The sequence below is a fragment of the Brassica napus genome, chromosome C8 (genome assembly GCF_020379485.1).
Source record: "Brassica napus cultivar Da-Ae chromosome C8, Da-Ae, whole genome shotgun sequence".
NCBI lineage: Eukaryota > Viridiplantae > Streptophyta > Magnoliopsida > Brassicales > Brassicaceae > Brassica > Brassica napus.
This window is the reverse complement of record NC_063451.1, coordinates 8,838,394-8,910,482: the sequence shown is the minus strand read 5'-3', so window position 1 is coordinate 8,910,482 and position 72,089 is coordinate 8,838,394. Positions and strand designations below refer to the sequence as shown.

Here is a 72,089-nt window from a genome sequence, read left to right as displayed (position 1 = left end):
CTCGTTTTTGGTCGGTATTCTATATCGTACTCACTTAACTTGACTGCCCATTTGGCTAGTGTTCCCGACTGGCTTGGACTATGCAAAATCGTCCACAGAGGGAAGGTCGTGAGGATGACGATTGTGTGGGATTGGAAATAAGGTCTGAGCTTTCGTGCCGATGTTACGACCATGTATGCTAGTTTTTCCATTAGCGGATATCGTGACTCAGCATCTAGCAAAGTTTTGCTTATGTAAAAAATGGTTTTCTGTTCACCGCGTTCTTCTCTGATCAAGACGCCGCTTACGGCTGTTGCTGATACTGCGATATGTAAGAACAAGGGTTCTCCTTCGACAGGTTTTGCAAGAACCGGAGGGGTGGCCAAGTAGCGTTTCAGCTGTTGAAAAGCGTTTTCACACTCTTCTGACCATTCGAATTTTTTGTTCCCATGTGGGATATTGTAGAAAAGTAAGCATTTGTCCGTTGATCGCGAGATGAATCGGTTAAGTACTGTGACTCTCCCGGTTAATCTATGTACTTCCCGCTTGTTTTTGGGTGAACCCATCTCGATCAGTGCATCGATCTGTTTTGGATTAGCTTTGATGCCGCGGTACGTCACTAGGTAACCAAGGAATTCCCCCGACGCTACGGCGAATCTGCATTTTGCCGGGTTAAGCTTCATGTTGTGCAAGTTTAGTCGCGTGAAACATTTCTCAAGATGAGACACGTGATCTTCCGCTTGGAGGGATTTGACGAGCATGTCGTCGATATAGACCTCCATAGTTTTACCAAGTTGTTCGGAGAACATCCGGTTTACGAGTCATTGATAAGTTGCGCCGGCGTTTTTGAGGGCGAAGGGCATCACCTTGTAGCAATAAGTTCCGCGATCTGTAATAAATGCAGTTTTTTCGCGATCGTCAGGGTTCATCATAATTTGATTGTAACCCAAAAAGGCATCCATGAAGGATAAGAGTTCGTTTCCCGCTGTTGCTTCGACCAAACGATCGATGTGTGGTAAGGGGAAGCTATCCTTTGGACAGACTTTGTTAAGGTCAGTAAATTCAACACAGACTCGCCACTTTCCGTTTTTCTTCTTGACCACTACAGGGTTGGCGAGCCAGTGTGGGTACCTTACTTTTGTTATCGATCCGAATTTAAGCAGTTTTTCGACTTCGTTGTTGACTGCAGTAGCGCGCTCAGGTCCCAACTTTCGTCTTTTCTGTTTGACTGGTTTGAAGGTTGGATCGATATTCAGCTCGTGGCAGGTTATGTTGATGTCAATCCCTGGCATGTCTTCCGCAGCCCAGGCGAACGCGTAGAGATTCTTTTTTAGACAAGTTATGAGCTTAGTCCTTAAAGGTTCATGGAGGTTGGCTCCGATCTCGATGCATCGTTCGGGGAATGCTTCGTCAAGACATACTGATAAAACGGGTTCGCAGGTCGGCTGGCGCTATTCTTCTAGGATCTCAGCTTTCCGCAATTGCCAGAAGATTTCCGCAGAATTTTTTTCTTGGGCTTTTTTGTCGGAGGCCAACGTTTTCCTAAGAGTGGTCTCGGAATCCGATTGTTTTCGCTTTAGTTATGCGGCGAAGCAGACTTGTGCCACCCTCTGGTTTCCCCAGATTGTTTTCATTCCGCGAGGGGTTGAGAATTTGAGGCAAAGATGGTACGTTGATGGAATTGCCTGCATAAGATTCAACCATGGCGTGCCCATGATTACGTTGTATGACGCAGGTCGGTCGACAACTAGGAACTCTGCGATTTTTTCTATGGTTCCAGCTTTGACTGTGAGGTTAATTGACCCGAGAGCCATAGGGGTCTCCCCTAAGAGTCCTACTAGCGGGCTAGGGTTTTCTGCAATTTCGGACGGGTCAATCTTCATTCTTTCGAGGGTGTTTTTGAAAATAATATTAGCCGAACTTCCGGTATCGATAAGGACTCTCGCGACGCTGATGTTCTTAATTGTCAACTCGATGACAAGGAGATCGTTTCGAGGTTTGGTCTGGTTGACCGTTGCTCTCCCCTTAAAAGAGATGACGTCTGTATCGGTCGAGTTCTGTATGTTCTTTCCATCGTCAATCGTCATATCTGATTGGGCGTTTTGCGGCTCAGGGTTAGATTGATTCGTAACCGCCCCTCCTTCTAGCGCCAAACTGTGGGAACCAAAATTTGCACTGTCGATTTCCGTTTAAATTATGAAAGTTAGGAAAACACTAATTTCCCAGAGGTCCCGGATATCTGCTAAACCACGCGCCAAGCAATCAGAACACGAAATAAAGACGAGAAAAATAAGAAATCGTAAAAAGAGAGCAAGAAGAAGTCTTATTTCGAATTTGCATATGAGCTTTAAAACAAGTTAGCAACCTCGGCTACGAGAGCTGTCGGCGAGATTCCTAGTTCTAACAACCTAAGACTGCAAAACCTAGTTGAGTCGCAGCTCGAGATAACAAAAACGGAAAGTTGCCCAAATGCTCTAAGTGCTAAGTTTGCTCCAAAAAAGTTCCCTTTGTGCCTCTCGCCTAGGACTCCTTATATACTCCCTCCAAGGTCGGTTTGAGCTTTCCTCTTCTACCCTTAAGCCGTCATAACTCGAAAATGGAGATATTCCATTTTTCTCGATCTTCATGATTATCCACAGAAACTTAACATTTATCTGCGGAAATTCGACATTTTAACTTTTCTTGCGGACTAAGTTTAAACCACCATAGTATATATGGGTTTTCGTAAGTGGGTTTCTAATCACGTTTTAGACCAATTTGGGCCGTCTTTCGACTCGAAACGTTTATTACGATTTTTTTCGATAAAACTAAACTTTCCGCGATTTTTGTTGTAAAATTTAAGTGATAACTCCAATCGATGGGAGTGAGAAATGATATGGCTACGGTACATAGGAGCTAGCATTAAGGAACAGACGAGAATGCACGGATTTGGGTCGTACCCGTTGATCGACGTTCGAGACAGTTCGGTCGCTACTTAGCGACCTAATCCGCGCTGGAAGTAGCGACCGACTCGTTCGCGGGTCGGTCGCTACGTAGCGACCGAACGAGTGGCTTGGTCGGTCGCTACGTAGCGACCGGCTCGTTTCGGACCGGTCGTTACGTGGCGACCTTGTTTGGATCCTTTTTCGATGTTTTATGAACTTGTTCTTGGACTATGGGTGTTTAGTTTTGATGGATCAACCGAGATTGGTGCAAGATTTCTCCGTAAAGTTCCTTGTAAAGATTTCTTTAAGAAGAATACTTTTCGTAAAGACGTTTATGCTGACTTTTACGGATATTTGGATGTTAACTTCGCCGTGTCCGTTTTTGACCCCAACAGAGATCATGGAATCAAACATCAATTCTGCGGTGGAGGTTGAAACTGTGAGAAATGAAGAAGGCCAAGATGTGTTTGATCGATTTTATGTGTGTCTAGATGTGTTGAGGAGAACATGGAAATCGACTTGTAGGCCAATACTAGGAGTTGATGGTTGCTTCTTAAGAGGAAAAAAGAAAGGTCAATTGTTGGTTGCTCTAGGTCGCGATGATGATAATGCCATCTATCCTATAGCATGGGGTGTTGTACAAGTTGAAAACACTGATAATTGGTTATGGTTTGTGAAGAACATCAAGGCAGACTTGGCTTTAGATGATGGTGATGGTTTCATATTGATTTCAAAGCGTCAAAAGGTGAGTTCTTTGTCTTGTAAATTTAAGAGTCTATGATTAAGTGTAATGGGTTGTCTTTTTACAGGGATTGATCAAGTCTGTAAAAACAGAGCTACCAAAGATTCAGCATTGAATGTGTGTCAGACATATATATATAGAAACGTGAAGGCCAAACATGGGAAGAAAACTGAGCCGAAGAAACTAATTTGGTGGCTTGCATGGAGATATAACGAGGCAGAATATAAGGAAAGGCTTGACTGTGTGTTCAACTATGATTCAGAGGTATTTGAAGATGTTATGAAGACAAATCCAACTTCTTGGGTAATGCGGTTTTACAAGATGGGAAATTTATGCGAGGATGTTGAGAACAACTCTACAGAATCTTTCAACAGCTCTATAGTTCAAGCGAGAGAGAAGCTTTTAGTTCCAATGTTAGAAACAATTGCGCGTCTGGCGATGGTCTGTATAGCTGCTCGAGATGTAAAAGCTACCAGCCACAAACACATATGTACTCCTTATGTGATTGAGTATCTTCAAGAGCAACATAAGAAGGCTGCAGAGTGTGTGGTTCATATAAGCACAAATAATATGTGGTTAGTGAAACTCGAAGGATGTTATTTTCGGATTAGCTTAGATTAGAGATCATTTAGTTGCATGAAATGGGATATCACAGGAATCCCATGTGAGCATGGATACGGTGTTATACTCCATAAGAAACTAGAAGCTCAAGATTTTGTCTGTCACTGGTTCGAACCAGACATCAACGTGGAGAAAGACTTATCAAGAGGGTATAATTCCAATAAGAGGAGCACGGTTCTGGCCAAGTTCATCAGCTCTGTCAGTTCATCCAACCCCTGATCCTGATCAACCTGGCCGCAAAAAGAAGAATGCAGAGGAGAAGAGGAAGAAAAGTGTTAATGAGTGGCCAGTGAAGAAGAAAGCTAAAACTCTGAAGCGAATAATGCATTGCGGAATTTGTGGTGAGGCCAACTACAACTCTCGGTTCCATAAAAAGGTATGCTATTCTTTGTGTTTGTTAGAGGGTCATAAGGATGTATCATATCGATTTGCTATTCTTTCATACTTTTTCCTGTTTGTTACAGGGTCAGAAGGATGGAACATCACAAATCGAAGCTTCCCAAGGGCTAGTTGCTCAAGAGATCTAGGAGTTGGGTACAAGTAGTAGAAGAGAAAGAGTGGTTTTATGTTTCTGTCTTTGTCACCTTTTGTATTATGCTCTCTATTTTGAACATATATCTAACATCTCTTTTGGCTTTGAAACACCATAAACGATTTCATTACTACAAAACAAATGAGTTCAACATAAAAGACAACACACAACCACAAGACAAAGAGTTTCAAACATGAAAGACAACAAACGCCAATTCATTAACATGGATTAACCTATGACTTTTGTGAGAGAAATCGACATAACACATCCAATTACCACAACAACACACATTCTCTTCACACTCTCTTTTGTCTCCACCAATGGAGCCTCAACTCTCTTGAATATCTATTTTCTAGCTTCATTTCCAACCTCTCAAATGTCTTCTTCTCGTCGTGTTCGCGTTCTTCTAAAATCTCTGTGACTATCTCTTCAAGTTTTCCTAATTTTCTCTGTAATGTCTCTATCTCATCTAATAACCCTTCATCCACTTGAAAGCATGGTGATCATCCTCCAGCTATAAACAGAAAATTTAATAGCAATGAAAGTCACAAATCAACAACATTTACAGCATATAACATTGAAATGATTTTATTTTTTTGGATTTAGCTTTGGATTACCTTCTTCACTACAGCATAGCCACATCGATAGTAACGTCGGTACGGATTGTTCACTGAATTCGACATCTTTGGAAGAATCTCAAAGCCACACCAACATTTCTTTGGCACACCAACAACTCTTGACCGCCTCCTTGATGATCCACTCGAATTTCCAGACACATTGCTCACCTTTAGTGTTCTTTGTCACAATCTCCCTCCTATTCTCCCCAGATATGAGTTTCCCCAATTCGATTTTTAGGGTTCCTCCTCAGTTATTGCGAATTTAAAAACAAAACATAAGGGGATTCTCGGTCGGGTAATAGGTAACAGTTTTATTAGGTTTACAAATGGTTTGGTTTAAGAAAATTTGGTTTAAGAAAATTTGCTTTACTATTGGTTCGAGTAGACTGACCGACAATTTCAAAGGTATGGAGATATAGATTTTGAACTTCGTATCCAGGTGTAATAAGGTTTGAAACTTTCGATCTAGGGAGAAAGAGGATGACCACCAAATTCTGTGGGGATACAGTGCTATGTAATAGTTCTGAGGGGAAAATAGATCGTGCCCCCAACGTTGAGGTTACCTAAATCAAAAGTTTCTAGTTATTACTTTTTAAATATAATTAATCGAATCTATGTTGTTATTATTATTATTATTTAAAAGGGCATGAAACTACGTTATTGTTGAAAATTTATTTTTTGGTATTGCAGAATAATTCTAATATTTTTTACTATCAATAAATGTATACCATTGATGTTTATTCAAATGCTTGAAACTTGAAATATATTAGAAATGACAACCATGTATTTATTCAATATCAAAAGTGTATATTTTTTTTTTTGACAACAAGACATTCACAGACTCATATTGACTCTGTAAACCAAAACGGTAACTCCGCATCCATGTGAATGACGAAACACGGTTGTTTCCTAGCACTGCGTGCTAAGCAATCCGCCTGTTGGTTCTCCGTTCGAGGTACATGAACGATGTTTGAGTTGAGGAAACTTCCATGTAAAAACTTGATATCTTTCAGATAACCTTCAAATGCTGGCCATTCTTCTGGTTCTGAAACCATCTTCATCAAATGAGAACAATCCGTAGCAAACGTAACCTGAAACTGTCTTAAATTCTTCATACATTCTATTGTCCAACTCAAAGCCTCCACCTCCTAATGAAGATGTGAAAGACATGCCCTTACATTCCTTGCCCCTAATAAACCATCAAAACCCGGTAGGGTACTATATCAGCCTTGTCCTGAAAATAGTTTCTTATCCTTCCATGAACCATCTATAAAGCACCAACGTCCTGACGTTACTAATGGGATTCTGGTCTGCACCTGAATTTCCTTCTTTTGAACAGTGAGTATCTGTGCCTCAGCCCAAAGTGCTGATTCCAATTCTGCTAATTTAAGTATTTCCCTTGGGTCAGTATCCAGATTATTAAATACTTTATTATTCCGACCTTTCCATATATACATAATATCCAAGCAAATTGATGGTCATCCGATTAACTCTCCAAAAAAGATGATCCATATTACCAAAAAAAGATCTTGTAGGAAAAAAAAATTGGAATTTGATGGTATTTTAGATAATGTCCACACTTGACGTGCTGGAGTATATTCAAAAAACACATGGTTTATTGATTCCTCTGGGTCTCCACATCGAGCACAACATATGTCCCCTTGTATTCCTCTCGCTTTGAGGTTTTTCATTACCGCTATACAACCTGAAAGGAGTTGCCATAAAAAATGCTTAATCTTCGGCGGACACCACACTTCTCAACTGAAAGCTTTAAGTAAAACACTGTGCGCCCAATAAATTCTGGTGGTTTTTTCTTATCAGGATATACCCGTTCCACTTGATACTTTGATTTAACCAAATATTTCCCATTGTTAGTGAAATGCCATCCATTCCTATCTTCCATCTGATGTTTACTTAATGTAATACTTTCAATGATTTTTACATCATGAGGATCCACTAAAGCCCTAATTGCCTGAAGGTTCCAACTTCGGGATTCCGAGTTGATGAGGGAATCCACTTTGAGATCCGGGTAACTGTGTTGAAGGTTTTTGTTTGCTAGTCTCGGGCGAGTGGCTGGGATCCAAGGATCATTCCATACCGAAATAGATGACCATGTTCCCACCCTTTTAATTAATACTTTACAAACCAAAGATCTAGCAGATATAATACTCCTCCAGCCATATGACGGGGAGTAAGAGCGGATCGGTTCTAGGGGTGAAGCATTCCTATAGTCCCGTCCTTTGAAAACTGTAGCAAAAAGAATATTTTTCTTTTCGATCAGCCTCCACAGTTGCTTTCCAAGCATCGCCGTGTTAAAATCCATAAGATCCTTAAAACCTAGTCCACCATTGTCTTTAGGCACACATAACTTATCCCATGATTTCCAATGCATGCCTTTTGTGCTCCCTCCTGGGCTCCACCAAAACTGAGCTACTGCACTCGTTAACTTCTTTACTGTAGCTTTTGATAACCGATAAACAGACATCACATGGTTTTGCAGGGCCGTGACCACCGATTTAATAATCACTTCTTTTCCTCCTCTAGTAAAGAATCTAAAAGTCCATCCATTAACCCTATTATTCAAGCGATCTTGAACAAAACCAATCACATGTACCTTAGATCCTCCAAGACTTTCGGCAATCCTAAATAAGATCTCATTCCTCCTAGATTCTGAATACCCAAAATATCTCTCAATTCTTGGCGACTGGATTCTTTGATCTTATGTCCAAATTGAATTGAGGATTTCTGGAAATTAATTTGTTACCCTGAAACAGCCTTGTATTCCTTTAAAATCCTGAGAATGGTTTGACACTCTTCCTTGTTTGCCTTACAAAAGAAAAGACTATCATCGGCAAATAACAAATGAGAGATTGTTGGGCAAGCTCTTGCTACCTTCATACCGGTTAATTGTTTCACTCTCTCAGCCTTCTTGATATTCATAATTAAAGCCTTAGTACACATAATAAATAAATAAGGAGACAAAGGATCCCCTTGACGTAAGCCCCGCTGGGGAATTATAATGCCTCGCGGCTGACCATTGAGAAGGACCCTATATTGAACCGAAGATATACATTCCAGCATTAAGTTGATCCAACGAGGATCAAAACCCATTTTATGAAGAAGAGCCTCAATAAAACTCCACTCGATCATATCATACGCCTTGCTCAATCAAAAGTGTATATAATAAGTACATGTTACACACATCAACCATGTATTTTAGAATACTACTTGTTAATAACTACTTTCAATAATTGAATAATTGTATAAAGGATATATGTTTAAAGGAACTATATATTACAAATTATGAGAAACATTGCCTCAACAACAATATTTTTGTTTGAAGGAGGAAAATACAAATGCAAAATAAAAAAAAAAAATTCCCAATAATCAAAGAGTGTTAAAAGTAAGCACATATATGTAATTCATTAACTTTTATAAACTTCTTCCTCAAGAAATTTTAAGAAGTTGGAACTAAAAGTCTGTTTCTTCAAAGAGGACAAGCATTTTTTCCTTTTCTTTTTCAAGAGTATTCTAATTGTTTTGTGTCTTTTGTTTTTATACATGTGTACTATTCTGACCAGGAAAAATGGAAGACAAAGGACAACAGTTAAAAATAAAGGGAACATAATCCCCTAGATTATATTTGCGAAGTGATTTTGCCACATGTCCTCTCTACAATCAATTTCACAAAGCAAATATGACATGACTACTGAAATTGATGACATGGCTTCCGGAAAAATATGACATGGAATAATTTCATTTAATGTTGATTTCTATTTTTGGCAAAATTATTAGAATATGGTAATAATTCATATATTACATTTAATATTGATATTTTTTTTTTGTAAATTTTGTTTAAATATGGTAATAGCTCATACATCATCTATAAAATAAATATATTCATATATAACATTTCAAATTTCGAAATATTATTATTTTTGTATAATTATACAATTTGTATTACTAAAGTTTTCAAAAATTTCTACAATTTTTTAAAAATTTAAATATCTAATATTAAGATCATTAGTTTTTTATATGCCTACAAATTTTATAAATATTGTTTAGGCTAAATTTTTGATAATTATACAATGTTATATCATTTTTATTAGTTTTATACAAATTGATTTAATATATATCAAATCTATATTAAATATTAGTAAGAAAATAGTAAAATCTATAATATTTAATGAAATTTATTTTTAAATATAAGTTAGATTTAAAAAAATTCTTACTGCACATGGTACAGGAAAACACACGTAGTAACACATAATACATAAACTGCAGATGAACCGAGACCCACATCTTCTGCCACGAATCTTAACCGTTGAATGATCATCCAACCGTCCAGAACACATGGAACGGATATACATTTAAATACATTCAAAATACGACTCATGAAATTAACTAGATTCACAGATTCGGTGAAATCAACGAAGACGTCATGCAGTCGAGTTTTTAAGAACAAGTAGGCGTAAAAATACTAAAAATTATTATGTCACAATACAAATTTTACTTGAGTTAACTTCACGGTAGCATATCAACAATTAATATTCAATGGAAACATATTGAAATCTCTCGAAATCTTTATAGAAATGAACAGAAAAGTGTAAAAACTTATGCTCACACTGCGTGTAAGAATGCAATATGCAGCAAAATAAAAACATCGCATAAAACTTACATACTTCAAAGAACTGGGGTACACGCATGATCCATAACCTACAAACATTATAAAACTAATTAAAACCAACAAGCATTTGCAAAGTACACTCTTACTAAACCACACCAAAAAAGTATGAAACACAAATAAAGCAAATTTTGAAACAAAAATTAACTGAGAAGAGTAAACCAATCCAGTCAGATTTCTCCTCGGAAATACTTTTTGGCTAACTAAAAACCTGAAACAAATAAATACATACTTGGATCGGTTTTGGCAATGGTGGAGGTGCCTGGGAAGTTGCAAGAGCCAGGAGCCATGGCTCTACGCTAAAAATAGCTGTTGAAAGATTAAGATGCGTGAGCCTGGATCGTATTAAGTAGGAAACATAGACCAGTGGGCTGGATTGGAGCACAGTCTGTATTAGCCGGTTTAGTATGGTTATGTTGTACATGTAATTTAAACTGGTTTAGCTTGGTTTAGTCTAGACTATATATACATGTAAAGTTCAGACTTTGTAACTAACTCGATTGAATACAAAGATCATTTTATACATTTTCTCTCATGATCTTCAATCTCTATTATGGTATCAGAGCAATTCCAGCTCATTTTCTCTGATTTCTCGTCGTTTTCTTTCTAATTTCTTCATTTTCATCTCCATTTCGTGAAGATTCAGCTGAATCTGAGCTCCGATTGAAGTTACGAATCGCAAAATCATCGCTATCGGTGATTCTCGATCTGCAATTTTGTTTTGCTGTTAGCTCAGATCTCGATATTTTCCATGGCTAAACAAGGAAGGAAGATGAGGACTCGTAACACCGTTTCTGATTCAGAAACATCTGCGATACAGAATTGATCTCAACATTCCGCTAACGAAGATGACGAACCAGTCGTTGTGACCGTTCCGACGCAGACTCTCTCACCTAATCGTGTTCAACCTACTGGATCGACTCATTCTGGTATGACTTCCATCGATAACACTCATAGTCCGTATTTCTTGCATTCGTCGGATCATCATGGATTATGTATTGCGAATCAGAAGTTAGATGAATTGAACTACAACAACTGGTATATCGTGATGAGGATGAGCTTAGATGCTAAGAACAAAATAGGATTTGTGGATGGATCGTTAGTTAGACCAGCTGAGAATGATCCTTTGTTCAAGATATGAAGTAGATGCAATAGTATGGTGAAGTCGTGGTTACTCAACACTGTGAATCAAGAGATTTATGATAGTATTCTTTACTATGATGATGCTGTTGAGATGTGGAATGATTTATACTCAAGATTTCGAGTGAGTAATCTCCCAAGAAAGTATCAGTTGGAGCAATCTATTGAAACTTTGAAACAAGGATCTATGGATTTTTTTGGCTTATTATACGAAGAAGAAGAGGCTTTGGGAGCAATTATCCAACACAAAGATCACCACAACAAGGAGATGCAACTGTGATCATGTTAAGGAGCTAATGTAAGAAGCAGAGACGAATAGAATCATTCAATTTCTCATGGGGCTCAATGAGACCTTCGCCAACATTTGAGGACAGATTCTGAATATGAAACCTCGACCAAGCCTCACTGAGATATATAACATGCTTGATCAGGATGAGAGTCAGCGGATTGTCATTTTTGCTCAACAGATGACAAACCATCCCGTGACTTTCCAAGTTCAAGATTCACTCACTTTTGAGAACAATCAGATTCTCATGTCTCAAGGAAGTTATCATAAAGTGAAGTGTTCTTACTGCTCAAGACTTGGCCACACAGTTGACAAATGCTATAAGAAGCATGGTTATCCTCTTGGCATGTTCAAAGGGAAGAAACCTACTGCAGTTGCTTCTACAAACATGGCTCTCACTCAGCCAGTAAACGTATCTGACAAAGGTCAACATGAAGATGTCTCTTGCGAAAAAGCTCTCCAAAGACCAATTCCAGTCTATGATCTCGTATTTGAGCACTCAACTCCAATCTCCTAGTGTCACATCCACAACTGAGAAATCTATTGCTTCGCCTTCAGCTTCTGCCCCTGTAGTTTCACAGATTACATGGAGCCTTTCCAGTAATTTCATCTCTCTATACAATCATTCCTATCATGACATGCTCATTTCTTCTACATCGAAAGAAACAGATGTGTCTCTTATAGCTTGGATTATAGACTCAGGGGCCACTCACCATGTTAGTCATGATAGGAACATGTTTGCTGAGTACAAACCCTTAGATAAAACATATGTCACCCTCCCTTATGGTTATACTGTCACCATAGTTGGGGTAGGATGCATTCATTTGACTGAATATACCACTTTGTTCAATGTCTTATACATTCCTGACTTTCGTTTCAATTTGTTGAGTGTGATTGTTCTGACCAAAACATTGAATTCTAAGGTCTCTTTCACTGCTAATGATTTCTTTATTCAGGAACTTACTCAAGCATTGATGATTGGTCAAGGTAGTCAAGTGGGCAACTTATATGTCTTGGATGTCAATAACAGTCATGTTTCTGTTGTTGCTGATTCTTTTACTTGGCATAAACGAATAGATCATTCATCTAAGTCTAAAGTTGATACATGTCGAATGTTCCTCATATTTCAAATTCAAAAATTAATAAAGATCATTTTGATGCTTGTCATGTTTGTCACTTAGCTAAACAAAAACACATTCCTTTTAAATCTCGACAAAACGTGAGTAAAATGCGTTTGATCTTCTGCACATTGATACTTGGGGTCCATTTGCTGAACCTAATATAGACGGTTTAAAATATTTCTTGATGATTGTGGATGACTTTAATAGAGCCACTTGGGTTTTTCTAATGCGTGCTAAATCTGATGTTCTGCATATCTTCCCTGATTTCGTTAAGATGGTAGAGACTCAACATAATGTGAATGTCAAAGCTGTTAGGTCAGATAATGCAAATGAACTTCGATTTCGTGAATACTATACAATTAAAGGAATAATATCATATCATTCATGTCTTGAAACACTTGAACAAAACTCTCTGGTTGAAATAAAACACCAACATATTTTGAATGTTGCTAGAGCCTTATTATTTCAGTCAAATGTGCCTTTAAATTCTGGGGTGATTGTGTTTTAATTTCAGTTTTCTGATTAATAGATTGCCTTCTCCAGTCTTAGAAAATAACTCCCCTTATGAAAGACTTACTGGCAAACAACCTGAATATGAATCTTTAATAGCATTTGGTTGTATATGTTACGTTAGTACATCGTCTAAGCATAAACTTAAGTTTGATCCTAGAGCAAGGGCTTGTGTCTTTTTAGGATATCCTTCAGGGTACAAGGGTTATAAGCTACTAGACATAGAGACACATTCTGTTTCTATTTCTCGTCATGTGCTTTTTCATGAGGATATCTTTCCCTTTGTGTTATCATCTCTAAATGATAATGTCAAATCTTTCTTTCCTCATGCTTCTTCACCTGCTGTGACTGGTGTTGTGTTCTCTGAACCAACATCCTCTGATACACATCCACATATCGATGTGTCATCTTCTAAGGTTCTGCTTCCCTCTAGAAGTCGGCCCCTTCGTAAAAAGAAACAACCTTCGAACTTGCAGGACTTTCATTGTTATAATCTCGTTCCCTCTACTTCTTCTTCTTGTTCTACTCCTTATCCAATGGCCAATCATCTTTCCTATTTTACTCTATCTCAGCGCGCCTATCCATGCTTTCATCAATTCTATCACCAAATCCAAAGATCCACAAAAATATTCAGAGGCAATACTGGATCAGTTGTGGTGTGATGCTATGAAGGAAGAGATAGGTTCTCAAGAACGGACCAAGACTTGGAGTGTCTGCTCATTACCACCAGATAAGAAACTCATTAGATGTAAATAGCTTTATAAGGCCAAATATAATGCTGATGGTACTGAAGAAAGGAAGAAGGGTCATCTTGTTGGGAAAGGTTATACACAAGAAGAAGGTGTTGACTATCAAGAAACGTTTTCTCCAGTTGCTAAACTTAGCATGGTGAGAATTCTCATTGATGTTGCAGCGAAGATTAAGTGGTCACTTACCCCAACTAGACATCTCCAATGATTTTCTAAATGGAGATCTTGAAGAGGAGATTTACATGAGGTTTTCCCCTAGTTATGAAGAGTTAATAGGCGTTTCAGTCCCTCCTAATGTTGTTTGTAGACTTCATAAATCTCTATATGGTCTCAAACAAGCATCTAGGAAGTACCAAGTGGTACTTGAAACTTTTGTCTGCTATATTGCAGATGGGCTTTAAGAAATCTTGTGATGATCATACATCGTTTGTGAAGAATGTTGATGGAAGGTAATTGGCGGTGCTAGTTTATGTCGATGACATATTGGTTGCGAGCAACAATGATAAAGCTGTCAAGGAGTTTGTTGGTGAGTTGGAATCACATTTAAAACTGCGTAATCTTGGAGAGGCTAAGTATTTTCTTGGTCTAGAGATAGCTCGGTCTGAGTGAGGCATATCAGTTTGTCAAAGAAAGTATATCCTTGAGTTACTTGATGACACTGGTTTTCTAGGTTGCAAAACCTCTTCGATTCCTCTTGATCCTACTATCGACTTTCGAAGGAGACAATACCACCTAAAGATGGTGCTAAGATTGTTCATGAGATGGCTGCTTTATTAGCTGAGCCGAAAGTTTATAGGAGATTGATGGGAAGATTAATGTACTTGGCCATTTAGGCCTGACATCCATTGCTTATACTCTCACTAAGCTCTGTCAATACTTATCTCAACCACGGGAGGCTCATCTTCAAACAGCTCATAAACTTCTTCGTTATCTTAAAGGAAGAGTTGGACAAGTAATTTTTTTATGCAGCTGATGGTTCTTTTGATTTACGAGGCTTTGCTGATGTGGACTGGGGTTCTTGCCCTGATTCTCGCAAGTCTATAACAGGTTATACTATGTTTCTAGGCGAGTCGTTGGTGACTTGGAGATCTAAGAAACAACGCACTGTTTCTCGAAGCACAGCGGAAGCAGAGTACCGAGCCTTAGCAGATGCATCTTGTGAGATCGAATGGCTTATTCGTATTATGAATGATCTTCAGGTGCCTCTTCGTTACCAACACATCTTTATGGTGACAACACTCTTTCTCTTCATTTTGCCAACAACTCGGTTTATCACGAGAGGACTAAACACGTTGATCAAGACTGTTATACTATCTGTGAACGTATTGACAGTGGTATGTCAAGACTATGCATGTGCGCACTCATAATCAAATTGCGAATTTTCTGATTAAAGCATTGTATCCTGCTTCATTTCGGGATCTCATTACCAAGATGGGATTTTTGAATATTTACACACCTCCACCTTGAGGGGGGGAGGGGGGGGGGTATTAGTCGGTTTAGTATGGTGATGTTGTATATGTAATTTAAGCTGGTTTAGCTTGGTTTAGTATTGACTATATATACATGTAAATATCAGACTTTGTAACTAACTCGATTGAATACAAAGATCATTTTATACATTTTCTCTCATGATCTTCAATCTCTATTAGTCTACTCCAACAGCACATGCGTAGTCCAGAGCTGCCTTGAAGCGCCTTGCTCATGACATCAAACCTAGCAACGCACCACATCGCGGTGGAGGAGGAGAAGGAGGAGGAGGATAGAGAGAGATGGGAGATAGAGAGCCATCAGCAAGTGGTAAGAGAAAGAGACAGAGAAGGAGTGAGGGTGAAGAGTTTGAGTGTTGGGCCTTAATTACCACTCTCTTTTGCTTTTGTTATGTTGTTTCTTTTTTTTTTATATTCCTTTTGTGTTTATGTGTCTTTATAGGTTGAAATTGAGCTTTTCGAGTTTTCTATAAAATAAAGCTTCGATGAAAGATATATGGACACGTTGTAATCCAAATTTATGAAACCAGTCAATAAGAGAATGAAACTAAAGTACGGAAATTTAATATTTACACTAAGAAAAAAGAGTAATGTATGGAAGAAACTGAAACTGCAATCTTATTGTTATTGTTTGTTGATAGTAACAATAAAATTGCAGTTACAGTTTTTTCTGTACTTTAGTTTTTTTATAGGTCTAAATAGTAACACCTAAATCTAAATAATTAAGTTCAAAATCTTACTGAATTAATTTATGATTTTGGGTCAAATCTGACTGAATAACTAAACATACACTTATTAAAATCATACTATTAATTGAGAACACATTTAAGTGAAAATTTTATAATTTAGTATGTTGTAAGAGCATCTCCAATGTACACCTCTATAATTTTCTCTAAAATAGAGATCTCTATTATAGAGGTGAAAATGCTCCAATGTATACATCTATAATAGAGTTTTTCTATTTTAGAGAAAAATATAGAGGAAATTTACTTTTTGCCTCTATATTTAGAGGTGAAAATAGCATATCTCTATATTTTCCCCTATAAATAGAGGAACTCTATTATAGAAGCATACATTGGAGCATTCTCACCTCTATAATAGAGTTTCTCTATTTTAGAGGAAAATATAGAGATATAAATAGAGGTGGGTTGGAGATGGTCTAATATGAGACATGGCAGAAGTGATGTATATTGATGACTCAAATATGATTCAATTTCATCTAGAATTAGGTTCTCAAAATTTGCTGATATGCTTAACGTGAGATTATCTTAACTAAACCATTTTTAACTACAGAATATTGAATTTTGGTTCGTGTTAGATCATGTGGTTATCCTAATCAAAATTCGCTAAGATTCGTATGCTTTTGATTTTATTTGGTTTGATATCATGTTGTAAAATTTGATTTGATATATATATGGTTCAGTGTTTGATATTTTTTAGGGTTTAGAAAACTTAGGAAATGACCTAAATCTGATCGAGGAAATCGGTTTAGACTCATGATAGTAGACTAGTAGTACAAAAAATGGGTTCGTAACTTTGCTTTTGTTGTAAATGAAGTGTTGGAGAAATACTTCTGTTATCATTACTGTCGACCAGAAGGTCCATATATATACAAGGTATTAGACCGTCATAAGGTCATGTTTATCCTAAAAAGATAAGGATAAGGATAAACACTATGTTACAGATATACATGGAATATATACTAGATAAACACATAGTCTCTGGTTGTCTTTATCATGTCCCGGATTGGGCCTGCAGTACGGGCTGATCCATGGTCGATCATCATTTGGTTTATAACACTCCCCCTTGATCGACACATCCGGTACAGGTTCGTTGCATGCTTAATGTTGCCTCATTAAAACCTCTCCTTAAAAACCCCAAAACCAATGTGGCAAAATGGGAAACCAAGGACAGGAAAAAGAGTACAACACATGAACTCCCCCAGATGAATGCATCACTGTAGTAGACGCATTCCCATCTGGTATCCGAGTCTTCTTGAACGTTGAAGTTGCCTATGACTTGGTGAAGATGATCAGCTGGATTCTCCTTGAATGAACTTGTAAGTCTTGGACGTTGGTATGTCTTTTGGAACTCCATTAAGATGTGGTCAGGATGTACATCTTTGCTGCTGATCACTCCATGTCTTGGTTGAACTGATGGTGCTTCAAACGGTGCTCGGATGGACTTTATAATCTGCAATAAAACTTTACTTGCAGGTCCTTTTTCATGTCCCACGGATTCTCTTTGGTTATATGGCTTTCCCAAAACGTGGACATTCAATATATATTGAGTCATAGACCCAGAACACATACGAACAACTTTACTTCATATCTTTCGTTCATTCGGACTTATATCTCTTCGTATGTGCCAATGGCTTTATCCATTGTAACCAATCATTCTTTATTTTCTTTTGTCGATCCATGTTGAGCTATAGACCTTGTCTATATTCGTTCATAATCATGAGTGTCTAAGGTCATACCATCAATAATTATTTGCTGCAATGAAACTCATCACACAATGAATTCGCAGTCATACACTCATGTCCTTTGTACATGGTTATCGATCTTTTCTTGCTTTAGCAATGCTTATAATCATTAAGCCACGACCAGACATCCTTCTGGTCACTATCCTGGTTTATGGTTCTCACTTAGACGTGCTGACTTAATCATACACACACACACACGGCTATGATTTTTCTACAGACTTTCCATATGTAAAACATAGCCTGTTTAATCAATCGATAACTTGTATTATTGAACCTTTGAACCATTAAACATTTTTCTCTCAGTTGGTCTTTATTATGATCACAAGGAATTATAATATTTTCTGTATGGACTGACTGCACTAAGTAAATACTTAGTCTTTCATATTACTTACAGCTGCTGTATATTACAATCCATAAACAACTTAGGAACAAAGCTTGTTCTATGAGAATTTCTTTCTCATATTTCTATGGTACGTTGATACCTTTATCCAGTGATCCATTTGCTGCTTACTACACCATTATTTCTTTAGTAAATATCCAGACAAAATCAAACTTGATTTTCTGTAGTAGCATCCACCATATAGGAGCATATCTCTTTATAAATTGTTCCTTGGTCCTTGTGAGTATCCTTGTGTAATCAAGCTATACTTGAACGTTATTTAGAAGGAACATGGACACACTATACCATGTGGTCATGTCCTTTAATCTCACGGAATTTCTTATCTCACAAGATCCATTCACTGGTTTCTTTCTTAGATGGCTTTTCTGTATGTACATGGTTACTACGCCCATCTGTCTTATAATTACTTTGAATTCTTTGAACACCCCACGTCCCTATATAGGTTTTATGAGTACTCTACGTGGGTTCATGATCCTCAGGTTATATCCTTCAAATCCCAAGTACTACAATCTTTTATGAGCTCTTATGTATGTAAATACATCTTTGGTGTTAACACTCTTTATCTTTAGTTTCATACTGTTCCAGACATGATCTAATTAGATTTTGAGATCTTATTATCCAAGACCTTTATACCTTGCAGTTTGGCGTCCCAAACTACATGGTCTGGTACCTTAGATGTGTGGTTGCGCAACCTTATTTCTCTGTCTGAACTGGTTTCTCTTATGAACTCGGATTTGTACGATTCTGAGCACCTTTCATTACTTTCCGAGGTTCCTTATTATTTGGAACTTATTTGTCTATCTCTAATAGACATTGTAGCAACTTGATTGTGTCTCTTAGACATCTAATTCGTGGTGCTTAAGCTGGTATGACATAGTCATTTTTTCTTTTCGGGTCAGTGTGTCTGGCATATATTTCTGCTAGCTTTTATATCTTTTGATCATATTCTTTTAGAACGTCTAGATCATAATCTTTGGTCTGAGGATCTTGCCAAGACAACTATGGTTGATACCATTATATTTCTCTTTTACTCTTTACTCTTTATCAGCCTGATAACTTTCTCCTTTCAAAGTTGGATAATCAGATTACTATCTTTTGTAATCTGTGTTCTTGGCCACTTGATTAAATCATCCATGTTTGGCACAAGATACATTATAGTTTCGTGGAGGAAGTCTTATTTATCTAATATATATTCCCAATCCTCATCTGAGGTTCCATCTTAAATGGCACACATATATGTGGTGGAATATTCGTATTTTCTTAAGATGGTTTGTGTATATGTCTGGTTTATGACCCTTAATCATTCAGAGGTGGGAATGTCTATGCTTACATGTATGGCCTGATGTAAATCAATATTTATATACATAATGTCCTTAAGCTTTAGGCTGGACGTGGGTGATGTACCATTAGTGAGGGCTTTAAAGCTTTCCAGCCGTGTATATTATGGTTGTAAACCATGGAATCCGAATTTATGATATGATCATGGACTGTGGGTTTTAGTCCTCTCTCCCCCTCATGAACATACTCATAATTTCGTAGTGCTTAGGACAGTGGAGCCTTAATTATTTTAGTGATTTTCCCTTTTGTGTACTTATAAGACATTGTGAGATTTTATGGGATCACTTTTGTGCCTTAATTAATTTTTCATCATGTTTTGGATCAAGATGGCTAATCTGGTCATGCCATAAATGTTTATTTCGTGGCGAACCATACTGGTTACCATGGCTTTATGCCTCTTTCATACTGATCCTTAGCATAGAATAAATCAGTAGAAAATATGGGTATAGGCATTCATAATGCTTTTAGGCGATTTTTCAAAAATCTGAAAGGAATCGTATTTTCTTTGCTCACTGGTTCAATGTAGAATGTTAAAATCTTTATAACTCAATGGGTCTGAATAATGTCGTGTCTTTTGCCATTGTAAGTACCAATTAATTGATTTCAAGTGATTGTAGGAAGGTAAAGTTGAACCTATACTATCAAGATGAAGTTAAATCTATGCGAGAAATCAATCTATCAGTGAACTGACTCATTAGTCTACACCCAACAATTGATTTTATGTGATTGCAGGAAGGTAAAGTTAAACCTATACAATCAAGGTAAAGTTAAACCATGCATGAAATCAACTATCAGTTGACTGATTATCCTTTTATTAAGGTTTTATTTGTTATTTAATCAAGAATCATCAAGCAAGACCAAGCAAGATAATATATAAAAACAAAATCGTTTTTATTATTTCAATAACATAAATGAATAACAAATAAATCAAATCAGATATGAAAACATAAAATCAGAATGTCGGAAAATTATTCAATGTATAATCCGACCTCATGGTCCATGAGTGTCCACTCGGAATCCTCCTCAGATCTCTTCTTATCAAATGTGGCTTTATTAGCTTCAGGGATTTTCATCTCACTGTCTAGTACTTCATAATATATCTCCATGATGTCATTAAACCGTCTGATGTTATCCATCCTTTTCTGCTTCTTTTGCTCAATGTCTAATAAATATGAGAACAGGTCATAATAGGTGGTGAAACCTTTGGCCTGATGTGATAACAACACTTCCTCTGAATGGAATGTGTCACGAGTTTTGTTTAACAAATCCTCGTTTGTTACCAATTCACCACATAGTCTAAGACTATAGGTGATTCTCATAAGATCAGAGTGATAATTGTCCACGGATTCATAATCCTGGAACCTTAGAGCTTCCCATTTTTTCTTGGATTCGTGCAACAATGGCTCACAGAATCTAGAATTCAAAAATGACCAGAGATTATGAGGATCATTAACATATCCAAACTCGTCTCTTAGGTCCTCACAGAGATGGTGTCGCATAATCATTATGGCTCTGTGTCTTTCACACGCAAGGGTGTCATTGCCATACTTGATGCACTTCCCAAGTCCTCTAGACTTCAAGACGGCTGAAGTGTTTATAGCCCAATCAAGATAATTATCTCCAGAGAGATCAAGGGCTTTGTAATCTGAGGGTATGAAACTCGACATCTGAAATCATTATTCAAAACAGGTCTTAATCAAGTAATCTTTTTGAAATTTTTCATGCTTCATATCAATGCCACACACGGACCAAAAGAAAAAAAAATTCTAAATGATGCATTTTCTTAAAACCATACGGTTTAAGGTGTGGATCAATGTATTTTTCAGATTTAAGGTCCTCTTATTTCAAACACAAGGTTTCAAGACCTTTAGGGATTCTATCTTAGATGATCAGGAAAATGTTCCATATTTTCTTCATCCCATTGGATCAGATCATTTAGTATAATGATTTTTTTTTTTCAGTTCAGATCAGATTGCTTGAAAACTATGAATGATCTATATCCCTAACAGTCGAGATTTCATGTTCAGTATGCAATATTAGTATGCAAACAATATGCAATCAAGCAAACCAATTCAATTATGAAATCAGGTTAGGGTTTTCGAAAAATATACCATATTTATTATTATTTTTTTCAAAAAATAATCAAATCAGAAATAATTGTGACTTAAAAATATAAATCAGGAAGATTTGATTTATTCAAGCAATTTATTATATACTTTTCGATTTAAAAATAAATATATTTTCTCAGATATATCTCTGATATTTCGACTTTAAATATTAAAAAAATATTTTTTTCAATCCTAATCAAGTTCTAGTCGTTATCAATCATCAGGAAAACAAATTTCTTAGACAAGAACAGGAGGTAAAACCTCGGATTAATTTATGAAACCATGATCAGATTTTCAAAAAAAAAATTATGTAACATGCAGTCCTTAACAGTTCTAGTTGATTCAGATCAGATAAGAACATTAAACAGGACAATAATGATAAGTTTAAGCAAGTAACAGTCGGTTTCTTTCAACATATAGCAGTCAGATTTTTTAAAAAAAATTGTTGAACTTTCAATCCTAAACAGTTCTAATGTGAAACTATCATCAGGAAAAGTTTTAAACAATTTTAAAATCAGTTTCAGATTAAGAACAGGTTCAAAAAAAATTCAGGTTCCAGATTTTAAAGAGTTTATGGTTTCTGGTTTTATTTTATTTGCAGAGACATGTTGCTAAATATAGCTACATGGCTGCGGATGGGGGTATTTAATACTTTATGGGTTTTAGATGAGTTTTCGATGATACCTGAAAACTTTTGATGGGTTGATCGGTCTATCAGTTAGAGATCTTCCTGGTTAGCTGATGGATTGCTCGGAATTATTGTTTTTGTTGCTACTTGTTGGAATAGGAGACTGGTATATGGTTGAGAGAGATTTTAGTTTCTGGAACAAATTTTCTGCCTGTATTGTAGCTGAGCGTGGGGGCGCGTCCGAACTCCGATTGATGCGGGGTTAGCGGCGTTGGCTTCGTCTCGTCAAGAGCTTTAATTTGGTATCTGGCTCGTCGTCTGGATCCACCGGAGTTGAGGGATAGAGCTGTTTGAAGTTTGTCGGGAATTAGGGTTTTTACTGCTCGGATTTATTTCTGGTTTTTAGGGTTAGGGTTTATGAGAGCAACGTCGTGCTGATAACGTGTTGTAAATGAAGTGTTGGGGAAATACTTTTGTTATCATTACTGTCGACCAGAAGGTCCATATATATACAAGGTATTAGACCGTCATAAGGTCATGTTTATCCTAACAAGATAAAGATAAGAATAAACACTATGTTACAGATATACATGGAATATATACTAGATAAACACATAATCTCTGGTTGTCTTTATCATGTCCCGGATTGGACATGCAGTACGGGCTGGTCGATAGTCGATCATCATTTGGTTTATAACAGCTTTCGAATAGTGAATTTCTGTCTCTAAAAGTGGTTATAGAAAGCAATTACTTTAAAACAGAATTAGAAAAAGAAAGAATGTTTTTTAATCTGAAAAAGTTGTCCGAATGTAACTAGCTCGTCTCATCGCTGTCTTAAAAGTTCAGGATTGGACCCGGCCTGACCCGTATAGGAACCGAATACGGAATACCCATCTCGGCACTGCCAGAAATCTGCATCACATTCCCCGGGAAAAGAAAAGAAAATGTACTCGGCGATTCGGTCGTCGCTTCCGCTGGATGGCAGCATGGGAGAGTATTCCGACGGAACCAACCTTCCCGTCGACGCCTGCTTGGTCCTAACAACTGACCCCAAACCCCGCCTTCGCTGGACTTCGGAGCTCCATGAGCGATTCGTCGACGCCGTCACCCAGCTCGGCGGACCCGACAGTGAGTATCCATTGCTGTTTTTGTTGTTATGTCTTTCTTCTTTGCTTTAAGATTTGGTTGCAAGATCTGTTTCATTCGCCTGTGACTTGTCTCTGTGTGTGTTTTGATTACAGAAGCAACGCCCAAAACGATAATGAGAACGATGGGGGTGAAGGGTCTCACTCTCTACCACCTCAAATCTCATCTTCAGGTTTTAATAAATATCTATTTTTTATTACTGTTTACTCGATTTCAACAAAGCTCAGTGCTTTTACTGTTCTGGTCGGTAGAAATTCCGCCAGGGGAGGCAATTATGCAAAGAATCAACTGAAAACTCTAAGGATGGTATTCTTATTCATCTAGCCTTCCCTCCATTTAGATTCTATAGCTTCTTATATTATGGAAAATGGTTGTCATCGATGCACTTGTGGACTGATATCTCTATGCAGTTTCTTGTGCTGCGGAGAGTCAAGACACAGGTTCATCTTCAACGTCATCCTTAAGATTGGCTGCCCAGGAACAGAATGAGTACGTTTACGTGTCTTCGTCTCCAATTTCAACCTAGTGGCTGTTAATGTTCTATGTATGAATACTCCCTGCTTTCCGTTTTTTTCCAGGAGTTACCAGGTTACTGAAGCTTTGCGTGCCCAGATGGAAGTCCAAAGAAGACTACACGAGCAACTAGAGGTTTGCTTTCTTGTTTGAATTCACTAAAAGTTTTGAGAGATTTTGATTAAGGAGAGACTTATCACTACTCTCAACCAAATCCTATCCCTAAATAACTTAACTCACAACAGCTTTAATTTGCTACGTTGGTAGACATATAGCTAAGAGTTGAGCAGCTTAAATTCTTCAAAACATATCAGAACGATACTAGTTAGGAAATCACAATTTCACATTTTAGTAACCGCGTTTGATTGGGGTTCATTAGTATGGGCAGGTTCAACGGCGACTACAGCTCAGGATCGAGGCACAGGGGAAGTATCTTCAATCAGTTCTAGAGAAGGCTTGCAAGGCTATAGAGGATCAAGCTGTTGCGTTCGCTGGGCTAGAAGCAGCTAGAGAAGAGCTTTCAGAGCTAGCCATAAAGGTCTCCAATGGGAGCCAAGTCCCATTCCACACAACCAAAATGACGGTTCCGTCCTTATCCGAGCTTGCTGTAGCGATAGAGCACAAGAACAACTGTTCAGCAGAGAGTTCGCTGACTTCAATCCCGGTTTCAGCTACTTTGATGAAGAGGCATAGGGGTGTGTTTAGAAACGGAGAAAGCGTTGTTGTGGGTCATGAAACTGGCTGGGTTATGCCTAGTAGTAGCCTTGGATGAAGGTAGAGAGGCCAGATTTTAGATAATTTGCTTTCTTCTCGTAATTTAAACTTGAAAACTGTCAGCTAATGTATAAATTTGTTGAAGCTCTAGTGTCTCCTTTAGTTTTGGTGTATTATTTTGCTTCATCTTTCTGTATAATTATGGGATTTAGTTAGGGAGTTTATGTTTGGTTTGGATGATGCAGAACAAGTAAGAACAAGCAATTTTGACCAAGTAGATGACAAATACAGTAAATAAATTATGTCCTATGTCCAGCGGCGATTGTGGATGAGGAGCCATTTCTTGCATTTTGGTGTTAAAACCAAATACTATTACTCTAGCCTACCTTTTGCGCCCTTACGCCCTTACTCGGGCTTGATATCATGTTTGTTTAGTATCGAAAGTTTTGCTTGACATCCACTGCTTCTACTCTGCTCTCTTATTGTATAAATGTAAAACCTGCTCAATATGGTTCAGAGTTACACTCTATAATGCTTGAGAATTGCATCCACTGCTCTATTTTTGTTGTGTGACAAAAAGGCATCCACGTCTATCCACAGTACCATTTTCTGTAGGTAGATATATGCATGGGAGAAGGCTGGTACTACGATTTTCCTCGCAAACACTTCAAAATTCCCCACCTGATTTTTGCATGGGTACGAAACTCAGCAACTTTTAAGTTTTTAGTTTTGATAGATACAGTAATGAAGAAGACGAAAACCTAAGAGAATAATTGAATATCGGCTTGAGAAACTTGGTTTGAAAAAGCAAGCGTTTCTAACGCTAAGCGCCACATAGGGAGGACCTCAACGCCTAATTGCCAGGCAAGATACATAAACCCCTGGCTTAATCTTACTTTTCCTAGCTTTTGTTATTTTCCTAAAGCTTTAGAAGTGCCGCTTTGTTGTACCTATACATAAAAGTAGATTTGATTCAAAATTGTACAATTAACAAAACGGTTTTGGAAGAATATTTAGTGTATCAAAAAGTATATATTCTTTTTACCTATTAGGCTTGTAGAGGAGGGTATCCACAATCCCAATAAGGCAGTATACACTTCCACTAACCCTAATTCTTCTCTTATATAATAACCCTACAAACTTTAAGTTAAAATCATTAGCTTCTCTTCTCTTGAACTTACGGCATAGCTTATCCTTTGCAAGGTTTTTAGTTGATTAGTAACTATCTTCTTTACGACAGTAGCTTTTTCTCATTCCTTGTTTATATCATAGTTTCTTCCTTTTTAAGTCAGTAGCTTTTTCTTTATTATAAGTTATTTATCAGGTCTTGTTTATATCATAGGCTCATAGCTTTTCTCATTCCATGTTTGTTTTCGTTGTAGTTGTGAATTGTGATCATGTCTTGTTTATATCATTGCTTCTTCTTTAATGTCAGTTTATGATCACGTCTTATTTATAGTTAATAGCTTTTTTTATTACATGTTTGTATATGTTGTAGTGGTGACAGAGCCGGTCTTGAAGAATTGGGGGCCCTAATCTAATTTTTTTTACTACAAGTTTATTTATATTCAAAGTTTTAGCAGAAAAAAGTTTATTTATATTCCCTTTATATTTTTTCATAAATTTTACTAAAAAATATTTTATATTATAGCCATAGTAATGGTTTTCCTTAAGAAAAATAATTTACAAAGAAAATTATGTCGACAAAGAAAAAAAATCTAAGTAACAATAGGTTTAGTTTCTTAAAACGTATTCATGTAAGTGAGTTTACAAAGAAAATTATTTCTGATGACTGATAACAGAAATATTTTATTCTGTAATGTTAGTTTAGTTTACAAAAAGTAACTCAGTTACACAAATATTTTTTGAAAATGGGGGCCCCTTGGGATGGAGGCCCCATTCAAATGTTTCACTTCACTCCCCACAAGCCCGGCTCTGAGTGGTGATCATGTCTAGCGCTGGCGCTGGATCATCTCAAGGACGAGGGTCTCACGGAAAAGGATTCCAAGGAGAAGGACAACAAGTGGATCCATGAAAGAAGTATGGAACCATTGTTGATAATAACATCAACCATTGGAAGTGTATCTTCTGCTATAAGGTGTTAATTGCTGGAGTTTTACGCTTGAAACAAAATCTTGTTGGAGGGTATAAGAATGCAAAGAAGTGTGCAATCTGTCTAGAATATGTCAGAGTTGAGCTGCAGAACTACATTGCAAGAGAGTCTGAAGAAAGAGCAGCTCTATCAATGAAGTACCAACCTTCCGGGCATGAAGATGACGTGGAGGACTGGGATGGTGATCAGCCATCACGAAAGGCTTGGAAGAGGAAGAACCGTGGACCTTTGAATAAGTTCGTGATGTCGCTACCTCCAGACATCATGAAAGGCGGAAAGAATATGAAAGGGTTGTCTGGTGCTTGTGACAAGGAGTTAAAAGACAAAGTTTGTGAAGGCACAGCAAGGTGGTTTTACGAAGTTGGCATTTCTTTTAATGCTGCCACACATGACAGTTTCTAGGAAATAACAGACCTGATTGGGGAATATGGTATGTGGTTAAAGCCTCTTTCAATGTATGAGCTCCGGTTCTCTTTAGTTCAAAAGGAAGTAGCAAATGCTCAGGCTCAGTTGGTTCCTAACAGGGAGGAGTGGGCAGTGAAAGGATGCTCTATCATGTCTGATGGATGGCGTGATTCTGTGGTGCAGATAAACATAGTCAACTTCCTGGTTAACTCACCTAAAGGCTCAGTTTTCACCAGAAGCATCTTTTGACTTGATAGCTTATGCAATGTAGCTAACTTGTCCCTTAGTGAAGGTTCTCCGGATGGTTGATGGTGAGAATGGGGTACATCTGCAATGGATAGGGCTAAAAAAACCATTGCTAAGAGTTTCAATGGAAGAAGGAGAAGTATGAGAAGGTCTTTGAGATGATAGACAAGCGCTGGGACTGCATCTACATCAACCAGCAGCATGTTATTTCTTCAATCCAACTGTTCATTATGCACATCATACTGATGTTTGTGGTGAGGAAGTGGAAACTGGATTGTACAAATGCATCACAAATCTGGTTCGAGACAGTGTTGTTCAAGACATGATCATGGTGGAGCTTGAAGTTTTTTAAGAATGCAAGTGGGCTCTTTGGTCTTTCCATGGCTATTAGGCAAAGGGAAATGAAGTCGCCAGGTATGAAAGAGTTGTTTTAAGCACTGCATGTTTGTTTCTTAAATTGAGTATGAAAATATGTTTTACAGTTGACTGGGGGTCAAAATACGAATCACCAGCTCCAAATCTCAGAGATTTTGCAGTCAAGGTGCTTAGTCTTGCATTCAGTGCAACAGGTTGTGAAAGATGGGTTGTAAATTTTCAGAATCTCTACATTTACATTCACTTTACATGAACGTGTATATGACTGAGATTTGATAAAACACAGCTTCATACCAAGAGAAGGAACATATTAGCTCAAAGCCGATTGAATGACATGGTGTTTGTCAAGTACAGTCGTGCTTTGCAGCGCAGGATGAAGAGATATGATGCAAAGGATCCAATTGAGTTGGATGAGATAAATGATAGCAATTAATGGCTAATGAGGAAGATGGATGGGAACCCGTCCAGTGATGAAGATGGATGGGAACCCGTCCAATTATGAAGATGATGATTTTTGTCCATGATGATGAGGACTTGATATGGAGTGTGGTGAGCGAAGCAGTAGGAGCTGAAGAACCAAGCTACACTACTAGAGGAGCAAAAGCTTCTAGCTCGGCTAAGAACAACAAAGGAAAAGGAATTACGAGTTCTTCAACTCAGGGCAAGCACCATGGTCTATCACGATCTCATTTGGAATTGGTTGATGAAGATACTAGAAATATTTGGAGTTTGAGGAAAATGGCTATGATATTTCCTGAAGTTTTCATTTGCTTTTGAATTTAGTGTTTATCTAATGGTGTTTTCAGCTTTTGAATTTAGTGTTTTCATTTGATATTTTTCAGTTGTTGTTTTGCTATATGAATCTTTTAGTTTTATTTATGGATTTGGTTTTTTCAGTTTCCATCTTAGCATTCTTATATTTACGTAATATATATATAGCAAAAGTTTTGAAGAGTACCTTTTGTTGCAGGTACTCAAGGCACTAAGCTCCAACCTCTGCGCTTCTTCTCGCCTTGCGCAATTTCAAACCAAGCTTGGGAAGAGGTTTTTGAGTTTCCGTTACAAGTCCCTGATATTACGTGTATACGTACACCAATTAACCTAATGTGCACACTACCACAATCGAATGGTATGTCGATGTAGCACATTAGGATCGAATCCACAGAGACCAACGATTACACTTTCTTTATGGGATCAATACTTAGCTAAAACAATATGGGGATTTTAAGATTTGAGGGTTTCGTGAGAAACAAGTAACAAGATTAATTACAGTATTCAGATAATTAAAATACTAGCCTAGGGTGGTTTGATCGGGTGTTAAGCAAGTGTGAGCCAAACAATTATTCAAGTTCAATTAAGAGCAAGTCTAGAACTCGGATCACTCAAATAGAACAGTCCACTGTCATGGTACTGCTCCTTATGCTGATCGATCTTGATACCTAAACTCTCGTTTGGATCAAGACGCGACAACAAGCAATAGAGATCAAGTCCAATATGTTCACAAAACACCCAAACATCTACTTTCGCTGGTTAGGGATGCAATGCCCATTCATAACAGATTTAGCAACCTATTACACGGTTAATGAACAGGTTAAACCTAGGATCTAACATTAAGCGGCCAGTTTAATGCAAGCATTAAGAACAATTATGAATGAAGACAATCAATGGTTTCACTTATCTATGTTTAACTCACGGATCTAACACCCAAACACCCTAGACTAAGCAAGTTGACTACTCAGCCATGAACAGATAAAACACAGAGACAGACACTTAATAAAACATGTGTAGATAAAATAGAATAAGGGTTCAGGGGGTTCTTCTCTATCGTGAGAGAGATGGAGCCTTCTCCATTTATAAAGTATCAAATCACAAATCTCTCAAAGCCCAAGTCTGGTTCCTTGTGTAAAAAGTAGCGTAGAATGTAAAAAGAAAAACAAAAATATGATATATCAAAGCCACAGGCGGCTGGGAGAAAAAGATGGGATAATTAGGGCAAATCCCGTAATGACTTATAGTTTCCTTAAAAATCTATACCGCTGGAACATGCAATTGGGTTGCTCCGCTCTATCCGGAACAGTCACTCGGGTTTCTCCGCTATCGGGTACAGTCACTCAGACTGTTCCGCGTGAAAATCTCCAGATTGCATTCTTTTCTGCATCTTTGTTCCAACTGGTGCATCTCCCATCCAATGCAACTCCAGAACTGTAATGACTTTTCAAGGACTGGGAAGACTCGATAACGACTTGAAAACCAATTAGAAAACAAATATACAAGATGCCAAAAACACCATATATCAATTCCCCCAGACTTAGATCCTTGTTTGTCCTCGAACAATGTCAAGTATCAAGAACATGGAGAAAGGTTTGAAAGTGTGGGAACTCTCCTATTCTCAGCAACCATACTTTAACCACGAATCTCTGAACCATATAAGCAGTAAAACTAGGACAACACACCCTTAACGGAACCCCACTGACTGCTGTTCAAAAATCGGCTCCATACTCTACATCTCAAACCTGAAAAAGCAACACTATCGAGACAGAACTCCCTACATTCATTTAAGTGTAGCGTTAGCTTCTCATCACAGACACTATTCAGGGTAGACGGGCTAGGTGTTAAATAGGCTATTTAATGGTGGAGTTAAAAGTGTTTAGGGGTTACCATTTCATTGTAGAGGATGCAGGATATCGCAAAAATGGAAAGAGAGGATAGATCCATTTGATGGCCACAGCCTCTACTCGTTTTTGCTTTATCTGGTGAGACTGTTCTGATGACGGAACAGGCGACTGATTGTTCTGCTTTCTACTTTCCTCTACATACTCTTCAATACTTGGTACCAACTTCTTGCTCGACCTTCCAAGTGGCTCATGTTTCTTTGATTTCTTCCCCTTCTCAATCACCTTATTTTCGTTTTGTTTTTTTTTGGTGATGTGACGGAGAAGGAGGTAATACATGATGGTTCTGAGTGCCACTAGTGGTTCTGATTTCGCAACCATTCTGGTTCTCCACCCCTGCTCTTGCGCAGTTCATTGGTTTTGGAGCGGTTGCTCCCTAAATCTGCTTGTTCTTCTTTTTGAATGAATTTCTGCAGCAGTATCGAGTAAGAGGCTGTGTTGATCCTTTCCTCTCCGACCTTTTTGCACATATCTGCACATATGACACTGAAAAAAAAATGCATGAAGGTGGAATAAAGGCTAAGGTGCAGGGTGGGAACTAGCTAAAGATGAGCTAGCCACACAGGATCAGCAAGATGGATAAAAATGATAAGAAGTCCTGAGTGTGTTCTCGTTTCCCTGATCTAATGCCCATAACAAGAAGAATTTCAGTCAAGATTAGGTTCAAGTTAGGTGGAGTTAAGTCTACCCAGTGTAACCTGATCGACTGAGAACTTCTGGAGAATCAAGCGAGATATGTCAGGGTGTTCCAGATCCACATGTGTGTCTTTCGCCACTGCTAAGGTCACTGAATAAGATAACTAAAGCACGAGGTGGTCAGTGATCAACACGGAATAAGGTCCTAATTCCCACAAAGTTTTGACTGACTCGATCATAAAATCTGACTCAAACTGACTCAAAAGAAAAACAAAAGAAAGAAATGAGTTAGTAAACGACAAAAACCCTCCCCAAGACTTAATTCACACCGTCCCTGGTGTGAAAATAAATCAGAAAAAAGGTGAAAACAAGAATAAAGGTTTTTTTTTTGTGAGATACTTACCTGAGTGGAGCGGGCGCTCCAAGAAAATTCGGGGTGTTCCATCGCAAGATCTCCGCCTGGAGCAGTTGCTCCTTCAGCAACCCAAAATTTTTAAGTATCTCGGATTTTTCTGCTTTTTGACCTGAGACTCAATAAACTAAAACGAAAAATAAGCAAACAAAAACAAAACCAAGTTATATTTACACTTACCAGTGGGTTGCCTCCCACCAAGCGCTTGGTTTAAGTCACTAGCTTGACTTGGTGACTGGGATCAGTCGGGTTGCGCATGAGGGCTTGTTCCAAAACAAGCTCCACAATCATACATGTTCAGCTTCAAGACTCTACTCAACAACTCTTTTACAGCAGCTTCCCCTTTCTCTTTCAGCTTATGTGTGAAAATAACTCTGACTTTAGAGAAAGGTTTAGAGGTACCCTTGCACTTTACCTCATACTCAATGTATTTCTCATCACACAACCGAGGTATCAAAGTCATCATAGGGTCACCCTTAACCCTTTTCTTTTGGACTTTTTCATTCGCCTTTGCATTCCCACTGAGTTTCTTGGTATCAGTGTGAGGATCTCCATCCATGACTTTTTTGATCTCACCTTTTTTACCAAGCTCCTTCTTAGGAACAATTTCCGGCTGTTCTCCACTAACCACTGAGATGCAAGAGGCGTATTGAATTTGTAATCTGGTTGGGACAGCCTTGTAGAAAACCTTCTTGTTGATGTTGGAGAGAGAGACTCTCTTATTAGGCATGTCAACGATCGCTCCCACTGTAGCCATAAATGACCTTCCAAAGATCAAAGGCATCTCATGATCCTTGCTCATCTCAATAACCTGAAATTCGGTATGGAGCACACAGTCCTCAACCTGAACAGGAAGATTGCAAATTGTTCCATAAGGGACTGCCATGGAAGAGTTTGCAAAAGCCAGCTTCACCTGAGAAGGCTCAACATCAACAATGCCCAGCTCGTCTACAATCGCTTTTGAGACAAGGTTCACACTAGACTCAAAATCACAAAGAGCTTCCTTGGATTACACTCTAGCAATGGAACAAGGAAAAACAAACTTTCCAAGGTCATCAACCTTAGGAAGTACCTTCAGCGATGGTGTCAGTGCTTCAGTAAAGAGTGCCTTGATTTCCTCCTGAGATTCTCTGCAATTTTTGAAGAACATGTGCAATGGACGAATCTCCCAAGCATGTTCAAATGAGATCTTTTGAGGAAGCCTTCTTACCATCTTCCTAAACCCAGCCAGCTGCTCTGCACTAATAGGATCCATCAGATGTTTAGATGGAATTGGATAGGGAACCTTAGGAACATAGACTCGCACTGGTGGAGTTTCAGCAGGTTCGTTAGGAGCAGTCACTCCAGAGCTAGCAGACTGCTCTGTGTTCTCTTCTGCGCCTAGAACAGTCTCAGCGAACGGCTGCTCTATTGCTCATTCCTAGGATTTTTATCAGTTTTTCCAGGGAGCGTCCCTTGTTGCCTCTTGACACTCTCAGCTGTTTGAGCAAGCTGAACATCGATCTTTCTTATGTGGCTCGCAAGAGTGTCATACTTGGCATTCAGCTCAGTGAACATGTTGCCCATCCTGGTGTCCATTTCCGTGGTTACCTGATTCAACACTTTGGCCTGAACCTGCTGACCCTGCAACAGCTGTTGCATCATCATACCCAGACCCTTCAGCTCATCTGGTTGACTGTTCCCGGTAGCTGGAACAGCTTGCCGATTGCTCTGCGGTTGTCGCTGGTTCTGGTTCTGAATATGCCCGGCCGTAGCTTGCTCCATGCTGAAGACGTGACCTTGGTTGTTTTTTAGTAGCTGATAAACCTTGGCAGTCAGCTCATCTATCTTCTGGGTGTCAGAACTGTTCCCTTTCTTGGAGCAATCACTCTCCTCGTTCTTATTGGCTGAGGTAGCAGCCATGTTCTCAATCAGCTCAAACGCTCTATCAGTGGTCTGAGTCATGAAGTCTCCATTGCTGGCAGAGTTCATAGCACTCTGAAATTCCCAGTCAACTCCATCATAGAAAATTTCCAAAAGGTAGTCGTCATCAAATCCATGGTGAGGACATTCTCTGCGATAGTCGTTGAAGCGCTCCCATGCAACGCAGAAAGGCTCATCAGTGAGCTGTCTGAAGGAGGTGATCTTGTTCCTCAATGCAGTTGTTCTCGCCTTAGAGTAGAAATGGTTGAGGAACGCTGATCGGACCTGTTCCCATGAAGTGAGAGAGCCGGTAGGGAGAGAGTTCAACAACCGTGCAGATTTTCCATCAAGAGAGAATGGGAATAACATGCACCTGATGTAGTCTGGTGGAACACCATTCGCGCGAGTGAAACTGTAGACTTTTTCGAAGCTCTCAATATGCTCCATTGGAATTTCTGTAGAGAGACCAGAGAACATCTTTCTCTGTACTAGACCGATCAAAGCAGGCTTGATCTCGAAGTCCTGCCTGGTGCAGGGTGGGGGAACAATGGCAGAGTGCGTAGTAGGGATGTTACGCGGAAGGTTTCTCGTTCCGATCGGAACAGTCTGCGCCTGCTGTTCTTGCTGCTGTTGAGCAGCTTGTTCCTGCGCTTGAATGGTCTGCTGCAACTGTTGCATCTGCTGCTGCATGAGTGCCATTGCAGCAGTGAGATCATTCTGATTGGCGTGATTACCCATAGTGGTGTCGGTTTGCCTTGGCTGCTGACGATTTGTTCTTTCTAACCTTGCTTGCTCCTGGTTGGTAAGTGCAACCAATTCTCCTTGTGCGTTTCTCCGAGTATGTTTACTGGTAATGCACCTGGAACATTAGTTACAACAAAAAGGATATAGCAAGTTATAGGTCTTAGACTAAATAAATAACTGAAAAATAAAGGTAAAAAGATGGTCCCCGGCAACGGCGCCAAATTGATATTACGTGTATACGCACACCAATTAACCTAATGTGCACACTACCACAATCGAATGGTATGTCGATGTAGCACTTTAGGATCGAATCCACAGAGACCAACGATTACACTTTATCTTTATGGGATCAATACTTAGCTAAAACAATATGGGGGTTTTAAGATTTGAGGGTTTCGTGAGAAACAAGTAACAAGATTAATTAAAGTATTCAGATAATTAAAATGCTAGCCTAGGGTGGTTTGATCGGGTGTTAAGCAAGTGTGAGCCAAACAATTACTCAAGTTCAATTAAGAGCAAGTCTAGAACTCGGATCACTTAAATAGAACAGTCCACTGTCGTGGTACTGCTCCCTATGTTGATCGATCTTGATACCTAAACTCTCGTTTGGATCAAGACGCGACAGCAAGCAATAGAGATCAAGTCCGATATGTTCACAAAACACCCTAACATCTACTTTCGCTGGTTAGGGATGCAATGCTCATTCATAACAGATTTAGCAACCTATTACACGGTTAATGAACAAGTTAAACCTAGGATCTAACATTAAATGGCCAATTTAATGCAAGCATTAAGAACAATTATGAATGAAGACAATCAATTGTTTTACTTATCTATGTTTAACTCACGGATCTAACACCCAAACACCCTAGACTAAGCAAGTTGACTACTCAGCCATGAACAGATAAAACACAGAGACAGACACTTAATAAAACATGTGTAGATAAAATAGAATAAGGGTTCAGGGGGTTCTTCTCTATTGTGAGAGAGATGGAGCCTTCTCCTTTTATAAAGTATCAAATCACAAATCTCTCAAAGCTCAAATCTGGTTCCTTGTGTAAAAAGTAGCGTAGAATGTAAAAAGAAAGAGAAAAATATGATATATCAAAGCCACAGGCGGCTTGGAGAAAAAGATAGGATAATTAAGGCAAATCCCGTTATGACTTGTAGTTTTCTTAAAAGTCTCTGCCGCTGGAACATGCACTTGGGTTGCTCCGCTCTACCGGAACAGTCATTCGGGTTGCTCCGCTATCGGGAACAGTCACTCAGACTGTTCCGCGTGAAAATCTCCAGATTGCATTCTTTTCTGCATCTTTTGTTCCAACTGGTGCATCTCCTATTCAATGCAACTCCAGACCTGTAATGACTCGAAAAGGACTAGGAAGACTCGATAAAAACTTGAAAACCAATTAGAAAACATGTATACAAGATGCCAAAAACACCATATATCAGTCCCAAAGCTTGCTCTTCTGGAAATAGAGGGGCTTGACTATATGACATGTCAGAGAATGACGATTTTGGAGGTCAAACATCTTTGCTAGGAAATTATGAATACGTTGATTTGTGAGGCTTGTGCACTTGGTGTTTGTGTAAGTAAGTTTTTCAGCTCAAGCACTTTGTTCCCGATATATTTAATTAACCATGTTCTGCTCTAATCAAACATGGTGACACACTGACACACTGACACTTGGGAGGAGAAGATATGAATCTTCAAATTGTGAATCTGTATGAAACTTAGCTACATGAGAGACGAGAAGAGAGAAGGGAGTGTGAAAGAAGACTGTGTGAAGAGAACACATAGAAACGACACAACACTGTATTTCTTGTTGTCTGATTGCTCCCAAAGCAACAGAGCTCATGTGAAGCTATGCAAAATCCAAAAAACAAAAGAGATGGCAAGTGAAATATGTGCATATATCTAAGTTAAGCTAGAGTAATTGAGCGAAAACACAACGGTTTCCTCACTCAGATCACATTTTCCAGTATGTACATCCAAAACTTCTTTCTATACCAAAGGACACCACAAGCATCACATTGCAATTTCAATACAGAGCCAGTAAAACGCGATAAAAAAACACAGATCTAACTAACTAACTAAAAACGCAGTAAGCCTTTACCCACTCCATGGCTTCCTCCAGATTAGCATCATCGCCTTCAAGTGACTTAAGGCAGAACTCCATCTCCCTGCTCAGCTCTTCCTCCTGTCTAAGCATGTACTGAAGTAGCTGTTTTCTCTCACCCAATAACAAGAATTTACAACGCAGAAAATCACTTTCTTTTTCATTGTGTCTCAACAAGCGGTAACTCCACCAGTAAGTCCAGCACCCACCACAACACTGTTTGAGTGTCATCTCCGGTGGTCTTGGCGAATGAAACCTCTCATGCATGGAGTGAGGCAGAACAGATCCAAGGATTTCAAAGAAACTATTATTTCCTGAATCTTCGACATCTTTACTACTACTCGGCTGCGTATCTTCTGTGTCAACTTGTGTAGCAGCTACTCCTCCTGGTTCTCATACCCTACTAGCCAAAGAAACACTGAAAAATAATTCCCACCTCGTCATATCGTGGTTGTTAACTAGTAGCTCATATTGCCTTGTTAGTGGTGTTGAGATGTTTTTGTCATTGTCTTGCCACTTCTCCATCAACTTGAACAAGGACACATCCTTCAAATCTTCTATCTCTATCTTGTTCACATTTAATGATGCCGCATCTAACATTTCGTCATATAGTACCACAGCCTCCTTTCCCCTAACCCACTCCACAGAATTGACAACGTAATTTCTCACCCAAACAAAGCAACACGTTTCTCCAAATTCTTGTCTTGATGTGTTTCTCCTGTAGACACTGACAAAAGTGAGCCCATCACCGTGATGTCTTTTACTTTCCCATCCTTTACGTATTGGTGCTCTGCGGTTACACACGTCTCTTGGAGAAGCCTCCTCAACTATAATTGTCACAGCTGTTATCTCAGTACGAGTATCAGGAGGCGGAAGCCTTAACGATACCTTCCAACCCTGGCCAATACGATTGCTGCAAGCTATGATCGGCTGACGCGTCATCTTCTGGATCTCATTATTGTGACTGGCTTTTTCAAGAAGATGAGCGCGTCTTGACCATTGTTGTTGATGTACCTGACACTGGTGATATATTTGTCCTTGTACGCATTGAACGTGATGTTGGTTTTGAGGTTGCTGCTGGTTCGAAGGCTCCAACGGTGTTCCAAGTCCCATTTTCTCAGCCCCATAGTGACTTCCCAGGTTACTGTCTTCATGGCACTGTTTTTCACAAAGCTTCACAGTCACTGCAGCTGCACCTTCTGATGGTGAACTATTGCTGCCAACCCCTATATCATAGGTATATAGGGCAACTTTACCGCTTCTGAGAAACTCAGATGATCAAGTTTCCCTTCCAGTTGAACAATAAACAATTGAGAGAGTCCCTTATATCCTAGCTTTACTTCAGCTTCTCTATACTTATAATCCAACCAAAGGCTTGGATCCCACACATACAGCTCACACTGACAAACCAACTTCTCAGAATAGTTTAACCTCATCTTAAGAGCAGACTTTGAGCATTTTGACCAGCACTCTTCACCCGACTTCTGAACATATGAAAGCTTCAGTGGTGGAGATCGATTTTCCTCCGTGATCTCTAGCATCTTTACTCTCTTTCCACCATCTTTGAAGGTTCTATGTTGCAGCCCAGCACTAACTTCAAGTATCTTACCCACCATTCCTACAACAAATTTATCAGTACAGCTAAGCCAATAAACTGTTTCACTTGCTACACCACCAGATATATCAATCGGTTCCACCAGATTTTCCCCACGAGTTCTGCAACTGAGACTAATTGAACCAGAACTTTCACTTGTCACCAGTTGTAAATTCTTATCAGCAAGCTTATGAAGGTCCTCTATGCTCTTGTTAACACCGCTCATCTTCGTCTTTCCCTTCTTCTTCACTATGTATTTCAAGAGCCTTCTTTTGTTGACCCCTTTCCCTCCACTCGTTTACAGTCCTTCTGTGGCTTCTCTTCTCCATGGGCAATTCAGGCCTGTCCGAATTAACTTCCTCCGCTACATATGTTCTCCCATTATAATTGGTAAAGACCTTACCTTACTCTTCATTTTGACCTTTTTACTTCTCAGATCCATTTTACCGAGCACTTGGTGCACATAGTCATCCAACTAAGCCTCTGTTTCTTTTCCTTCTTTAAGTTGATGCCTAGCTCTTCTCTTAGAGTCAACAAACCCAAGCAACAGTCCATCACAATCCCTAGTTTTATGCCCCTTCACGTTAACAAACGATTTCTCTAAACTTCCCTGCATCTCTAAGGATGTCTTCCATCTCTTCTTCTTCTTCCTGATCTTCCCTTTCTTCACAGCTGATTGGGTTTTCTGAAGCAGAGCTGGATCTCCTCCTTGTGCGTCTTCCTCACACGACCTCTCATCTCCTGCCTTCTCCGATATGACCAACTGAATCGCCATCTCCCCTGTCGTTAGATCCTTCTCCACCAGTTTTTTCACCGACAGATCTTCGTCTTCCGTTTCAGACTGAAGATATGATTTCAGACAACACCGGCAAGATCGGCTCCCTCACATTTTGTTGCATTTGTTTCAGCACATGAACTCTATCAGCTTCCAGCGGCAGCATGTTGTCTCCGGAATCGAACTGCTCAGATACCATTTGTTATGTTAATCGTAACTATTCTTGTCAAAAACACACGATCTGAAGATGAACTTCATAGATTAATAACTGTGTACAAGGTTACAAAGATGATAATGGAGCCTATGCTCTCTCACACTACTCTTTATTAAACTAGAGTTACTTATTCTTATCCTCTATTAACCGATGCCCACTCGTATCAGAAAATTGAAACTTAACTAGAGTGTCCCCAAACGAGACGATATAAATGCAAGTATCATTCAAACAGATTAAAGAAGGACGAAATATGATTTCCACACAAGAGGAAATACAACTGAATTCGGACAACAACAACTAAGCTCACGACTTAATTTAGCCACCCAATTTCAAAATTCTGACAGGATAAGTGAAACATAAACTCAGTGCTACAATGTTCCCGGAAGAGACAGTATGACTGCAAGTATAGACTTCTTAACAGACCAAAGAAAGACCACGTAAGAATAAGATTTCATCACAAGCATCAAACTGCAGTTTCAATTAAGACGCAAGACAAGCTCAAGTCTTAACTAAACGACCTAATTTCAAACACCATATGTCCCTTAAATGAACAGTGAAACTTGCAAGTATACGTTATAACATATCAAGACCAAATAAGACAAGCTTCAAACTTGAGAAACAGTATAATGGGATTCAGACAAGAGCAAAGCTCAAGTCTAAGTTAACCCAGTTTCAAACAGATTTAAAGAAAATGTAATAAGACTACAATAAGCCAAAAGGACAAACGAAAATTATAGCAGTTCATTTGCTTCCACCAGAAGCTGCAGCTGCAGCAGCTTGAGCAGCCTTCTTTGCTGCCTTCTTTTGCAATGCTTTTCCATCTCTAAATAAATTAAAAATCAAAATCATAAAAACATTCGAGCAACCAAAACCTAATTCAATCAAAAACCTAATGTTTCGCACCTTTCACGGCGTTGCTCAGGCGTCAATCCGTCGTCAGCATTCTTTCCCTTTCCTCCAGCACGAGCTGCAGCTCTTTCACGGTCACGCCCTCTCTAACTTCCACGTGCAGTTTCGCATCAAATCAATAATAGCTTTAATCAAAGAAACACAAAAGAGTTTTCGATTTATAATATCAGAATCGTATAAGATCTAAGCAAAATCCAAGAAGCACGTCTAATCAAAAAAAAAACGGCTGAAAAGCAAATGTATGTGACACATTCGTCTTTTGTGACACATGCAATTGCTTGGTCTAACCAAAAAAAAGCAAATGTATGTGACACATTCGTCTTTTGTGACACATTCGTCTTTTGTGACACATACACCAATTTGCTTGGTTTTTTTTTTTGTGACACACCAATTACTGGTTAGACCAAGCAAATGTATGTGACACATTCGTCTTTCTTTCATATATTATTGGTGTGTCACATACACTTGCTTTTCAGCCGGTGAGAGGATGAAGACAAGGTCATCATCTGTGATAGTGATTCGAGTTGGTTTTGGATTCATGGTTTCTTGTAAGAATGATGATCATCACTTTCACACGCCGTGTGGTGACAATTCTCGAGTGGTTTGAATCTTGATTCTAGATTTCAGTGTGGGGTTTAATTTATTTTTATTTTCTACTGATGGTGCTATTCAAATAAAATGTTTAAATAGCCTTAATATGTAGAAAAACTTAAAAATAACAATTAAAATCTAAAATCAATATGAAAAGCATATTTAAATTTTATTCTCAGATCTTATCACTTTAAATCTTCATCACCTTTAAAAAAAATATTATATACAAATTAGGTAAAAGTTATATTTTGAAATAAAAATTTCACAAACGTAAATGTTTCAATTATTTAAAGTCTTCAAAACAAGTGATCATGAAATAAAATTTAAAGAAAGTGACAAGTAGACAAAAACAGTATCTTGACGTGCATATTAAACTTTGTGAATCTTGTAATTTATGAGTTGTAGAGACGACAAAGAAAAAGACGAGAGACGATACTTTATTAATCTTTAATAAATCTTATCTTTACTTTAAAAAGAAGAAAAAATTAATTGTTTCATTAACAAAATTTTGGCTTATATACGAACCGGGGTTTGGCCGGTTCATTGGGTCGCCGATTCCCGGGTTTTTGACGGTTCGATTGGATTTTTTAACTGGTTCGATTTTAGTTGGGTTTTAGCATTAACCAAACCTGGATTATTTTTGGTTCATGGTTCAACCCGCTCCGACCGCCGGTTCGGTCCAGGTTTAAAAACACTGCAATCAAGTTCCTCAAGAGTCGGTAATTCTCTATCACTACTGTTCATTATTTTCGAACATACGAATAATATTGCATTAAATGTAACTATTTCTTATTTTGCTAATTAGTTAATTCATTAAATGTAATTATTCCCTGTTGAGGTAGCAGTTGCTTGTAGGGGTGGGCATATCGGTTTAGTTTCGGGTTCAGTTTGGGTTCGGTTTGGTTTGGTTAATTTGGGTTTTATAAAACTCAACCCAATTAAAACCAAAGTAGCTTTGGTTTTGGTTCGGTTTGGGTTTAGTTTGGTTCGGTTTAGTTCGGTTGGTTTAGGTTTAGTTTGGTTCTTTAAAAATCTATGAAACAAAAAACAATTTAAAGCTCGATGACAAAACTCTTAACCACATCAAAGGAAAAAATACATAATAAGCAAAGAGCAGACTATTTGTAATCTAATTAGCGTAACAAAGACTTGTAAGCATTCCAAAACCTATTAACTAAAAGACTATTTGCATCTACCTTTTTGTTTTTATTGATCCTATAATAACTTTATTACATAATTTAGAGAATGAAAATTGGAGAAGATGAACGAAACGAGATGGCTATGATTTAGATGCTTATAGTTTTTAGGTTTTGTTTTCGGTACAATATTTAGGTATTAGGATTATTTGAATCATATTTGGATTTTTTTAAAAATATATGAAAGTTAAGAAAAAAAGGAAAACGAAACTTTAACTAAAATTTACAATATATATATATATTGGATTATTGGTTTGGTTCGGTTTGGTTCGGTTTGAACCCAAACCAAACCAAACCATTTAGGTTGAGTAAAACATGAACCAATTGGGTTATGTAAAGAGCACGGTTTGGTTTGGATCGGTTTAACTTCGGTTGGTTTGGTTTGGATCGGTTCGGTTTGGGTTTTTTGCCCACCCCTAGTTGCTTGCGATTTGTTAGCCGCATAATTACTGCAAAACTAATTATAGCAAAATGTCTTTAATATCTTTCCCTAAACTGTTTCTTGACTTTTTCTGAAAAAGATACCATGTATTTGGCTAAGTCACCATGCGTAAGTATATGGTTTGAAACACAGCAATTACATTTCATGATCATAGTTATTACATTAAATCTTGCTAAAATAGAACACCAACTTAACCATTTTTCAACATGATGGTTTTCTCTCGTGTTTGAACCGAGACTGTCGATAAACTAGTAAAGAGAAAAGGACGAGTTCTCGTCGGTGGGTCAAGACAAAGACGTGTTTTATTAGACTAAGGAGTCGAAACAGAGTTACAAAAGGGGAAAAGAGAGTGATCAGAATTAATCCGGCGAAAGCTAGTTCGTCGAACCGTACAAGTCGGCGAGATGATAAGATATGAAACCCTAGATCTAGCCGAAAGTGAGTGTAGTAATTTACGGATCCCCTCATCGTTGCCTCTTCTCCTCCTTTTATAGACGGTCTCCGGTTGACCTAATTCGCCTTGACCTAACGGGCCTTCTCGACGATTGGGCCGAGATGTCGGGCCGCTGAACCGAGTCGTCGAGCCGATGACTTACGGTCATTCGCTCTGTCGGGTAAAAGTAGTCTGAAGTCGAGCCGACTACTGGTTCGCGAGTCGACGAGCCGAGCTCACCTGTTTTGATCATGTGTCAGGACAATTATCATGTGGGCCTTTTGGGAGGGTCATGCCCATACCCAACAGTAAGTCCCCCCAGTTCGCTGGTGAGTAGCGTAGCCGACACAGTGAATTTGGAAGTACGGTTTACAAGACAATTGTTTTGGACTCGCGATCCCGCTCGACTCCTCGACTACACGGACGACTCGTTTGCTTGTGACTCGCGGTTTTGGTCTAAACCGATTCCGTTTTACCTCGAGAAGTTGAACCTTCGCGAGACACGGTCAACTTCACGCGCCTAAATGGGCCTACATAGGCCCATCTAGGTCTAATGATGACACCTCGGGGATGCGCAGTCTCTCCTTATAAATACCCCTCTCGCCTCTCATTTCTTCATTCTTCATCGAACCCACAGGTACTTTCTCTCTCTTTCTCTCTGCTTCTCTCTCTAGCTTCTTAGTCCTTAAATTTCCTGAATGTCGTCGGGCAGTAGGCTTTCCAGAGAACAGAAAGGGAAGACGGTGGCGAGGGGGTCTGAATCGAGTCCTCCGCGAGTCATCGAGTTGAATTCTTCTTCTGATTTCGAGACGATTAATCGCGATGCCATGATGGACACAGTGAACATGGACACGCCCCAGCGGGTCCTTGTCGCTGATGCGGCGCGTCAACTTCGCGGGAAGAGGGAGACGACCGCGTTAATTGTGAGAGACGGTCAAGATGGAGCGAGTGAGGGAGAAATTTCTCTTCCCGACTTTGTTCCATGTTGCTATCACCCTGGGAACATCTTCGAAGACCTTCCGGCACTAGCGCCGGAGCTGATGCGTTCCTCTGTCGTGGAGGGACAAGCATGGGAGAACGTCGAGCAGACTCTTTCAACCCCTAGCAGTGTGAAGATGCTGCTGAGAGCATGTGGAGGAGTCGGGGTTACTTTTCTGATTCCGACGAAGACTCAGAGACCGTGGTCTCCTCCGGTGGGATTTCAATGCGTGTACGAGTCCTACTTTCAGAACGAGACCAGACTTTGGTTTAAGATTCCTAGATTCGCCACGTCCTATGCGAGACGTCGCGACGCGGTGATAAGCCAATTCCTAAACGGTTCGTTCTGTTTCTCGGTAGCGTTAGCGGTGGTGGCGGCGGAGATCGATGTGTCGATGAGCGTGTGAACTTTCGAGGAGCTGACATATCCTAAGTCGATGGGAGACGGACTGTATTCGATCCAGATGAGGCCTAACTACAACGTGATCGTCGACCATCCCAACAGGACGAACAACTGGCAGCGCTTCTATTTTTACGTTAAATCAAAAAATTTTGCCTTCGAGGAGCCGCCCGGCGACTCCTTTCGGTTTTTATGGAGTCATGGAATTGGTAGAATGCTGTTGATAGTTTGCCGTCGGTTCTTATGTTCCCTCCTGATGGTTTTGTGTTTGATTGCAGTTGAACATCCGGATACATCCACCTATCCTGAGGATTTTGTTGCTAGCGCTCGAGCTGTCGCATCACTTGCTCAAGTAAGTTGGAAGGATATTACTGTCGAGAGGATCCGACGAGTCGTTGATAGAATTTCGAGAAGTAAGTTTCCTTAGTGTGATTGTAAACTCATTTCTTGCTTTGTGTCCGTTTGTTAGGAAGCTTTTCAGACTTCGACTCATCGATTTTTCGCAGGGGATTGGAGATCTGATCCTCCTCCGTTGATTACTAGGAACAAACGGCGGTTATCTATTTTCACTCGTGCGGAGCAAAAGGCGATCAACGCGGCTAGGGAGATGAAAGAGCTTCCAGATCTAAGTGCACTAATCAAGAAGAAGTTGGGCGGGGCGAAGAAAACGTCCTCCGCGACTCCTGGTGAGGCAGATGCTTCTGCGACTCCTGGCGAGACGACTTCTTCTGGGCCTCTGCCTCTTGTAATCTCGCCAGCACTGACTGCAGATCTGGTTAACGTTGAATCTTCGAGGGAAGAACTTGCGCAAGAGTCTTCTGGTCAAGGGATCGCTGAGCCGTCGGCGACTGGCGGCAATAAGAAGAAGAGGTTTGCTCCTAGTTCATCTGCTTCTGTTGAGGCTCGTGCTGGGTCTGAACCTGATGAGCCTCCAACAAAGAGGAAGAAGAAAGAGAAGAAGAAGAAGAAGAAGAGGACCGTTGGGGAGCGATCGGAGCCCAACAAAGAGGTGGGGGGTCGAGAGCTTGTTGCTTTCGATAGCTCTAACCGTGACGTCGCGGCTCGAACTAGCGCTGAATTGGACGAATCTCCGAACGTTCCGTTGGAGAGAAAGAAGCAATCATCTTGTGAGGGAAGCGTGCCTGCTTCCATCGAGAAATCTCCTCCAGTGGCGCCTTCGGTGGTCAGGTGTAGTGGCTCGTCCTCAAAGGGGGGTCCGGTCAAGTTCCCGGATCACGTGGAGTTTAAGTACGATGGCGACACGCCGCTCGCTTACGCTCCGATGGAATGTGCTGAATTAGTTCGGCAAATCCGGGGTGGCGCAAAAGACATGCCGCCGGTTAAAGACCTCATCTTCAAAGACGCCTATGTCGACGCAGCGAGGACTAAGGTTCTGGAAAGGATTGCTTTCCTCGTCTTGCCCCTTCTCTTTTTGTTTCTAGTTTTAACCTTTTCTTTCCTTTGTGCAGAGTGACGGGAGCATTAATTTTGTGGTAGAGATGTACGACACGGCTCTCAAGGAAACTATCTCCAAGCTGAAGCAAGCCGACAAGCTCGTGCGAGTGAAGGACACTGTTCTCAATCGTAGAACGAGTGAATTTTAGGCGACAATCGATAAGGCTGCAGCGGAGCAGAGTCGGCTACTTGAAGCGAAGAGGGCTCAAAAGGAGAAGTTTAAGGAGAAGTTCAGGGAGCTGAAGGACAAGTTCAAGACCCTGGTGAGAAGATTAGAGGCCTCGAACGGGAGAAAGCCGCTCTGGAGAAAGAGAAAGCTGCTTGGGAGAGCAAGAAGGTTACCACGGCTCTAAGATATCTGAAGGAAATCAACCGGCTTTGGGACTCTCGTAATTACGAGGTGACGGATGAGCGAGTCCGCGTTCAAACGGCCATGATCGCAAAATGCAACCAGCGTTTCACTAAGATCCGAGACCTCGAGAGACGTCGCGGCGACTTTGAGACAGCGAGGTCCCTGCAGAGCCAGGCTTTCGGGATGAAGAGATGCCTCGAAGCGCTCAAGGAGAGTGGGATCGATATCCCGCAAGAGACGATTGACTTATTCGCCGAACAGGAGAAAGAGTTTGGAGAACAGGCCAATAGCTTGACCGTCGGCGGGATCCCGGAAGAGCTTCTCTGCTTATCTCCTCTTCACCTCCCGTATCCTTTTCTTAACGAGAACGTCTCGGCAGCGATTGATCCATATGGGTTGAACGCGAATCTGATCGACGCTGGAACTGCAGCCATTCTTCAAACACCCACGAGTTCTCAAGGTGATCATGCGATCGAGGGATCGAACAACCTGGCAGAGAGAGACCTCGAGGAATTGTCCGTTCGAGAACGAGGAGACGTCGTCGGAGCCGAAAGGATTGGGGATGCTTCTGGACATATGATTGCTCGAGTTGTTCCAGACCCGGCTCCTGTCGCATCCAACCTTGTGGTGAACGAAGAACTATCGACTCCGACACTCGGAGTTAGCGACGCGACTCTGGCTCTTCTTCCAGGAGAGGGTGGAGCGGGATCGAATCTCGGGGATCTGATCGAACTCTCCGATTCTTCAGCTGAGGAAGACGGCGGGGAGAAGTCTGATGAACAGGTTCCTGAGAGCAATCCACAAGGAACCGAGGGGACTTTCGGGGGGTCTTCGAGCAAGGAGCAAGGCAACGTCGACGAAGTTGAGAACCCGTCTGATCCGATAATAGATGGGACTGGAAGTGCCTCTGATCAGTTTGGAGCTCAAGTCGTCAGAGAAGACTTTGATCGCGCTGAAGACTGACTTTATGTGTTGTTGTTGTTTCTTTTAGCTTTCTGTTTTTAGCCCTGCTAGGCTTTTTCAGACTTAAAATTTTATGTTGGTCGTTTTCAGACTTAAAATTTTTAGCCAAAGCTTTCTTTAGTGGTGAAACGAGGTTTCCTGGACTTGGAAATGCCAATAGATTTTCAATGAGTCGCTGAATTCCGTTTCGGACTTTAGATTCTAACGATTTTGTCTTGGCGATCCGTCAGTATCTCGAGGTAAACCGAAGGATCGATCATTCGGTTTACCGAATCTCGATGCTTTATGGCATCAGTTCGAGTCATCGAAAGGTTTAAATTTTCGGGTTCGAAGAAAATCGTTTGTTTTTTTGAGCGACAGCGGTTCTCAATCGGTCTCAAAGTGATCCTAGAATATTGGGTTGGCCAAACCTGAATTCGAAGGATCATAAGATGGTTGAAAGCCGTCGTCTCGATCGTATTGGATGGGACCGTGATACAACCGGGAGTCCCCCGAGCACGTGTCTGATCAGGACATGCTCGTTAGTGGGTGTGAGTGCTAGTACGTTAGTCCGAGAGACAGGGTCGTGGTCGTGCGTAAGCATCGCCAAAACGATTTGCGCTCCCTCTCGTTAAGGGAATTTGTTTTGATTTTCTGGTTATAGCTGGACCGGTTAAGGCTGCCTACGTACCTCCGGGGGAGGATCAAGCCATTCGTAGTTCCGTTTTGGTGAGCGAAAGTAGCAGTGGATGCGCATTCACTCATTTTTTTTTTGTTTTTTTTGGCGAGTGAAAATGACTGGTTGTCATTCACTCGTTTGTTTTGAGGTTTGATCGTGTAAAACTTGCAGTTGCTCGGTCGTTAGGTACGTTATCAAGAGTAGTATCTTCGGAGATGCATGGAATTCCATGCTCTGGGAACAGGTTTGCCAGTTGACGTTTCGAGTCGGTAGACTCCTAGTTTAATGACTTGGGCGATCTTGTACGATCCTTCCCAGTTAGTTCCAAGCTTGCATGCGTTCAGCTCCTTAGTGTTTTCGAACACCTTGCGGAGTACGATATCACCCTGATCGAGAGGTCGGGACTTGACCTTCTTGTTGTAGTAGCTCTCGATCTGATGCTGATAGTTTTGGATGCGGAGCAAGGCTTGGTCGCATCGTTCTTCCATAGCATCCAAAGCATCGAGCAGCATGTCGCTGTTAAGCTCGACGTTCTGCGGCATTTTTGACCGACGTAGGCTGGTTACGTTCACTTCAGCGGGGGCCATAGCTTCGACTCCGTGGGCCATTGAGAAAGGAGTTGATTTCGTTGCTCCTCGAGGAGTCGTTCTATGCGACCAGAGAACACCGTCGAGTTCATCGGCCCAGCATCCTTTTTTCAAGTCGAGGCATTTCTTTAACCCGTCGATTATGATCATGTTGGATGCCTCAGCTTGACCGTTGCTCTGCGGGTACCGCGGACTCGATGTGTTTAGTCAGATTCTCCGTCTTTCGCAGAACTCTCGAAACTTGTTCGATATGAACTGGGAGCCATTGTCAGTCACCATTTCGTAGGGTAGGCCATGGCGACAGATGATGTTTTTCCACACGAACCGTTGAACTTATTTTTCTGTTATGCTGGCGAAAGCTTCCGCCTCGATCCACTTTGTGAAGTAGTCAGTTAGGACTAGGACGAAGCGCTTCTGTCGAGAGCTTGGCATAGGGCCGATTATGTCCATTCCCCATCGCATAAAAGGGTATGGTGCCGTCATCGTCCCTAGCAGCTCTGTCGGGGAATGGATTCTTGAAGCGTGTCGCTGGCATTGGTCGCATCGTTGAGCGTATGCTTCGCAATCTGCGTTCACCGTTGGCCAGTAAAAGCCGAGGCTTTTGACTTTTAGAGCGAGTGCTCGACCTCCCGAGTGATTTCCTGCAGCGCCTTCATGTGTTTCGGCCATGACAAGATGTATTTTTTCGCCGTTGATGCATTTCAAGAGTACTTTAGTTGCGGTCCATCGATGGAGCTCTCCATCGACGCCGACGTTGTGCGCGCTCCGTGTCTTGAGTCGTCTCGCAATCCATTTCTCGGGAGGTAGCTTTCTATCGACCAAATAGTTGATGAATTCTGTCCTCCAGTCGGCAGCTTCAGTTTGTTCCGCTGCGGGGTCTTCGTCCATGGGGATGGCTTCGGTTATGGGTGCTACGACGGTCACTTCGCTAGGCGAGAGCTCGATCCTTGGTTTGTCGATTTTGTGGATGGGAATGGTCCGTTTCACCTGATCGCGCAGCCTGCTACCCAAGGTAGCGAGGGCGTCGGCGCATACGTTCTCTCCTCTGGGGACTTTGGTGAGTTTGAAGAATTTGAAGTCTTTAGCGAGTGTTTGAACGACTTTAAGGTACACGTTCATTCGTTCGTTGCGAGCATCGTAGTCGCCGCTAAACTGACTGGTAACGAGTTGTGAGTCACAGTATGCACTGAGGCATTTTGCTTTGACTGCCTTAGCGAGTCGTAGTCCTGCGATCAACGACTCGTATTTTGCTTCATTGTTTGAAACGGTGAAGCCGAAACTGAATGACTGTCTGATTAGCTAGCCTGTTGGGTACTGCAGTTGGACTCCTGCTCCTGATTCTTTGTTTGTGGATGATCCGTCGACGTGGAGTATCCAATTTTGACTTGGAAGGATTAGATCTTGCTCCAATTCTGGCGCGAGCTCGATCAGGAAGTCAGCGAGGACTTGGGATTTTGCTGATGTTTGACTTTTGAACACAATGTCGTTCTCGCTGAGCTCGATAGCCCATTTCGATAATCGTCCGGACTGGTTAGTGTTCTGCATTACTGTGCGGAGTGGTTGATTCATCAGTACTTCGATCGTGTGCGATTGGAAGTAAGGACGCAGCTTCCTTGCTGATGTGATGACAGCAAGAACCATTTTCTCGAGGGTGGGGTATCTAGTTTCTGGGTCGGTCATTCATTTGCTCGTGTAGAAGATGGGTTTCTGCTCTCCTCGATCTTCTCGGATGAGGACGCTGCTGACCGCGGTAGAGGATACTGCGACATAGAGAGAAAGTGTATCACCGGCTTCGGGTTTAAATAACACGGGAGGAGTCGTAAGATACTGTTTGAGCTGTCCGAACGCCTCTTCGCACTTCTCGTCCCAGACGAAACGTTTATTTCCATGCAGTAGCTTGTAAAAGGGGAGGCATTTATCTGTTGACCTAGAGATGAAGCGGTTCAATGCTGCAATCCTTCCCGTGAGTCGCTGAACTTCTATGCTGTTCTTTGGACTAGGGAGATCAAGTATGGCTGTGATCTGCTTAGGATTCGCCTCGATTCCTCGCTGGGTGACGATGTATCCCAAGAACTCGCCTGAGGTGACGCCGAAGGTGCATTTTGCCGGATTGAGTTTCATTCTGTACTCATTCAGCGTTTTGAAGCATTCTTTTAGATGATTTAGATGGTCCGCCGCGCGGAGTGACTTAACCAGCATGTCGTTGATGTAGACCTCCATCGTGTTCCCCAATTTGTCAGCGAACATTCGATTGACTAGTCGTTGGTAAGTCGCACCAGCGTTCTTAAGGCCGAATGGCATCACTTTGTAACAGTATGTCCCTCTATCGGTGATGAACGCTGTCTTCTCTCGATCGTCTGGGTGCATCATGATTTGAATGTATCCTGAGAAGGCGTCCATGAAAGTCAAGAGCTCGTTTCCAGTGGTCGACTCGACCAGTCGATCGATATGTGGAAGTGGGTAGCTGTCTTTGGGGCATGCCTTGTTTAGATCGGTAAAGTCGACGCAGATGCGCCACTTTCCGTTCTTCTTCTTGACGACGACCGGGTTTGCCAACCACTCTGGGTATCGTACTTTGGCGATTGAACTGGCTGCGAGGAGTCACTCGACTCCTTCGTTGACGGCCTTGGTTCGTTCGGGGCCAAGCTTCGCGTCTCTTTTGGCGAACAGGCTTGATGGTTGGATCTACATTCAATTCATGGGACGTTATGGCGGGATTTATTCCCCTCATATCTGACGTTGCCCAAGCGAACGTTGATGCGTTCTACTTCACAAAGTCGATCATCGCGCGTTGCATTTCTTCGGAGAGGAAAGCGCCGACTCAGACTACTTTGCTTTGGTCTAAGTCGTCGATCACGACTTCTAGAATCTCATCTTTTTGAGGTTGGATTTTCTTTGCTATTGCGTTGATGCGAGGAGTCAATTGTTGCATCTTCAACGTTGCAATCAGTAGATCATGTGCCGCCCACTGGTCCCCGCGAAGTGTCTGCACTTGACCGTTCGGTCCTGGGAACTTCACGCACTGATGATACGTCGATGATATTGCCTTCATCGAATGTAACCAGGGGGTCCCGAGGATTGCGTTATATGGAGCCTTTGTTCGGATAACAGAAAACTTGACTGTTCGTGTTACTCCACACCTGTAGACTGGGAACTTGATCTTTCTGATCATCGTCTCGGAAGCTCCGTTGAATCCGGTGAGGGAGCGAGACGACGATTTCATATCGCGCAAATCGACTCCCATCTTATCGAGTGTATCGCGAAAGATCAGATAAACCGAACTGCCAGTATCGACTAGAACTTTGGCTACGTCGCACTTCGCGATTCCTACTTCGACGAGTAGGGGGTCATTATGAGGTAGGTGAACGCTGATGGCATCGTCAGATGAAAAAGTGATCGAGGGATCATTCTCAGGTTTTGATGGCTATTTCTTCGAGGTTACTGCCTGTCGTCGATGGTCCTTAACTGACCGAATCGAGTCGCCGCAAGGTGACGAGCCTCCCATAATCAAGTTTAAGAAGGGAGCGCGCTCGACCCGTCTGTTTTGTAGATGGACCCTTAGGTCATTAGACGAGTCCACGACAATAGGTTCGTGTCCGTCACCGTTCTTGGCTTTCGTCACCTCCAGCTTTCGTCGTAAGTCGGAACGTTTAGGTCGGTTGAGCTTAATCCTGAGGTCTTCTGATTTCGAGTTGAGCTGATCGCGCAGGTTGACGACTCGTGGCTTGAGGTGGGGTCGAACACTGGAGTCTTCGACTCTTTTAGCCTTGGACTCTTCGATGATTGAGCGAAGATCATCCTTAGAGTTGTGCATGCGGTCGGTTGTATGCGATTTTCGCCTGAGCTTGTTTCTAAAATCATTCTACTCTTCCGGTACGCCGTTCACACTTGGTCGCTTGTTGGAGTGTTCGTGCGAGTTGCGGACTTCGTTGTCCTCTTCTTCGTCCGAGGAGGAACTCGGTCGTGCGAGGATGACTTGGACACGTCGACGGTTACGAGGTTGCTCTTCTTCGATTTGTGCTTCGCCCTCATCTTCGTCCTGCTCCTCTTGTTTGTCATCTTCTGCGCGTTTGGGTCGGGCTCCGGCCTTGTCTTGATTTTTATGAGCTTTCTTCTCTTTGTTCTTGCTCCAGCTCTTGGCGTTGTTCTGCCTAGGCTTGGGAAGCTCAACGTTGGCTGTTCCGTTTTCGTAATATGAGAAGAGGGCGTCGACCAGATGACTGCAGTTCCTCGTATCGTGCGCCTTGGACTTATGATAGCTGCACCATAGGTTTGTCTCGGTCTGGCCAGGATTCGAAGTTGAAGGCGCCGAAGAGATCTGCGGCTTCTCGTCGTTTTCCCAGACGTTCAAACCCTTCTCGCGCACGACGACAGTCGATCCCGGGGGCGGGTTTTTATCTTCAACGACATAGACGAAGCTTTTCTGATGATTAGACTTGTTGCCTATGGCGTGCTGTCGGGGTTCTTGGCGTGCCTCAGAAACTTTTGGAGCAGTCGTCGGTTTAGCGGCCGCATTCATTTTCTTGAGTATCGCTGCTGTGTCTTCTTCCATTCGGATGAAGTTGTTCTACCTTGCGATAGCGTCTTCAAGCGACTTGGTGGGGTTTCTGTAGAGATCCTCGCGAAACAGGAACTTGAAGTAGCGGGTATTCGTCAACGCGTCAATGGCGATGCTGTCCGGGATATGCCCCTTCGAAGTGACAGCTTTGAACTTCTCCATGAAGTCGTGGAGACTTTGGTTCGCTCCCTGAGATAGGTTCAAAAGGTCGGAAAGGGTCGCTCCTTGTCTCGTAAACATAATGTACTGCTTGAGGAACGCGGACGTCAGGTCGTGAAAGTCGTTGATGGAATGTCGTTCCAATCCAGCGAACCATCCAAGGGCTGGTCCTTGAAGACTCTCGACGAAGAGCCGACAATAGCCAGCGTCTCTTTCCTCATCGGAAAAGTTAGTTCGACCCATCGCGATGTTGAATGCGGTGATATGGTCAGTCGGGTCTGCCTTTCCAGCGAAAGTCGGAAGGCGGATTTTCTCGGCTGGTCGGTACCGTACGTCGGTGATTCGTCGAGAAAAGGGGGTTTTTAGGGTTTCGGCGAGGACGCGTTTGATTAACGGCGCCGAAGTAGGTCCTTCAAGCATTCGGTCTTTCATGTCGAGGAACGAATGCTTAAGCTCGGTGAGTTCCCGGACGTTAACGAGATCTACGCCACCGGGTGTTTGAACCTGGGCGGCGTTTGTGTTCATCGTGTTTTCTGCGCCGGCCGTTCAGTAAGTGTCGAACAGCTGTTTTCGGACCGTCGAGGCCGGATTTCCTGAGTTTCCGGCCAAAGGAGCCAAGATGGCGGCGAGTTGCTCGTTCGTCGCCTTCTGGACGGCGTCTTGCTGCGCCATCCTCTCGAGTATGGTGTCTGCGAAGGCCGCTGCTGTCAGAGTGCCTTCAGTCGTAGGTGACTCATCATCGGACGGCGAGTCAGATCGAGCCATGATCTTTGCTGGCGCTACTTTGTCTGCCCCACGGTGGGCGCCAACTGTTTGAACCGAGACTGTCGATAAACTAGTAAAGAGAAAAGGATGAGTTCTCGTCGGTGGGTCAAGACAAAGACGTGTTTTATTAGATCAAGGAGTTGAAACGGAGTTACAAAAGGGGAAAAGAGAGTGATCAGAATTAATCCGACGAAAGCTAGTTCGTCGAACCGTACAAGTCGGCGAGATGATAAAATATGAAACCCTAGATCTAGCCGAAAGTGAGTGTAGTAATTTGCGGATCCCCTCATCGTTGCCTCTTCTCCTCCTTTTATAGACGTTCTCCGGTTGACCTAATTCGCCTTGACCTAACGGGCCTTCTCGACGATTGGGCCGAGATGTCGGGCCGCTGAACCGAGTCGTCGAGCCGATGACTTACGGTCATTCGCTCTGTCGGGTAAAAGTAGTCTGAAGTCAAGCCGAGTACTGGTTCGCGAGTCGACGAGCCGAGCTCACCTGTTTTGATCATGTGTCAGGACAATTATCATGTGGGCCTTTTGGGAGGGTCAGATCCATACCCAACATCTCGCACACCACTGTGCAGCGAATCTGTGATGCATGAAAAATGAGTCGAAGCTACGACAACATAAAAATGTTGCCGACGTTATGTTTGATAGATACAAAGTATTGAACTTTAACTAAGGTTAGCAAAAATACTTCTTCCGTTTCTTAATAAATGTCACTCTAACATTTTTCACACATATTAATAAAATGATTAAAATATATTTAAATTGTTATTAATTACACATATTTCACCAATAATGTTTGAGATAAATAAAATTGTTTATAAAATCAGTGCAGTTTACAATTAATTTTCAGCTGAAAGTAAATATATTTTGCATTGGAATTCTAAAATACATATTATTTTTTGGTTTTATAGATATTGACAAATTAAGTGTCCTCAGTTAAATAGGCTTTAGATGTATATATATATATATATATATGTAATACAATATGAGACATATATAAATAGAATAGTTCTTAAAAATTCTATAATGTAATATGATATAATTTCAAAAATGGAAATGCTTTTACGTATATAAATAAAATTATGGGGAAATTATTCTGTTTCAAAATTAATGTAGTTTTTTTTTTTGCTTAACTGTGAATATCATATTAATGAATAGGTTTACAAGCTAAGAGTTTATCAACAAACTTTTTGTTAGACATGTCAAAAACAGAGAAAAAACATTCTAACAAACTAAGAAACATTTAGAGAGGCGCTTAGTTTAAACCAACCAAAGGGACATGAGATGCTTGAATTCTTTCCTGGTCTTTCGAGCAGAAATTGTGTTCCTGACAGTCTTATCAACAACCTTGAAGCGATCCGGTGGAGTCAGCAACTTGTTGTTGAAGATCCTGTCATTCCTTTCAGTCTAAATGTTGTAGATTATAGCTTGGACTGCGATATTTGCTCAGAGTTCTTTGTGTCTTGCTGATATTCTGAGAACACCAAGCCAACAGCTGAGGCCAGGAGACGAAAGTGGTGGTTGTACCTGGAAACTTAGCGAGCATTCTTTTACCAAAAAAAAAACCTTAGCGAGCATTCTTCTCCAAAGATCCTTGGTAAAATCGCATTCCACAAAGATATGATCTCTCGATTCATTCGAAGAGGAGCATAGGCAGCATGAGACAGGTGTGAGCATTCCCCATAAAGCCAGTCGATTACGGGTAGGCAACCTATCTAGAACAGCGACCCACATAGTGAAGGCATGCTTTGGAATGTGGCCTTTGAACCCGACCGTCTTGTGCCAGCCACAGATTGGTTGTCTTTCTCTGACGATGCTCCATGTTTTGTTTGAGCTGAAAGTCCGAAGTTTCACTCCATCAACTGTCCACGAGAAGAAAACCGGTGTAGCATCAGTAGAGGGAACATTGACTGTCGTTAGGTCCACATGAAAGCTCACTGCCTCCTCTGATCATGGAGCTGGTAAATTCCAAAAAGATTCACTCACTGCCTCAGATACGGTCGCTGATAGATGGAGCCTTAAAGCACGAGGCCCAGAGGGTCCTATAGAATCAATCAAGGTGTGACACCCGTCACCTCCTATATGGAGGACAGCGTGTCACCCCCGACGCGTCATCATACAACAATGTGACACCCGTCTCCCTGACACTAAGGACGACGGGCCACCAACAATATCCCGTAATATAAAAGCCCATAAACCCGACAACTCTCACCCATGCCCAGATAAAATCCGAAAGAAAAGTCCAGTAGCACCAAGTCCGTCCAAATATCACATACTTGTTTGTCTCACCTGAAAAGGGGAAGAGTGAGGGGTGAGCGACAGGGGAATCGCTCAGTGAGGTATGGGATGCCACCCCGAAGTCCATGGACCCGGACATAGCACTCCGAATAAATATAATTTAATTATAATGCATGTCAAACACAGTACCTAAAGTACCCAAACAACAAACAATGGTCCTAGCGAGGTGCACACTCGCCGCCCACTAACAGGCCAAAACACTACCGAAAAGGTGCTCGGTTCATACACACACCGAAAAAGTGCTCGGTAACACACGCCCGTAGACGATTTATCGACACTTCCAGTCTACGGCTCAACCGGTCGACTAAAGTTGGCCGTGACCTCCATACAATCCGGCATACAGCAGTCCGACTCTGTATCCGTCTCCAAACAAAAACAATCCTAGCTAAGAATTTACATTAAGTGAAACAATCAATGTTGAATCCTCTAACCCCCTAGTTCCGGTTTATGCAAAGAACCTAAAACTAAACAAGCAATGACAGACTCGATTTCACACAGACGGAACACATTAGAAATAAATTATACTTATTCGAGGTCCTAAGCCGAATAAGAGGAGTTCGGGAATAGACCCTCACCTTAGTAATAGAAAAGTGTTGTCTATGAACTCCAGCTGCTCAAATAGACTCCATATCTGAAATCAGATCGAAATTCTGAGTCAGAACGCCTTTCGAACGGTCGAAAACGGAACTGGTCAAGGTTTTCGGAAAAGTCAACCCGCTGGTCAAAGTCAACCCGGTCAAGCTTTGACCAGAAATCGATTTGACTAAACCGACCGGTTTACCCTAACCGAACCGAAATCAATTTAAACCGGCTAACCGATCGGTTAACCGAGTCAACCGAGTTGACTCACTGAGTTGACTCGGCCGAGTTGACCGAGTCGCCGGCGAGTCACCGGTGTCGGTCACCGGCGGCGGGGGACGGTGGTCCGGCGGTGGCGACGTTTTCCGGCGGCGGCGCGTGAGGTACACGTGCGCGCAGAGATGAACTTCCGGAGGCGCGTGCGGCTTCGTCCGGGCTCCGTTTGAGGCGTTTTTGGTGGCTATGGATTCGTCTCGACAAGAGGAACACGATGGTGGTCTTGGATTCACGAGATTCATCACGGTTAGAAAGTTATGGTCGATTTACTAAAACGGCCGAAACTTAACTCAAAACATGGCGGTTTTCGATTACCTTTGGTTGCGGATGATGGTGGTGACGAGCTTTACGACGTCCTGGCGTGTGGTGGCTCCGGCGACGAGCTCAGGTGAGCTTTCTCCCTTCTTCTTCTTCTTCTCTCTCTCTTTCTCTCTCTCTCTATCTCTCTCTCTCTCTCTTTTTCTTAATTTTAAAGAAGATGGAGGTGGTGGGGAAGAAGGTGGAGATGGTGGAGAAGAAGTTGGAAGTGGTGGGGTTGGAGAAAGAAGTGGAGATGGTGGGAGTGGTGGGTCATTACAATTCTCCCCCACTTATAAGGAATTCGTCCCCGAATTCATGTCATAAGCTGACGTGCCCAATGTCATCATAGCAAAACCTCGAATACTAATCTTCGCTCGACCTTTCAGGTCTCCTCCTGGGTCTTATCTCCCTCCCAATGAACTCGGACAAACACAGTCGATATTCCCCGAACTGTCTTCTCATGATGATCCAAAATCTCCAATAGATGATAAGGTCCATAAAATCTTTATGAACTCACTTGAAGTCAACTGCAAAATAATTATAGCGCCTTCTCAACTTTTGCAATGCTGTCATATGAACCAAGTCCTAGAAGGCTGATATACTGCTGATAAAGTAACTGCAAGCAACTAATCCAATCCACTCCAGTGCAGGATACAATTCCATGTGTCTCGGTTTAAGCTCCTTTATCTTCTGAGTCTTAGGCCCCTCTTGAAATGTCCTTATTTTCAGGTATATTAAGTCGCCCATATGTAGCTCCAAATATTTATGGCGCTTAGCTGCATAAATTTTTTGACGTCATGGGATTCCGAAAGCCCATCATTGAGCATTTCCATTTGCTCAGCCGTCTTTTGAACCATTAATACTTTTAACTCATGTCGCTCCCCCACTTTGGTCCAACAAAGTGGTATACTATAAGGTCTACCATAAATAACCCTTGTATAGTAATTTTTTTTTTTTTTTTTTTTTTTTTTACTCGAAAGATAATTGTCGATGTAGGCAAACTCTGGTAAAGGTAGATGCTTTCCGAAATTCCATCCCACGCAATCTCTGAACATATCATTTAAGTTCTCAGTAGTCCTCTCTAACTGACAATATGTCAACGGGTGATAAGATGTACTCATATGATCTTTGTCCCAAGTGCCTTCCGAAAGGCTCTCTGAAATGTAGATGTGAACTTCGATTCCCAATCCGATACAATGTTGACATCCATGAAACTTCCCAAACTCAATAATGTAGGTCTGCTCCAATTGATTAGCCCTGATTATCTTCTTAATTACTTAGGAAATGGGCTGACTTGGTAAGTCTATCCATGACTACCCATGTGGCATCCTTTCCACATATGGTAATTTAAAATCCAATAACAATGTCCATAATCACCATGCCTCATTTCTACTCCAGCAAAAGCAAGCTCAAAAATAACATGATAGATGACTGATCCTCTGTTATTGCCATATAACATGTCTGGCACCGCGACGTAATGTAGTTACAAACATCTTCATACTACACCAATTATAGTTAACTCTTCATATCTTTGTACCCTTTGGTCTTCCCGATGGGTAGAGAAACACGAGTGATATGTTTGTTGTAAGATTCCTTTTCTTAACAACTTATCGTCCAACACACAAACTCGGTTTCAGTACAAGTATATCCTGCTCAAAGCTGTATGATATCCAATACTCCCAATCTCGATCTGTTCAACCAATCCAGAATGCTAACTTGTGCTTGTGTATCCTCCATAGCAAAACTGCCTGCTCCAAAGTCCCAAGGACATCTGTCTCTCCATTGATAGTAATGGCACCCAACCTGAGACTAGCAAATCTCCAACTCATGAACCTTCTTGGTTCCTGAGATACAGCTCATACGCCTACCCAAGGCATTTATCACCTGGTTGTCCTTACCAGATAGTATGCGATATCCAGACTATAGCCTGCTACAAACTCAATCCAACTGCACTGTCCAAGTACAAGTTTTTAATAAATGAAGATAAATTTCACATTCTAATAATCCCAGAGAATCTGAATTTCCTTCCCGTACAATTACGATTTCCAAAACGATAACGCAAATACCACTACAGCCTCTCTGGCGTGATGCATATGAATGACTTAATCCTCATACCTTAATTTAAATCCAATCCAGTATCTGACACATCACAGTAAGCCTCAGCCTCAGTAGAACCCAAAACTGGTGTCTTCATTAGTTGTGCTTCAATTCAGTGAAACTCCTCGAACAAAAATCTATCCAACCACACTTAACGTCTTTACATGTAGACCGCGTCTTTAACATTACTAAACCGGTGAAACCCTTGATGAACTTCCAGTAGTACACTATTAACCCAAAAAGAACGGCAGATCTTTGTAGCGCTCTTAGGTTTCGACCTTCCCGAAACGGTATTAATCTTCTTTGAATCCATCAAAATTCTGCTTCCAAACCATGTTACCCAAAAATCCAACATTCCTCTGCCAGAAGCTACACTTCCTCAACTTAGCGAACAACTGATGCTCTCCAGGCTTATCCAACACAATCCGCGAAATGCTCACAAATCTCCTTTCTACTCCAAAATAAATCAGGATGTCATCGATGAATACAATCGCACACCTATCCAAATGTTCACGAAAACGTCATTCATATCTTCATGAATGCAACAGTGCCTTTGTCGAGCCAAATGGTATCACTGCGTCCCATAATATCCATAATGTATACAAAAATTCACATTCAGTAGATACTCTTCAAATATAGTAATCTGATGGTGTTCTGATGCCAAGTCAACCTTCAAGAACTATAAACTTCCTGTAATAATCCAATAATTCATCAACGCGCGGAAGCGATACTTATCTTTAATGGTCACTTTGTTCAGACCTTTGCAGTCGATACAAAATTGAAACTCCCACCTTTCTTCTTTACAACAACAATGATGATGTTCCCCACGGTAAAGTACCCGGTCTGATAAAACCCTTGTCTGATGAATCTTCAACATGCTCTTTCAGCTTTGTCATCTCTGTTGGTGCTAATCGGTATAAAACTTGTGAAACTGGTGTTGTTTGCTCCAAACAAATCGCAAGAGTTTCTCATGTGTCATGTGATGACCGTTCCAAAGGTCACAAATATGTCCTCATACTCTGCAATAACCGGAAGATCCTGCAGCTCATGTTGTCCATCAGCCTTAACCATCGAGATGGTAGTCAAAAATCTCTATGTCCTTGTATCCCATAACTCCTCAGTATGTAGCATGCATGCACTAACAACTTCCATCTGCTCCAGCAATCGGAACTCTTGCCCTCAGGCAATCCAACACTACTTGATGCCGTGACAATCAATCCGTCCCAAGGATAACATCGTAAAAACGTAGCTCCATCTCTGATGAATATCCGAACAAATCGGCCCTCCAAGCATAACTGGTACCCTGCGATGGATATAAACAGCTCCCAATGTCCTATGTCAGTTGTCCAAACTGACACATCTCTGAAACGATCAACACTGCCAAAATTGGTAAACATACCAAAGTGTAACTCCAACACCCACACAACGCAAGCTGCTGCACCCCAATTCAAAAGCGATCTCCACGAGTTCACAAAACAAATATATCTCCAAAATAGTCAATATACTCGTACACACAACAACACATGCCAACCAATGGCTCATATCACACACCACAAAATCTCCAGTAACAAAACTCGTGGAACGATTGCTTGAAGTGGGCTGGTGGCAGAAACGTCATATCCACTCCTGGATAGCCTCGAAATCATGACCGAAGAAACTGATAACTCCCGAGAAAACTGACGAACTTGGACTTCACGCAACTGCTGAACATCTGTCGAGAACCTTATTAGTCGAAGGACGAATGACGATGATTTTACTCATCGTCATAGAAAGAGACATTTGAGTTAGTAATTACAGGACAGAATGGTGCTAAAAGAATTTCGAAATGTATAAATAAATATATAGTTTTTTTTTTTAAAGTTGAAAACCGATGAAAACCGAATCCCCTGACCGCCATCCCGGACGGAACCGGGATGGAACCCGCTCTGATACCAAATTGTGACTCCCGTCACCTCCTATATGGAGGACAGCGTGTCACCCCCGACGCGTCATCATACAACAATGTGACACCCGTCTCCCTGACACTAAGGACGACGGGCCACCAACAATATCCCGTAATATAAAAGCCCATAAACCCGACAACTCTCACCCATGCCCAGATAAAATCCGAAAGAAAAGTCCAGTAGCACCAAGTCCGTCCAAATATCACATACTTGTTTGTCTCACCTGAAAAGGGGAAGAGTGAGGGGTGAGCGACAGGGGAATCGCTCAGTGAGGTATGGGATGCCACCCCGAAGTCCATGGACCCGGACATAGCACTCCGAATAAATATAATTTAATTATAATGCATGTCAAACACAGTACCTAAAGTACCCAAACAACAAACAATGGTCCTAGCGAGGTGCACACTCGCCGCCCACTAACAGGCCAAAACACTACCGAAAAGGTGCTCGGTTCATACACACACCGAAAAAGTGCTCGGTAACACACGCCCGTAGACGATTTATCGACACTTCCAGTCTACGGCTCAACCGGTCGACTAAAGTTGGCCGTGACCTCCATACAATCCGGCATACAGCAGTCCGACTCTGTATCCGTCTCCAAACAAAAACAATCCTAGCTAAGAATTTACATTAAGTGAAACAATCAATGTTGAATCCTCTAACCCCCTAGTTCCGGTTTATGCAAAGAACCTAAAACTAAACAAGCAATGACAGACTCGATTTCACACAGACGGAACACATTAGAAATAAATTATACTTATTCGAGGTCCTAAGCCGAATAAGAGGAGTTCGGGAATAGACCCTCACCTTAGCAATAGAAAAGTGTTGTCTATGAACTCCAGCTGCTCAAATAGACTCCATATCTGAAATCAGATCGAAATTCTGAGTCAGAACGCCTTTCGAACGGTCGAAAACGGAACTGGTCAAGGTTTTCGGAAAAGTCAACCCGCTGGTCAAAGTCAACCCGGTCAAGCTTTGACCAGAAATCGATTTGACTAAACCGACCGGTTTACCCTAACCGAACCGAAATCAATTTAAACCGGCTAACCGATCGGTTAACCGAGTCAACCGAGTTGACTCACTGAGTTGACTCGGCCGAGTTGACCGAGTCGCCGGCGAGTCACCGGTGTCGGTCACCGGCGGTGGGGGACGGTGGTCCGGCGGTGGCGACGTTTTCCGGCGGCGGCGCGTGAGGTACACGTGCGCGCAGAGATGAACTTCCGGAGGCGCGTGCGGCTTCGTCCGGGCTCCGTTTGAGGCGTTTTTGGTGGCTATGGATTCGTCTCGACAAGAGGAACACGATGGTGGTCTTGGATTCACGAGATTCATCACGGTTAGAAAGTTATGGTCGATTTACTAAAACGGCCGAAACTTAACTCAAAACATGGCGGTTTTCGATTACCTTTGGTTGCGGATGATGGTGGTGACGAGCTTTACGACGTCCTGGCGTGTGGTGGCTCCGGCGACGAGCTCAGGTGAGCTTTCTCCCTTCTTCTTCTTCTTCTCTCTCTCTTTCTCTCTCTCTCTATCTCTCTCTCTCTCTTTTTCTTAATTTTAAAGAAGATGGAGGTGGTGGGGAAGAAGGTGGAGATGGTGGAGAAGAAGTTGGAAGTGGTGGGGTTGGAGAAAGAAGTGGAGATGGTGGGAGTGGTGGGTCATTACACAAGGATCCCAGCGGAGTCCATTGATCGAACCAGAAGCTTGCAGAACAGCCATTTTTTATAGTACAAACTACAAGTGATAAAGGGCCGGGCCAGAGGCCTGAGCTTAAGAAGTGATTTCCAGTGCCAAGAGTCGTGGGCATGTTCGGTGAGGGCCCAGAAATTACTGTCCTAGAGGTGGTACTGCTTGTGCCAAGCCACCGATAGAGAACCTCCTTCTGCAAATAGAAGCCAAATAAGCCGTACGCAGAGGGTTTTGTTCTAAGTCTCAAAGCATCGGAGGCCCAGTCCTCCTTCCTTCTTAGGAAGGCAACAAGTCTCCTAAAATATAGTATTTACTAATGCAAACACAAAATATTATGTTTTTGATACAATTGAGACTAAGTCATGCACCACGATTAATATTAGCAACACAGTCCACTTGAAATGTTGTTTGCGTGTGCCATGGCGTTATACGGTCCGGTTAATTGTGTCCAGAAAAAAATAGGTTGGTTAAAATCTTATCGAGAGTATCAAAGTCATTAACCAAGTTTGGCACCGCACGCTACAATAGATTATCGTGAGTATCCAATTAAGTCATTGCGTATAAATACTCAAAGTCATTGTATATATAAACTAACTGCGACTTATAATTTACAAATTAAATGATGTATATTATGGTTCAATTCATTCGTGATGTTTTTAGGTATAAACGTCAAGCACTCATTATGCATATTTGTCTCTGTCTGCCCTATACTTACAAGCAAAAGGTCACTTACTCATGAAAATTTAATGCATATTTGTTTGTCTGCAGGCCCTTATATTTCAAGTAAAAAATCATTTACTCGTGAAATTTGGTTGGATTTGGTACCAACTTCAAGAGCAAATTTAATTTTACCAAAAATTTGTTACCACGTATCAAATTTATCTTTAAAAGATAATCATTTTCATAAATATTCTACATTTCACTCAACTTATTTTGAAAAATGGTAGCCAACCAGAGACGAATCAAGTAGTTGTTTTTACTGGGTCACAACAACTAGTGAAGAAATACATTAGTTTTTTAACAAGTCATGGGTGCATGTGCACCTTCTATCATCTATCTAACTTCGCATTTGTAGCCAATTTATGGTATTTTAAACAATTTCTCATTTTTTATCGAGTAATATTATAGGTAACTAATATTTTTATTATGCTTTATTTAAAATGTTAAAGTCAAAAATTTTAAGAGGATATTTTTAAACTAGGATCGTATACAAAATAGTAATTTAGATATAACGTTACAACTTTGTAGAAAGAATTTTAGACGTTTTTTATACAAATATTTTCTCCATAAATAACATATATATATATATATATATATATATATCCCGACTACCATGGTAATTAATATTCATCTATATATGATTTTTATGTTGAATAATTAATGGTTAAAGTGCTTATTATGTTTTGTATTTTTATTTGTAATTTTTATTTTGTAATATAAGTTTATTTTAGTTACATCATCCAAAATATAGAAATTCAACATATTCTATAAATATATAAAATTGACAAATTGTACATGTAAACAAAGTTAAGTACTCCTTTTTATATTTTCGGATTTATTTTCCCGCACAAGGTGCGGGCCACCACCTAGTATTCTATAATTTCATTGATTTTATTTTCTTTGTAAATTGATTTTTTTTTTGGGAAAAATGTTCAAGTATTATTATTACTATTTTAAATTTCTTATAGAAGCTATGTGCACAACAAGTAGCATAATGAAAAATTAAGATTAACACAAAACTAAAACAAAAATACAGGGCATAGGATTAAATCGGTTGAAAACCAATCCCAAACCGGAAACAAACCGACACAGAATGGGTGACATTCGGACCAACCCGATAGCTGATTTTAGCAGCAGACGACCACATCGCAAGAAGGCTACAAGCCGACACAGAACCGACCACCAATTAACCATCACTGGAACATACCCTATATCCCCATCACATCACATCACAAAACAACTATAGTTGTTGATTCAGCTTGCCGCCGCCGGAGTCGAGAATTATAGATTCCATGTACCGATCAAGAAAGTGGGACTGATGAGAGAACCATCTCCGAAGCTAGGTTAAGGACCAAGAAGAAGCAACCACGAAGCTCTAGCCGGCGGAGGTCTACTAGAAAGAAACCAGCTCTAGGGTGTGTTTAGTGAAACGCGTCGCCATAGGAAAGAGACTTAATGACCAGTCGAGAAGCAAACCCCCTCCCCCACGTGCTCCACTGCAAAGGACCATAGGAGGATGCTTCCTACCGCACATCGCAAGCGCCATCACTAGTCACGACAGCGCAATTGGATTGAGGAAACCCTTGAAGCCAATCCCTGGCGCTGAAAATCTAAAATGTTTCTCCTTGGAAAAGAGAAACACTAAAATAGGACCACCGCTTCTCACCTCCATGAAGCGCGTGAACAACAGATCTGGAGAAGAGGCCGACGAGAAAACGTCACGAGCCGCTACCACCTACAAGATAAGCAAATAGGAAGGGGAAAACCTCTCAACCCATAAGCAGCAAGCCTTAAACGCCGACTCTCGACCATGAGACCACCCCCACACACATCGCCGGCAATCCAAAGACTTTGATCGACCTCTCATATCCAGACTCTCCGCGGTCAGATCTTTAGCAAAAAAGAGCTGAAGAACCAGAGATTGAGCATGTCAGGAAGGGGGTGAGAAACGTAGAAGAGAGAAAAGGAAAGAACGGAGGAGAGGAAGATCTCCAGCACTGGAAAGACTAATGCGGGAGAAATACAATGGAGAGAGAGAGAGAGAGAGAGAGATGATTTGGAGTTTCAATTTCAAACCTTGTTCTATTATGCTATTATTATTCCAATCCTTTGTCCCAAAACTGTTTTGTGAGTAACTTTTTATAGTGACTAGCCCCACTGTTTGCAGTGCTTCAATCAAGTCTATGAATTTTTCCCATTCGGCTTGGACCTACGGGTTAATGTATACTCCACCTGCCTCCTATACGAATGCAGAAACCCCTCATGCGAGGACCTACTTGCTCGTATACCGCTTACCCCTACTCGTATGAGGAAGTCTGATTAAGAGGGTCATAGTACCACCAAAGTGGCAGAGAATCGAATATGCAATTTCGGGCGGTTGTCTCTGAGAAGCATTACCATTGGGAAACAAGCGGTTTCGAGACTGCTTTAGGATTAAATTTTTCTAGTGACTATCTCCACCACTTGCGGGGCCCCAAATCCAGAAAATACCTCATCTCCAGCTTGTACCTACGAGTTAATTTATACCCTGCTTGCCCCTACTCTTATGGGGAAACCCTTCCAGCCTAAGCCTATTGGTTGGTATACACCGCTTGCCTCTAATCATATGAGAAATAATTTATTTGGAGAGGAATAGTACAACTGTAATAACCCTCACAAGCCAATAAATTCTTGGTCGAGAAAAAATCCCGCTCGAACAGCTTTTAGTTGGTTCGACCAGAATTAATAAAAATAAAAATCGACCCGGTAGATTAATTTCTCGACGGGACAGTCTTGTGGTCGAAAGACCTTCCCTTGATAGTTTGGTCGAGTCTTAAATATTTTGGTCGAATTTTTATTAAGCTGGACGAGATTTTCCGTGAACAAGACGAGAGCCAAAGACAAGGAATACTTGGTTGAAAAATTATTTAAAATTATCGACCAACTTCCGAAATAATTTTGGAACCGAGTTATGCCCTTCACCAGCCTGGTTGTGCACTTATTCAATCTTAAACTTGCACCTGCCTGCTTGCCTAGCTTCTTCAATAACTGGCACATGACAATCACAAGCTGCCTGCTTGCCTTGTTTCTTAGGTTGTCATGTGAGAAGCACATGAAAGGGCTGGAGTTTCTTCAGGTTAAGGAAATGACAGCAGCTTGTGCTGAGAGTGCTGAAGCAGCTGGTCAGCTGTCTCCACTCAGCCTAGCTTTGTCCTGAGTGAAACCCTCACCTGAAGCAAGCTCACCTCATATTTAACCTCTCTCCAGCTGCTTCCCACGTTCAGAACCTGCAGAAAACCTAGAGAATTTCAGAGAGAAAAACAGTGAGAAAAACAGAGAAAAAGTGAGACAAAAATCAGAGGAAAAATCAGAGAAAAATTATACAAGACCTTGGACGACTTCCTTTCATCCTCTATCTTAGTTCCTTACCCTAGGCCTTGTTTTGTTTTTGTGAAGAACCGATTTTGATTTATGTTTTTAAATCAGTTCAGTGGGGAGTTCAGATAAGGGGGAGGACCATCTGAGTTCTTCTGTCAGTCAGTTGTTGTGGTAAGCTTCATATCCTTGCCTCAGACCAGTCTTGATCAGAACCAGTTCATGTTTAGCTAGGGTGTTGTTTGGATCACTTGTCTAAGTGATTATATGGTTCAGTTTGTTAGTTTCGGTTTGAATTAATTTTCTGTAAACCGCTAGCTAACTGATGTGAACTGAACTATCTAGACCTAAGCTGAACTGAACTGATCCTGTCCTGAATAAACCTTGTCTGAACCGAGCTGATCTGATTTAGGATGAGTAGAACCAAGCATGAACTGAGCTGATATGAACCTAGATAAACTATTATAGCTTGAACCAAACTGATCTTGTGATCATTCACTTCTGTTTCAGGTCATAGGTGGAGTAAGGCTTTAGGTATCCAACCAGTTCCAAGACTAATCTCTTAGGTGAGTCTAGATAGATGTTGAGATTGATTAAGTTAGTAAAGTCTCTGAAATTTATAAGAATGGTGTTGTGTTTACTTATTGTGAACTACACTTAAAGAGTAATCAAAAGTTTAAAGTGAGGTTAATCCTAATCATAGTACTTGTTCTCAAGTACTAATCTTAATTATGAAATAATCATGGTTTTGATTAAGGATTAATCTTGGTTTAACTAAGGATTAATCTTGGATTAATTAAAGATTAATATGAGATTAATTAAGGATTAATTATGATTAATTAAGGATTAATTATGGATTAATTTTAGAATAATTATGAAAGTAAAATCATGTGAACTCTTATTATTATTCACTATCCCTAAAGTCCCCGCATTACCGTGACTTGGTCCTCCGAAGGGAACAAGGTCATGAAGACACGATGATGGGGTAGCTCCCTAAAGATTAATATGAGATTAATTAAGGATTAATTATGATTAATTAAGGATTAATTATGGATTAATTTTAGAATAATTATGAAAGTAAAATCATGTGAACTCTTATTATTATTCACTATCCCTAAAGTCCCCGCATTACCGTGACTTGGTCCTCCGAAGGGAACAAGGTCATGAAGACACGATGATGGGGTAGCTCCCTGGAGACCGTGTACTGCATGACGATGCAGTGTCAGATTGTTCATACCGGACATTCGACAATGATGGTGATGCTAACTCACTAGTCTTGGTTAGCCTTTGTGGTTTCTCGGGTCTAGTATATATATTGTATTATATGAGTATGGTAACGCGCGGGTGTTGTGGAAGTGATGTTTAAAATAAGAATTCACAATGATGATTGATATACTAAAGTATAGTACTAGTACTTGCATGATCATGTTTATGCATTGGATAATTGTCTATTATTGATTGTGTTGTTTGATTCTAGATTCACTGAGTAAACTAGTTGCTCATGACTCATTTGTGTGTGCATGTAACCCTTAGGCGGAGACACTTTACTCTTTTGGATGGAAGGAGCGGCCAACCAGCGGTATTATTTTGTTGTCCTTGCAACGTACCTTTTGATGTATAATTATTTAAAACGTTGTTGGGCGATAAGCCGTAGGATAAAACTATAACACTTTGTAAGATGTTTAAAGTAAATAAATAATGTATAAAAGATGTTTATAAATCACGAGTTCTCATATGATATTAGTCCTTGTCCGGGACGAACTAACTATCGAATATTGCTTTATTGGGTTGAAAAGCCTAGAGTAATATCCGATAGGAGCATCTATGTTCTTTGGTTGTTGATCTAAGGCGATCAGATTTATTTCGAGAACCTCGGGTCGACCATCAGAGAACATCGACCGTATCATTTCCGGTTATCTATGATCGGGGGTGTCACAACCACCATGCTAAAAGAGAGTCGAACCTACAACTTTTGACGGTGGTCTGTGAGAAGAGTAACCATGCACTAAGATACAAACACTTCTCGTAACTTGAAAAATATCTTAATCCTATAGTTATAGAATATTCAATCTATTCTCAAAGATTGTGTTCCTATAGTTCTATTTTGTCAACTAAAATACTATTTGGTTGTTGATACAATTTTCAAAAGATTATTTAGTAATGATAGCTTTTGGTATGAAAACCAAATAATCTTGTATTCACACATTTTTAGAAGATCTGCAAGAACAACATTATCTTAAGGTTTGATAAACCTGAAATTTGAAGTTTGGGAATGTTCATTTCCAATTAAAAAAAACTTAAATATATGATATTGAATTACCAAAGTTAGTACTCAATATTAACCAAAGTTAGAAAAATCATAATTTTTGTTATAAATAATCGCATTAAAAATATTGCAAACAATAATAACACTATATTATAATAAATGATAATTAAAATTATACGAATTTACTCGTAAATTATAAGTGAAATATCAAATTACTCAATATAACCATTTTCTAATGTCTTAATATATAACTAGAGCTTGACCCGCATGGACGTGCGGGTGTTCATTTTAAAATAAATATATCAACATTTCAAAATACAACAATGTAATGGTTACACTTACACAACAATACAAGAGGGCTAGAGGTTTAAACCTCATTCGGGTATTTATAAATTTTGGTTCGAGTTTTATTTGGATAATTGTATGTTCAGTTTGAATATCCATTTAATATATAAAAATAAATTAAATTTTGAATATATATGAAAATCCATAAATTGTAAAATAAAATAATATATAACATACATATTTGAATAAGTATGACCAAATATCTAAAATTAACATAAGATTAGTTTGATTTGTATATTTGGGTAAAGAACAGGTATGTATATTAGATATTTTTTGTGTTTTGAATTATTTGGTTATTTTTAGATATTTATGATAATTTCTAGTATTTCTAGTATTTTTAATATTTTATAGATATTAAACCTAAAAATAATTAATATATCTAAGTATATAAGTGTGATTTAGGTACTTTCGGATAACTGAAATATTTTGGTTTGGTTTGGGTTCAGATTTATTTTCAGATTTTAAAATTTTATATCTATTCGATATTTTACCAGTTCGATCCGTGTTTAGTACTAATTTGTCCGTTAATATCCCTTAGGTCTTGTAGCCTTAGATTTTGTAGTGATTTCAAATATTTCACATATATTTTAACTACATGACTTTGTGCAGGATAAATGTTATATTGGACCCAAAAAATGTTATATTGGACCCAAAAAATGTAAACATAGCGTTTTAAAGATCATGGTCCAACTTCACACCGTTCCACTGATAAAATACAGAAACAAAATAAAAAGGTAAATATAAAAAACAAAAATAATCCTTACAGTAACCCTCCAGATCATACTACAACTCGTTTTCTTTTTCTTCAAACCCATCAAAATTCTATGTAGATTTCAAGGCATTCCCCCAATATTCTTTGTATCTAAAGCAAATCAAAGACTGAATTTATCTTTTCCAGAAGCCGATGAGATGTAACCGCTAATATTTAAAGTTAAGTTTATCAATTTAATGAGGCTTGGTTTAGAGAAGTTATAAAACAACTGTGTTAAAGCTAGTGGCAGTTGATTGTAATTATTAAGAAAAAAATCAGAGTTAAATATTAATTGTACTTCAGTTTTAATAGTTTAGAAGATTAACTAATAAAATTTGACATAATATATTAATCTCTTTTGGTAATTATATGTAAAGTTACAAACTAAAAGTTACTATGAATATGTTACTTTTATATTTGACGGATTATAGCAATAGAGAAAAGCTTTCAATAACTTTTAGTTTGTAACTTTATATTGGATATGTCTCTTTTATATTTGACGGATTATCATAACTTTTACACAATATAGAACTACAGAAGTGAAAACACATCTCTGTTCCGTCAAGGAGATTTTAACACCGAAAACCAGCTATTCTCTTCCTCTTCCTCTAAGTGGGATCTCTCATTATTTCCAAACCAGCATTAACGCGAATAATCTTATCCATTTTAGTGGCTTTCTTTGGACTAGAGAAAAAATGTCTTGGAACCGGAAAGTCACACTTTTTATAAGATTTAAAGGCAAGGTCAAGTATATACACTAGGCAAAGTCATGCTCTCTGTATCCGCAGAGTAAACATGTTCTCCTAATTTTTGATGATAGAATGTGTCTCATCTTATAACAAGATCATCAGACGTCCCTGGATCCATGAACTGTAAGCCATGCCCTCCACTCCACTTTGGTATTTCCGATTTCAAGTGTTTATGCCAACAAAGATTACTTATTTTGGTGGAATTGAAATTGAAAATTTAGATATGGATAGAGACCAGTGTCGGCTTAAGGCAAGTGCATAAGGTCCTTTTTCACTATGTCTATTTATTTTTGGTGATTTGTTTTTAATGAATTAGAGAACTGATCTGTAAAATAATGCAAATTAGGGATCTGATTTTTTTATTTATAATAACACTACTGGAAAAAATTGGCATAAAATCTATAAACTAGTTGGGCTGGGCCTGATAGAGACATATACTCATAGCTAATCTCTTATATATTAATTGAAAAATATTACAACATTGTTTTGTAGCCACGTATCACCATGAGAATGAAATTCAGAATTCTTAAAAAAATAGGTTGGTCCATCATAACATACATTATATTATTTTAAACTAACTATCAAATTGATAAATAATGTACAAAATAATATTCTCGCACTTTCCTTAAATAAAAGCTACAGAATTACATAATATGATTAACATATATATATATATGACAATTAATGATTATGAATAATAAATATTTGATAACAATTTTTGTATCTTAGCTCTTATTTTTTTAATCTTATATTATTAAAAGATACTAAACAATCACATTAACCATATAATAAAAAAATATTTTTTTTCTTATATGTTATATTTTGAATTTTAAAACGACTATAAATTACTAAAAACGTTAAATATCTCACACTAAAATTTTGTGATCAATGGTTTAATTTTTTTGTAATAACAAAATACAAATGATCATAAATCGTATGAATATAAGTCTCATTTAATAGACATTCATATTATATATTAATATAGTTTAAAATTAAACTATATAACATATAAAAATACATAAAAATGTTAATTTCTAATTTTTTATTGAAAAAAATATCGAAACCTTAATATTTTAATTTTGAAATTTGCATTAAAAAATTCACACATTAGAAATTTTTGGTTTATCATATGAGTATGAATTCTCAATAATAAATATTTATATTAAAATATACTATATATCTATGTCCATGTCATTGAAATTTAGTTATATACCATATAAAATAAATAAAATAATTGTTTTGATTTATTTACCAAAAAAAATATTGTAAATAAACAAAAAGTATTCACTACAAGAAAACAGCGGTATTCTGACGGACATTCCGACGGAAAATGAAATCC

At 40.2% G+C, this 72,089-nt stretch overlaps 4 protein-coding genes, 1 long non-coding RNA gene and 1 other non-coding gene across 7 annotated transcripts; 3 read left to right on the top strand and 3 right to left on the bottom strand.

Annotated features, from left to right (window-relative positions):
• Positions 1–3,303: 3,303 nt before the first annotated feature.
• LOC106412600 lies at positions 3,304–4,793 on the top strand. Its single transcript, XM_013853520.1, has 4 exons — positions 3,304–3,619; positions 3,713–4,194; positions 4,349–4,642; positions 4,731–4,793. Exons 1-4 carry the CDS (start codon positions 3,304–3,306, stop codon positions 4,791–4,793), a joined length of 1,155 nt encoding a protein of 384 aa, XP_013708974.1.
• A 15,790-nt stretch (positions 4,794–20,583) lies between these two features.
• Positions 20,584–21,282, bottom strand: LOC125591839. The gene has a single exon (XM_048766707.1). It carries the CDS (start codon positions 21,280–21,282, stop codon positions 20,584–20,586), a length of 699 nt encoding a protein of 232 aa, XP_048622664.1.
• Positions 21,283–23,130: 1,848 nt separating this feature from the next.
• LOC106412234 (protein PHR1-LIKE 3) lies at positions 23,131–24,897 on the top strand. 2 transcript variants are annotated; one of them, XM_013853141.3, is made up of 6 exons: positions 23,131–23,479; positions 23,593–23,669; positions 23,749–23,803; positions 23,908–23,986; positions 24,076–24,145; positions 24,399–24,897. In XM_013853141.3, the coding sequence occupies exons 1-6, from the start codon at positions 23,296–23,298 to the stop codon at positions 24,780–24,782; spliced, it is 849 nt and encodes a 282-aa protein (XP_013708595.1). In that variant the 5' UTR covers positions 23,131–23,295; the 3' UTR covers positions 24,783–24,897. The 2 variants fall into 2 exon arrangements, with proteins under 2 accessions (XP_013708595.1, XP_013708594.1); XM_013853140.3 differs by having other exon boundaries at positions 23,132–23,479; positions 24,390–24,897.
• Positions 24,898–33,615: 8,718 nt separating this feature from the next.
• Positions 33,616–33,722, top strand: LOC125592160. Its single transcript, XR_007328008.1, has one exon. It is a non-coding gene; the product is annotated as a small nucleolar RNA R71 (small nucleolar RNA).
• A 14,507-nt stretch (positions 33,723–48,229) lies between these two features.
• On the bottom strand, positions 48,230–49,537 carry LOC125591838. Its single transcript, XM_048766706.1, has 2 exons — positions 49,201–49,537; positions 48,230–49,122 (listed from the first exon to the last, which is right to left on the bottom strand). Exons 1-2 carry the CDS (start codon positions 49,535–49,537, stop codon positions 48,230–48,232), a joined length of 1,230 nt encoding a protein of 409 aa, XP_048622663.1.
• Positions 49,538–61,681: 12,144 nt separating this feature from the next.
• Positions 61,682–63,749, bottom strand: LOC111209847. The gene is made up of 2 exons (XR_007327755.1): positions 62,282–63,749; positions 61,682–62,188 (listed from the first exon to the last, which is right to left on the bottom strand). It is a non-coding gene; the product is annotated as an uncharacterized LOC111209847 (long non-coding RNA).
• Between the last annotated feature and the right edge of the window lie 8,340 nt (positions 63,750–72,089).

Excerpts from the sequence above, each read along its gene's own strand:
- LOC106412600 (XM_013853520.1), top strand. The coding sequence starts at position 3,304 with ATGGAATCAAACATCAATTCTGCGGTGGAGGTTGAAACTGTGAGAAAT. Across the intron at positions 3,620-3,712 it reads GGCTTTAGATGATGGTGATG|GGATTGATCAAGTCTGTAAA; the intron begins GTTTCATATTGA and ends GTCTTTTTACAG. Across the intron at positions 4,643-4,730 it reads ACTCTCGGTTCCATAAAAAG|GGTCAGAAGGATGGAACATC; the intron begins GTATGCTATTCT and ends TGTTTGTTACAG.
- LOC125591839 (XM_048766707.1), bottom strand. The coding sequence starts at position 21,282 with ATGTCGAGTTTCATACCCTCAGATTACAAAGCCCTTGATCTCTCTGGA.
- LOC106412234 (XM_013853140.3), top strand. The coding sequence starts at position 23,296 with ATGTACTCGGCGATTCGGTCGTCGCTTCCGCTGGATGGCAGCATGGGA. Across the intron at positions 23,480-23,592 it reads CCAGCTCGGCGGACCCGACA|AAGCAACGCCCAAAACGATA; the intron begins GTGAGTATCCAT and ends TTTTGATTACAG. Across the intron at positions 23,670-23,748 it reads ACCTCAAATCTCATCTTCAG|AAATTCCGCCAGGGGAGGCA; the intron begins GTTTTAATAAAT and ends TCTGGTCGGTAG.
- LOC125591838 (XM_048766706.1), bottom strand. The coding sequence starts at position 49,537 with ATGGTTCTTGCTGTCATCACATCAGCAAGGAAGCTGCGTCCTTACTTC. Across the intron at positions 49,123-49,200 it reads CCAACTGCAGTACCCAACAG|GACTACGACTCGCTAAGGCA; the intron begins GCTAGCTAATCA and ends CGTTGATCGCAG.